The sequence below is a fragment of the Molossus molossus genome, unplaced genomic scaffold, assembly GCF_014108415.1.
Source record: "Molossus molossus isolate mMolMol1 unplaced genomic scaffold, mMolMol1.p scaffold_m16_p_16, whole genome shotgun sequence".
NCBI lineage: Eukaryota > Metazoa > Chordata > Mammalia > Chiroptera > Molossidae > Molossus > Molossus molossus.
In genome coordinates this window covers 30651299-30723387 of record NW_023425351.1, presented here as the reverse complement: position 1 = coordinate 30723387, position 72089 = coordinate 30651299, and the positions used below count along the sequence as shown (strand labels likewise).

The following is a 72089-nucleotide window of genomic DNA, read 5'->3' as shown; positions in this document are numbered from 1 at the left end:
TTTTTATTTTATGTTTTTATCACCATTTATCCCCTTCCTTCCTCCACTTCCACCAATACCCCCTCCCCCACAATCACCACACTGCTGCCCTTGTCCATGAGTTCTTTCTCTTTTCTTTTTAGTTTAATCCTTCTACCCTGCCCAAGCCCCACCCCACCCCAGAGGTGTTAACCTGCTCTCTATATCTATGAGAAAAAAATCATTTTAATGGTTCTAATTTTTTCAAATCAAAAAGTAATAATGGTTATGTGATACAAAAATCTAAAAAAATACAGGAGTCTAAAGAAGAAAACATATGCATTGCACTCATCAAGTTCAGGGAAAATAAATTTTCATGGAGACACATACATGACCATTACATTGGATACATAATAAGTCACAGCATATCTCTGACGGGCTGGTTTAGTCCTCATATTGTTTGGTCCTCAACAAACATCTATAAGAAGAAAAAGTTGATGGGCACATCCAGTGTGTTTGGCAAACAGCTCACGGAATAGGAAGACAGAAAATCTGGGCTTAGTCACTGTTCTGTTGCCCTAATTTACTGTGGGAACTGGGGAAGTTCTTTGCCCTCTCTGGATGTTACTCCCCTGGAACACAAGGGAACTGAATTTAACACCCTCTAAGCCCTGTGTGCATCGAAGAATTAAGATGCTGTGGATCTATAGCTTTCAAAATGTTAATGTTAAAATGCAAAAGAAACGTTTTAGCTGAGGTATAACAAAATGGATAGAAGATGCAAAATGGAATTATGAGACAGAGCAACTTATTAGAAACCAAGCGCGTGAGTAGCATGGTGAGTGGAGTTGCCATTTGTTGTCCTAACATGCAGGGTAAGATCTTTTTTCTTTTTAATAGCATGAGGCGTGTCAAGAAGAGTGAAAAATAATGCAAGAAAAATAAATTATGCCATAATATGAGAAAGCTTAATTGCTAGCATAAAAATGTGTTTATTCATTTGGATATACACTAAGTAGTCACTGATGTTTTGACAAGCATATGGGTGTAATTGGAGTACTTAAGCAAAATAAATCTAAATTTCTTTTTCACCTTTGCTCCTATTTCACCAATGCATTTTATTTCTGTGTTAGTGGTTGAACCTGGAGGTGTACAGGAATGATCTCTCTTTGTGGCTTTGTCACTTTGTAAGAAGTATTTGCGTGATACATGTGTGTGTGTGTGTGTGTGTGTGTGTGTGTGTGTGCCCTCTCTAAGAATCTTTATTACTAAAATTGCCAGAAGGGCTTGTGTTTATTTTAATGTCTTCACTACACAAATTCAAGATCAGTGTTACAATGAGGATCCAACATTATTCCCTGTTACCATTAAAATTTGCTTTGTTGAATCATTGTTATCTTATAAATTGCTCTCCTTATTTTTAAAATTCCAATCAGAATCAAATTCAGCTACTTTGGTAGTCATCAGACACACTATTTAACCACTTCATGTAGTGTTCCAAGAAACAGTTGATCATTAAAATGTATTTTCCTCATATTTTCTATTGCATGGCACAATTATAACAGCATAGTTTTTATGTTATTTTTGCCAGTTAACAAGGTGATTTCCTCTTTTCAGTCATATCTTTAATCCTTAGGTAATAATTTTCTCTTTGAATCCTAAACTGGAAAATATATACTTCTTTTTTGTTCCTTGCTTTGTTCTATTTCCAATGGATTTTTTTTTTCTTTTGGCCTACTTGTCTTTCAGCAGCCCCTCGTGAAGTCAATCATAGTTCCCAATGTTATATGCTGTTTCAGCATCAAGCATACTCCACCCTTGAGTTCATATTTCATGAATGACATGATTTGTGTGCATAAGGTTGTGGGATGGGAAGGTAAGGAGAAGAAGGAAAGACTATGTATATATTCATATAGGGAATTGGGCTTCCTTTGGGTTGAAACACCATATAAACACATTATTGTTAGTAAAATTGAAGACCTGGCTAAACTGGAAAACCAGAGGTAAGAAAGACGTTTTGTTTTTAAATATGGAAACAGAAGAAGCCATAACTGAAAATAAAGTGGGGTTCCTGGATAGTCAGTCTTCTGTGTTTTTGGTTGGTGAAAGTCAATGGAACCCTTTCATAGCAAGCAGAAGTTGGCTGCAGGGGCAGCTGACATTGGAAACAGAGCACAGAGCTCATGTTTTGTGCAGTTTATTGACTGCTTCCCAAACAGAAGAAATAAACAGAGGACTGGGTTTTTAATTTTAGGATCTATTTGCACCCTATTAAATTAGAGAACCCAAATGACGTCTGCCTTGGAGGAACTCCTGGCGGCCCCGGGCTTTCTTTCCTAGCTGGACAAAAGAGGATTCAGGTCTAAGTAGGCTCAGGCCACTCCCTTGGCCAGGAGTTACCAGGGGCTGGAACGAAACACAAAGGAATGCTGTTGCCATTGTGTCTGCGATAATGTCGCACCTTAGCTCTGCCAGCTACTTAGGAAGCATATGCAAAAAAATGAGTTACATATTGAAAGCCACTGGCCACCAAGTTTTCTCAAACTGTGGTTAGAATTAGGGGGTCTACAGCTTCCTCCTCAAAATGAGACCAAGTAAACTTTAAACTTTGTTTTTTTAAACTTATTGACACTTTTCATATGTATTTTCTTCTTATCTGGTTTAGATATTTTGTAAATATATTTATTGTGTGTATTTTATCATTATAATAGAAGCTCAAAGAAAATAAGGAATTTTGCTGTATTTATAGGGACCAGGATGCTGCCTATTGCATAGTAATTACCCAATAAACACTCTCACAACAGAGAAAAGGGATACAGACACACACTTGTGACAACTGCTATGTTGGACTTATTAGCAACAGATTTGTTCTGTGTTGTCTTCTACCTTCCACAAAATTAATTAACTATTAATACAAAGACATAATAAGGAATCTGTGAAGCAGCAAGAAAAAAATCAACTGTAGATTTTTTTCTTCTTAAAGCAGCTAATTTATAAGTGATTTCATGGAGTTCTACAGACAATGATTAATTTTATGCTAAGTGGCTTTCACCTCAAGGAATTTTAAAGATTGGTAACCTCCAGATCATTTGAACACTGCCTTTAATATCTGACTTACCTGTCTATAAACAAATCTAGTCAGAGGATGGGTAATGATGCCTGAATTTCTTAGTTAAATGTTTCTATTAACATAATATTGATGTTTTACTATTGTTTTCTTTTACTTAGGTGGCAAAATAAAAATTAAAAAATAGGTTTTGAGACTGTGTTTTATTGTAATCTCAGAAAGACTACAATTTGATGAAAAAAATGAAATTATTCTTCAAAATAATGATTCAAAAGACTTCCTCCTCTTCCAAATTAAAACCTTTGGAAGAAATTATACTTGTGGAAGTGTTTCTATGTTGTGGGGACAACTGATCATTTATATTTAAGTGACTTCGTCCAAGACAGAATTCAAAAATTCACAATGTAGTGTGTTGATACAAAGAATATTTCATATATGTGCTATTATATATGTATTAAACACATATATTTACCATATATACATGTATTATATACATAGTGATATATATATATAATCACTAAAAATATGAACAGACAAATTGAACTTAATTGAAATTAAAACCTTTTGTACACCAAAAAACATTATCAAGAATATGAAAAGTCAATCTACAGAATGGAAAAAAGTATTTTCATATGTATTCATATATCTGATAAGGACTTGGCATCTAGAATATATAAAGAACTCTTATAACTCAATGAGCACAAGGCATACAACTCAATTAAAATATGGACAAAGTACTTGAATAGCCATTTTTCCAAAAAGATACAGTAATGAATAATACACAGTTGAAAAGATGCTCAGCATCATCTGTCATTTGGAAAATGAAATAAAAACCACAAGAAGTACCACTTCACACCCACTAAGATGGCTATAATTAGAAAAACAAAAAATAGCTAGGATTGATGAGGACATGAGAAATTAAAACTTGTGTACATTGCTGGTGAGAATGTAAAATGGTGCAGCTGTGGTGGAAAACACCTTGACAATTTCTCTAAAAGTTAGAAACAAAATTATCATATGACCCATAAATTTCACTCCTAGGTACATACCTAAAAGAACTGAAAACAGGGAGTCAAGCAAATACACATACACATATGTTCATATCAGCACTATCAAAATAGCTAAAAGATATAAACAGCGCAACTGTCCCTCAATGGTGCAATGAATAAACAAATTGTGGTACCTACATACAATGAAAAATTATTGCCATAAAAACAAATAAAATGCTGATATATGTTATAACATGAATGAACCTTAAAAATCATGCTAAGTGAAAGAAGCCAGACAAAAAAGTCACATATTGTATGATTCCATTTATATAAACTATCCAGAGAGGTAAATTCATAGAGACAGCAAGAACACTGGTGGTTGCCAAGGGATAGGGGTAAGGAAAAATGGGAAGAAATAGTTTAATATGCATGAGGTTTTATTTTAGGGTGATGGAAATGTTTTGAAACTAGATAGAGGTGGTAGTTGCACAACACTGTGAATGTATTAAATGTTACTGAATTATTCATTATAAAATAATTAATTTTATGCTAAGTGACTTTCACCTCAATGAATTTTAAAAGTTGGTAACATCAGAAAGTTTTAATTTTAAAATATTAATTGAAAGGAGCAATTCTGCATTGTGGAGTACTTTTATAAAACATCTCTGTTTATAGTTTCTTCATCTACTTAGCAGTTTAGAGGCAAAAACAAAACATTTGCAATTTTTAAAATTTTATGTATACCCCTTATTAGTAGAAAAAAATACTAGGCAAAGACATCAATTTAAGTTTGGAGTCCAACTTACTATTGTTTAGAAAGACAATAATATCTTTGTGTCTCAGTGTCTTTATCCGAAGAACAGGAATAATATTACCTCTCTATGTACCTCACAAAGTTCATGTAAGGATTAAGCAAAACTAATTTGCATCAGAGCTTTTGGAAGACTGAAGTGCTATATAAATAAGAAGATATTGTATTCAGTAATCCAATTAAATAGCCATTAAACCCAAGATTTGGGATAACTTTAAGAAGCAAAACACTTTCAGAAAAATGCGGCAACTAGCCAAAATATAATTTAATTAGAAATAATTGATTGCCACTATATATCAGACAATATCAAGCACCTAAAATGTGAACAAAAACCAGAACACCCTGCCTTCAGGTAGCTTACCATATTGCTGAGTGATGTTTCGGAGAGTGTGTGCTTAGAGAGTGAGGGCATATGTGTGGACAGAGAGGAGAGGGTTGGTTATTTTAAATCCTAAGTGAACTGTTTCTCCTCTGTGTATCTATGAGAACTCGCCTAATTCATAGCAAATGAAATATATAGGTCTAGACTTCGACACACAGAGATTTGTTGAAGATGGGGGGGGGGGGAGGGAATTAGTCTAAACTTAAAAATCTTTAAGTCCACTCTGTTTAAGTAAATAAACTCATGAGAAGCCATTCTGAGTCAAGGATCACATGCAAATTGCTTTACACTCTAAGGTGGGAGGATCTGAGTCTCTTGGTAGATTAGAAAGCCTAGAAAAGGGATTAGATGGATAACAAGGTCTAAAAGTGTAAAGCAGCATGGCTGGTGTTGAAGCCCATGGGGAAAAGATACATACTGAGAAGTTCAAGTAATGTGACGTCTAAAGGTCTATCAATAACAGGAATTTACAATCAATTTTGAATCATTCTTGCTGCTTTGATTTAAAATCTTTCCATTTTCCAGACTGAAATAAAGTCAGCTATGCATATAATTTTTTTAGATTTTTAGGAAACTCAAGAAAAGCGATGTTTTCCCCACATCTGTATCGATATGGAGGAAAGTAAAGAAAACAGTCCCAGGAAGTGCGACATGAGTGAAATTGAGCATTCAATGAGACCTGAACTGGGATGCAACGTCACCATAAGAAATACGATGTTCCAGTACACTGCAGTCTAAGTGAAAACTCTGAAATACTGCCCCTAACCTTACAGGTACAGAAACAGAATATAGATCTGTGGGCTTGAGCCAAGTTTATTCTAGTATCATGTAGATTTAAATGGTGGGTTTTTTAATTATTCCAGTGGGAAAGACTTCCTAAAACCAACAAGGAGAAGTTCAGAGCATCATGCAAATTGTGGATGTCTGAAGGGACTTTGGTGTAGTTTGACCATAAATTCTGAAGCCAGAGTAGTAAATAAGAAGCCTAACTGGAAAGAACTCACTTTATGGAGATGGAAAAGCTTTACATGGATGGGGAGGAGCTTGGAACTTCCAATAGGCAATAGAGAGCCTTAGCGTTCTAAGCAGGAAAGTGCTGTGTCAGATTTATGACTTAATAAAACCACTGGCATTGTGGATAACATGTCTATGAGGGGCAAAGGTATATAGTTTAAAAAGATCCCTCATGAATCAGTGTTCTGATAGGATTAGCAGCCCTCTGGTTATCTAGTACCAGAGAAGTTTCATTCAAAATTTTCTTCAGAGGCCTAGCACCCCTGCCAGAGTCAAGTACTGAGGAACAAGAAGCTGTTGCCTAGAAAAATGGAAACTCAGATTTAAGTTTAAAAGACAAAACCACAGAAGGATGACTTTGGTGTTTTCTTTCAACTAATGAAAATATCAGAAATTGCTAATGCCCACTGTTTTCCAGGAAGAAAGGATTGCCTTGCATGAGGCTTCCCTGCCCGAGTTTTCTTCTCCCACACTGTTTAAAAGAGAGCCTTTGGGGCACCCTGTATGCTATAAATTCAAGATTTCAATATTATTTGTTTTAGTTTTATAAACTTTGTACAAAAAGTGGATTATACTTGTTAAAAAAAATGTTGTTTACAATTAAGAGAACCACAAAATCAAGATGCATGAAAATGTAGTTCAATGTATTCAAAAGATAGAAAGGAGTATCTTTAAATTATGATAAACTGGGGGGAAATCATGAACATCTAAGAACATTGCAAATAAAATTGAACATAGAATAACCTGAGATTAATTTTTTAAATTCCCTACAAAAAAAATGAAAGCTTTGAAATCATATTTTAAGAAATAAGACAAACAAGAAAAGGAAATGCCCAATGGTTGAAGATCAAAAAGAAGGCAGATCTCCCCGGCCGGTGTGGCTCACTCACTGAGCTTTAACCCATGCACCAAGAGGTTGCTGGTTAGATTCCCAGTTAGGGCACATGCCCAGCTTGTGGGCCTGATCCCCAGTGCAGGCATGCAGGAGGCAGCCAGCCGATGTTCTCTCTCATCGATGTTTCTATCTCTCTCTCCTTCTCCCTTACTCTCTCTCTAAAAATCAATAAAGAAAATATATTTTTTTAAAAAGAAGGTAGATCTGTTCAAACACTATTTTCTTTTAATTTCTCTATCAGGATAGCCAGAAAAAAAGTGATTAAGAAAAAATTGATTCTTCTAGATTATGAATACAGGATATCTTTCCATTTATTTGTATCTTCTTAACTTTTTTATCAATGTTTCATAGTTTTAAATGTACAGATCTTCACCTCCATCATTAAATTCATTCCAAAATATTTTTTGATGCTAGCATAATTTGCATTATTAATATTTAAATTTCTCTTTCAGGTTGTTCATTTTTAGTATATAGAAATGCGAGTAACTTCTGTGTATTGATTTTATATCCTGCAACTTTACTAAATTCATTTATTAGTTCTCAAGTTTTTTGGTAGAATCTTTATGATATTCTATACATACAAATCATGTTATTTGTAAACAGGGACAATTTCACTACTTCTTCCTTTATTGAAATGCCTTTTATTTATGTTTCTTGCCTAATTACTCTGGCCGGGAGTTCCAGTACTACATTGAATAGAAGTGGTGAGAGTGAGCATCCTTGTCTTGTTCTTGATCTTAGAGGAAAAGCTTTCTGCTTTTCATCATTGAGTATGATGTTAGCTGTGGGCTCCTCATAGGTGACTTTTATTATGTTGAGGTACATATCTTTTATATTGAGAATTTTTCAATATGTTGAGTTTGTTTTTGTTTTGTTTTTATCCCTAGAGAGTATTGACTTTTGTTAAATACTTCTCCTGCAGTTGACAAACTTAAGTGATCATATAATTTTCATCCTTCATTATAGCCAAAACAATCTTGAGTAAAAAGAACAAATCTAGAGGCATAATACTATCTAATTTTAAAATGTACTACAGAGCTAAAGTAATCAAAACAGCATGGTACTGGTATAAAAACAAACATATAGACCAACGGAAGTTATAGCCCAGAAAAAAATTCACATTTATAGTTAATTAATCTTCATCAGTGCTGCCAAGAACATACAATAAGGAAAGTACAATCACTTCAATAAATAGTACTGAGAAAACTAGATATCCAATATTCAAGAAAAATAAAACTGAATCCTTATTTCACACCATATGCAAAATCGACTTAAAATGAATTAAAGACTTAAATGTAAGACTTAAAACTATAAAACTACTAGAAGAAAACATAAGAAAAAAACTTTTGATATTGGTCTTGGCAATGATTTTTGGATATGACACCAAAAGCACAGGAAAAAAGTGAAATTGGATTACATTAAACTAAAAAGGTTCTGCACAGCAAAGGAAACAATCAACACAGTGAAAAGACAACCTACGGAATGGGAGAAAATATTTGCAAACCATAAATTTGATAAGGAGTTAGTATCCAAAACATATAAGGAACTCAAATAACTTAACAGCCAAAAAAATAAAATAAACGATTCAATTAAAAAATGGGCAAAACCTGTGATCTACACGATAAATGAAGAAACTCCTTGAAAATTACCTTAATGTGTGAAATGATCTTAAAGTCAACCTAGAGGATTTTGCTTCCCAAAATGAAAACACAGTTTACTAGTTCCAGTGCCAAAACCACAACCCTTAAATCCCAGAGCAAATTCCCCTTTTTATTTTGATCAATAACTTGGATGTTGAGATAACCATATTACTGTTCAACAGTATCTGGTGCCCTTCCTGGGGAACGATTATATTTCTTTGCATCCTTTAAATAAACTTGGCCAGTGGCTCTGGCTAATGATATGTGAGCAGAAGTAACATGAGCCACTTTGTAGTTAGAAGTGTTAAGAGCCAAAGTATTTCACTGCATTCTCTCTTTTCTCAAGCAGAGCCAGCAGGCATGTTCAGATAGTCCTCTGGCAGCATGGGTCCCAGAGTGAAGACCACAACCGTGTGGGAGAATGGATGCCTCTCTCCGTGTACTTAGATCTTTAATATGCCTCAGAAATATTTTGCGGAGATTTCACTGTGCATGTGATTAGTAAGTCTATCTTTTATAATAGCTTTGGTGTAGAGTCCTTAAGATATACATTTTTTTTTTTTGTATGTGCCCCTATCAGGAACTGAACCCGGGACTCTCTGGTCAGCTGGCTGACGCTCCAACCGTTGAGCCAAATAGGCCAGGGCTTAACATATTTTTTAACACAGAGGATCATGACTCCTCTGAATAAAAATGGTATTACTTCTTTTCCAAATATAATGACTTCTACATCTTCTTCTTGCCCTATTTTTATTCTAGGACAACATGCAGAAGAATGAAATTGGACCCCTATATCACACCATATGCAAAAATCAACTCAAAATGGCTTAAACACTTAAAGCTAAGACCTGAAACTGTAAAACTACTAGACAGACGAAAACATAGCTTCCTGACATTGGTCTGGGGAAAGAATCCTTGGATACAACCTCAAGAGCATTAAACAGTATAAAGTTGAATGGTAGTGGTGAGAGCAGATATCACTGCCTTGCTCCCAACCACAGGGGAAAAGAATGCATTTTTTTACCAAACATTATTTTGGATTTCTGATTTTTTCATACTATTAGATCAGTTTTTATTTCATGTATGTTGAAGCTCCATTATTAGATAAACATACATTTACAATTTCGATATTCTCTTCATGAATTGACCCCTTTATCAGTGTGAAGTGTCTCTTTCTAACTATATGAATACAGTTATTCTTTGTTCTAAAGTTTATTTTATCTGGCCCTGGCCAGTTTGGCTCAGTGGTTAAAGCGTCAGCCTGTGGTCCATAGAAACCCAAGTTTGGTTCCCGCTAGGGGCGCGTACCTCGGTTGCAGTTTGTCCCCGGTCCTGGTTGGTCGTGCAGGTGGCAGCCACTTGATGTGTCTCTTTCACGTCGATGTTTCTCTCTCTCTCTCTTCCTCTCTCTCCCTCCCACTCTATCTGAACAAAAAATGGAAAAATGTCCTCGGGTGAGGATTAAATAAATAAATAAAGTTTTCTTTATCTGATATTAATGTAGCCATCTGGCCATCTTTTGATTAGTGTTTACATGACATATTTCCCATCCATTTATCTTTAATATATTTGTGTGTATATATTTAAGGTGAGTTTCAGTAGATGGTTATAACTTGCTTTTATATCCAGCCTCACAATAAATAATATACAGCATTTCCGACTACTAGTTGCCCACATCTAGTTAGTTAGTGTTTTTATCTTTCCACACAAAATTAGTAAATATTAGAAAACGGGTTCACTGAACAGCTAGCTAACCATTCCCTGCCACACATAATAATATTTAGCCAGGCATATTGCCATTCAGGAAAAAAAATATCCCTTTTCCCAGCTTCCACAAGGCTAGGGATCATTCAGACTAGAAGAATGTGAATAACAGGACTGGAGATAATGTCTCTGTCATCATTTGAAAGACAGGTTGTTTATCCTCATCTTTGTTCTTTCCCCTTCAGATGGGTTAAAATGTGTTCACGGCAGGGAAATAGATTTAAGCATACAGATGAGGAATCAGCCCAGAAAAGAGCTAAACAAAAAGGATACAACAGATACCCTGGCCCTTGAATGAAGGAAGCAGAACTACTTCCCTAGAGGGCCACCCTCTACTAGTGAAAGTGGCATTGATATTGAGGCACTATATTTTTCTCAAAAACTATGAGGGTGTGGGAGCAGAAAGGAGGGAGTCAATGGAGGTTGGGGGGGGGAAGGAGAGACACATAATACTTTCAAAAATAAAGATAAATTAAACCTAAAAAAAATGCATAAGTTTCTCAGAAAAAAAAAAAAAAACTACTATATTATTTCTAGTTATAGTGACTATAAGTTAACATGAGACAAGAATCTAAAACCTTAACCTACTCTGCTACTTTTCAGAACAAAATAAAAACAGCCTCTACCACTGTAGCTCCTTAACCTCCAGGAATGGAAAATAGTTTCATACATGCTGAATCCAAAAAGAAACTAAAAATTTGTAGCCTCTCTTATTTTGGAAATAGTTTCCATATGATCTAAATTACCTTAAAAAATTATTTTTTCATTTGAAACCAAGCAACAAGGTCATGTCACCACTGCCCAGGTTTGTTCTGCACCAGATCAAACTTATAATATACTTCCAACAAATGTTTAACGTTAATTTTCCATTTGTGAACCCTGACAAAGAATTAGCACCAAGAAGGACTCCAGGTGGCTAACTGGGCTCAAACTTAAAAACAAAGCCCAGCAGTCATTTATAAACAGGGGCCTCTCATGCAAACTACGATTCAGGGAGAAGCCTGCACTGAACTGCCTGCTTCCCACACTGAACTACTTGCCTACACCGTGTTCCTGCACTCTGAGCCAGCCCTTATAAAGGAATTCCTGGAACTGTACTTCAACCAATAGGACTGAGAATTTCCCCCTCCATTAGAAGCTGCATAGCTATAGCCCCATCATCTTCACCAACCAATCAGAGCAGTTCAATTCTGACCAATCAGGACAGTTCTTTTTGGACCAATGAAAAGATTTGGAGCCCTCATTTGCATAAGAAAGCCCAATCAAGGACCAGGCAAAGACTTCTATGTTCCAGCTTACCTCTAGCTGGAGGATCTCATTTTCCCTTTCCACCAAAGACTGAAGACTGCCTTTCTCTGGCTAAAGCTGAAACGATGAAGATGTCTCCCTAGATCAGAGTAGAACAGAGAAGGCAGAGGGGAGCTGGGCAGAGTGGAGCAGACTGACATGGAACAGAGCAGCCAAGGCAGGAGGGAGCAGAGCTGTCTAGCCAGAGAGGAGCCTCACAAGTGAGCTGCCTCGCCTGGGACCTCCAAGCCCCCAGGGCCACCTCAAAGCCATGCTGTTTCACAGCCATCCAGGCTGCTTCACAGCTGAGCTGTGACACAGCTGTGCTGCATCACAATAGAGCTGTTTTCACCGAGTAGTTTCTGTCTTCACGGCACCCCAAATCTGGGATTCCTGTCGGCATTGAATTGCGCCAACGACCAGGGGTTGACATGTTCATGCGAAATAAATGGATGCAGAAGTTGCATGTCTCATTGTGGTTAGGCAGAATGGGAAGAAGGGGAAAAGAGAGAAAAAAGTAAAGAGAAAGTGAGTAAACACACAATGGTAAACATGCAATGTTCCTTAATTCATAATCTGTACCAAATTAAGACAACCAACACTCCAACTCTAAAGAGACAAGTAGAAATCTGTCTGGAAGAACAGACAGGTAGAGTACACACATGCAAATTTTGAGGACTGCCAGGCTGCTCCACAGAATGGCCGCAAGAGCCCATCTTTGCGCCAGCAGAGGGCCATATCCCCGCTCCTGCCCACACTCATCATTTCTGTTTTCTATTTTTTTCAATAAGTGTAAAGTGACATCTCATTATTCTTAGAATATGTATTTCTCACTTATGAGTTGGAGTGTGTCTTCATATGTTTGTTGGCCTATTGGATTTCTTCCTTTGTAAATTCTCTTGATCTTTTACCTGCTTTTCCATGGCAATTGTTATATTTTATATAATTTTTGTAGGGATTCTTGCAAATTCTAAATGTTAATTTCTTATGGATTCAATATATTAAAAATAATTTCTCTCATCCTGATTATTACTTTTTTCCTATGGTATTTCTTGTTAAACAGAAAAGTTTAATTTGAGTATAATTAAAATAATCAATTTGGTTTGTGATTTTTAAGTTTTAAGGAGTACTTTTCCTTCTTGGGTCACAAAGATATGCTCTCTCCTTTAGTTTCATATCTTCAGCATTTTACCATTCATATTTAGACCATTAGACATTAATCTACATTCATATGCAAATGTTGTTAGGTTGTAATGCATTTTTTTAAATTTTTGTATCATAAATCAGTTCTCCCAATACCCTCTAAATGATTCATTCTAAATGATTCTAATTGATTTGTTAGCTCTAATATTCCATTGTCTGGATGTATCACAGTTTACTTATCCATTCATTGACTAAAGGATATCTTGGTTGCTTCCAAGTTTGGGCAATTATAAATAAATCTATGAACATTCATGTGCAGATTTTTGTGTAGACCTAAGTTTGTACTTGGTTGCATTTTGTTCTTTAACAATACTTTTAAGTAAATACTTTTTTCAGTGTATAGTGTTTTAAAAGTCCAAAAAAGCAGTAGTTAGGTGGTTATGAATTATATATGAACCTTTCTCACTTTGATTCATCATTCCAAAAATTTTAATTTTTATAGAAAAGAATTCTCAAATCCTTTCCCCTTGTTTTTTTCTTGAATTTTTCCATTTCTCGTCTTTCACCCTAGCCCAAGTTTTCACATCTATATCTGTTTCTCCTTTCCAGGCAAGGGCTCCAACCAGCGGGCAAGGCTGCCAGTAAGCAAAGGTTTACTCAGTGTGTGAGAACGTGGAAGAATACTTGGCTGGTGCGTGCCCAGGCTAGCTTTCTCTGGCAGTGCTACACTGGAGGCTACTGTCAAACACAACATCATATTGACCAAACAGCTGGGGAAGAGCCATTAGAATCAGCAGAAATTATCTGTGGGTTGGTCTATTTTTTTTTTCACTGTAAAGGAACATTCCCTTTTTCCTTTCAGGATTGTTGTATTTCTTCAGTTGACGTAAGGAAAATGTTTAAATGGTTTAAACAAGGTGTGTTGTACAAAGAAAGAAAAACAATTCAGCATATGCAATAAAGTTTATATTTAGTAATGCTTTTTGGTAAAGAGCAAATAAAAGATTTACTATTCATAGCTGGATTTTCAGATGTTTGTAAAATACTCACATTTAGTGTAATAACATGCTGAATCTTATAATTTTAACATTTATGGTATTGTGAGGAAGTAGAATATGTGCAGATAAAAAGAAATAAGGCATATTATAAGACTTACATTATTTGTCTTGTGATCATACATAAATGGATCTTAATATGAATATACTGTGTGTGTGCATTCTTGTACATAAATAAAAATATGTGTGTATTTATGGACTTTATCCTATGAATAAAAATATTTTGAAATTATTGAAATATGGAACTAGTCAATAAAACATGATTTATAATGCAACAAGTCACATAAAGGCTGTAATACATTCAAAATACATCTTGCTTTGCCATGAAATAACATCCCCTTAGATAATTCTAGGTGGATCTACACCAGATCACATATCGTACTACTTTATATAAAGCAGAAGGTCCGGCAGTTCAACTGATTGTACTATTTCAACAAGAAAAAGAAGAGTGACAAACTCTCCTAGATCAATGTACACAAGATCTGTATTAACACCCTTAGCTTTGTGGTATCTATCTTATGCAAGCCTCCAGAGCTGCTGTCCTATACGTTCATTCTCCTTGACCACACAGACAGGTAAACCTAGCCAGACTCTTAATTTCTTCCTTATCCTCATTGTTTTCATTTTTCTATTATGTTTACCTTGGTTTATTAACTTTAGGTTTCCAGACTACAGCCTAATTTACTAACCAAAACTTATTCCCAATATTTTTGGGATCTTCCAGGTTTTGGATTCCCCCAATGACCTGAAACTATGAAAGCTCTCAACTCTTAGCTTGTTGTAAGCAAAACTAGATGACTCTGACACAATCCAACATGTCTACCCTACCTATGTGGCTTCGGAAACCCTGTGTTTCAATTTATCATCAACCAAATAAATGGATGATTATCCTCCAAGAATAGGTGGGTATTTAAAATAGTCTCTAATACAAAGCTCTCAGGAAAAAAAAAAAAATCTACCAAGTGTCCTCTGTCTTCGATCATTTATCAAAGTGTATAGGTAAAATACTTTTCTTTGTCTTTGTGATTATTGATGGCTTACTCTTCTGGTAAAAAAATTTCATAGGCCTCACATTGAGAAAAAAATGATATATTTGAACCCCCTATGATAATAAAATATTATGATATTAGTAAAAGGTAAAATAAAATTTATATGTCACTATTTTAATAATTTCACTATTTCAATGAAAGCAAGGAGAAGTCCAGAATACCCTCCCTAGGTTCTTAATAAATTTTTAAATGAACAAATTAATAATAATCATTTAAAGTAAAAGTATCTTATTTTATTTTCAAATCATTTCGAAGTACAGTGAATAGAAGGTGAATCTAAAATGACTTAACATCTCTGCATTTTGCTTTTCCCAGTTGTATATTGGAAAAACAAACATCTACTTCATGAAGTTTTTGTCAAAATGCAATTACATACTATATATGAAAAAAGCTTATAAATTGTAACACAGCAGAATAGAAAACTTTCATATATTAAAATATTTCAAAGAAATGTGTTAGTATTAAATGAGTTTTATAGTATTTCTTGATTTCATAAAATATACAATTTAAAATATTTGAGCGGCCAAGTTTTCGAATTTGTGTACATGCAACAATGTATGAAGAATTATTATTTACAACAATGCAATGAATATATGTAGCAGCTAAAATGAGTTAGGAAGTAAGTGAGAACATTAAGTTCATGGCACAGCTCAATGTTGAAACACATGTTGAAGGTTACTGAAATGAATAAATCTATTTATAAGTATCCTTTTAAATATGCCAGGAATATTTGTAAGCAATAGAATGAGAGTGAAGAACTAAGAACATTACACAAATCCATGTTGAAACACATACTTTGTTATTCTTCTTGGTGTTAACTACAACCTGTTGCCTGTCTACATCTCAAAGCAGAACTTCTTTGAGATATCTTTCACACATTTATGTCATCTAAGTCCTACTTAGATGGACTATGGTTAATTTTGTAAAAGAAAGCAGATAAAAGGATGTCCCCTCCTAGAGGGACTCTGCTGGGTGCCAAGCACATGTGCAGGAGGAGCAGGAACATGCCACCACACTATGGAATGCATATGACATATGACCTCATGTCATAGACTCTAGAGCAGCTATTCTCATCCTGTGGGTTGTGACCCGTTTGAGGGTCAAACGACCCTTTCACAGGGGTTGCCTAAGATCATCGGAAAACACATATTTCTGGTGGTCTTAGGAACTGAGACACCGCTCCTCTATCAGTCTCCAGGTGGGTCCGCCCACATGCAGATACGCCCACATACAATATGAGGAACTGAATTAAATGGTTGCGGCATTAGGAAGGTTGAGAACCACTGCTCTAGAAATACCATTGGTCCACTGTAATAAAATGTATAGAAATTATGGTAGCAGGAATTGTAATTATAACTAAAAGTAAAACTGGACTATTTAGCCGAACAAATAATGGCTTTTTACAGTTCTTACAAAAATTTAAACATGTGAAAGTAGCTGGGAGCTTTTTTAAAAACATGAGTAGTAAGCCACACCAATTATTGAAATATATTACAAAGCAAATTAATAGAACACTTTAGTACTAGCTGATAGGTAGCTAGATCAGTAGGTCAGAAGATAGAGCCAAAAATCATATCAAATACTTATAGAAATTTAGCTCAAGTACAGCAGTATTTTCAAATTTATGTAGAAAAATGAACTATTCAAAAAAAAAAAAAACAGTATTAGAAAAAATATAATGGCCTTTGAAAAAATATAGTTAGACTTCTCCTTCCTTAGTCTTTATACCAAAATAAACTTTTGATTGATCCAACATTTAAACATAATCAATGAAAACCTTAAAGGGCTTTAAGAAAATATTTTTAAAAAATTTTAAAATATGCTTTAAGTAAGAATGGCCCTTCTAAGCATGATGCCACAAAATTCAGAAATCAGTAAGGAACATACAAATACAAACTTAAAAAAAAAAAAAACTGGCAAAAGTGTTTTAAATAAGGAAGTGTTCATTTCTTAATCAGATAGAGTGGCGTAATGGTTAAGAGTTACGTGCATGTATGCATGAATTCTGTGATTATATCTGTGATTATAAATGCATATAAACCTTAGTTGAATTTATAAAGAATAACGGGGGTCAAGGTAACATACTTTTCATCATATGTCTTTTGAATTTCTGAATTTTTAAAATTGCTATCATAGCTTACGTTACCTTATATAAAATTCAATTTATAAAAATAAACATCTGTAGTCTTTTGGTTCCAGCCATAGTAAAATAGCTTGTTTTAAAGTAACCCTCCAGCACAAAACAACTTAAAAGCTGGAAAAATGTATAAAACACGAATTTAAACGTTTTGGAAAGCATCCACTATAGGCAGGGCTTGAAGGGCTAAAATCCTTGAGAGCAGTGAAGTTATGTAATGTGAGATTCACATTCTTTCTGGAAGGAAAGACTTCACTGAAGTCATTTTCTAAATATCAGACAAGGGAAATAGAGCATGAGCAGGAAGACTGAGCCCAGATTTCGGGGCTGCCATACTGAGTAAACACCGGGAAAGGAGGAAACCTCAGAGATGAATTTCAAAAATTAGTGCACAGTTCTCCCTTAAATCATCAGCTGACTTCTATCCTAAACTGCACTTGCAGGGAAGACTCAGAAACGTTTTAAAACTTAGTAGAAACAGCATGTGGGAGTTTAGAGTCCTAAGTCAGAGACAGCAGCAGCCACAAGGCGTTGAGAGAAAGGTTGAAGTTCAACCCTGCCAAGGTGGGGGTGGCTTTGTTAAGTACCCAAGGCTTTAATTTGAGATCCCAGAAGGGTTATACTCGAATAGTGAAGGTCACACCTTGGAAATAAAGAAAAACTAAGCTATGTAGCCCTAAGAAAGACTAAGAGCAAGCCTTAATAGGACCAGGTGACCCACCAGTGCTCTGGCTATTTTCCAAAAGAAAATTTAACCCACCTGGAGGAAGATGACATCATTTAGAATTTCTACAATTTTCACCCAATCTAAACATATGAGACATGCAAAAAGAAAAGAAAAAAAATCCAAAAAAAGAGAGAAATATACTGGTGATTTATACATTTTGCATACCCGTTAATTATCAGTCAGGCTGACATGAAATAAAAAGAAAATTTAAAGGAGGGACATCTGTAAAACTTCCGACAATAAAGATAAATTAAAAACAAAACAACAACAAACAAAAAAACAGCTAGAGAAAATCACACTTTGCTTTCAAAAGAGCAAAAGTAAAACTTACATCTTTATGGTCATCATTACTACGGAAGGCAGAAGACAAAGAAATATATTTAAAGGGATCAAAAAGAAAAGACAATTCACCTTGATATCCCTCTAGCAAAAATATCCTTCAAAAATGAAGGTGAAGTCAAGATCTACCAGATTAGCAAAAGTTGAGTAAATACACAATCAGTAGGCCTGCACTCCTGCATATGAGAAGACAGTTCCTCATATTAAATAAATATGACACTATATGGAAACAGAGCTTCAGAGATAAAGACAAACCTTGGACAACGTGAAAATTGACTACTTCAATGAACAATAATGTCTTGTAAGGCAGATCACACAGCGGAGTAAAATGATGACCCTGGAGCCCAAAGAGTGGGAATGGGGAAATGGAGTTGAACTGCTTGAAGGCGCCTGCACTGAGAAGCAACAAATGTGCTAATTGAAGGCGGGCAGTCATATATTAAAAATGCATAGTCCAGTTTCTGGAAATTACCACTGTAAGAAAACTAAAAGAATACAAAGTTAAAAATGGAGAAGGAAAAAAATGGAATAATAATTAAATATACGCAATTCATCCAAAGAAGACAAGAGAAGTGGAATAAAGAAACAACAACAAAAAGAAGCAGACAGACAAATGGAAAGATATATCGCAAGTGCTGGGGGTGCAAGGAATTTCAGTGCTGATCAAGGAAAAACATAGATGCACAAGATGGCCGGGGCACACACAGTTTCACTGGGCAATGCTTGACAGGTTTGCATGGGCAGAGGTCTCTCACAGTTGAGACTGATCAGAGGCCAAGGAGTGGGGAAGAAAGAGAAAAAATATAACTAAGATGCCAGGGTATCACGTAAGGGACTTACCTGTTCTAGGTGAGGTCTCTTAGCAGCCTGGTGGGGAGCTTGTCTGCCTGGTTATGGAAGTTCCTCTGAGTAGATGACTTCTTCTGAGCATTTGCTTTTGACAAAAATATCCACATACTTTGTACCAATTCTGAAAAGTATATTTGCATACAGGGATTAGATCCTCTAGATACCAAATGAAAAAGATGCTGGCTGTGGAAGGGAAAATAATAAAAGCAGAGACTCTGGAGTCATATTTTAAGAGTTCAGATCTTGGCTCCAATATTTATTCTCTGGGTGATTCTGAGGAAGGTACTGAACTCCTCTCACCATATATAAAATGAGCATGATAATAACAGTGCTCTCCTCACTGAATTATAATGTGGATTGTGTGACTTTATGTATGAACTTTTTAGCCCATGCCTGGTACAAAATAAGCACTATATAAAAATGGCTATTATCAGTACTATTTTAAAAAGCATTTGATAGGTCTCTGAATATTTCACACAGAAATACCAGTTGTCTGGTATCTTTTTAATGTCCTAGAGGGATATTGTAAAGTTGTTTTGTTTTGTTTTTTACTTAAAAAAAAAAGAAGTTCTGATGCAACAAACAACATGGTTCTAAATTAACACACTGAACTACCTACTTGGGTATATTTCTATTAGCATGGTGCTCATACATATAGAGTATTTGTAATATAATCACTAGCTTTTGATACTTTCTGAAGTTTTTGAGGATGTATTTAAAGTATTTAGGCAGGACTCTAACATTTGATTTGTGCTCTTATTCTGGCTTTATCTCGGGGAAACAGAAAATATTATTGGAAATCTGAAGAATTTACTTAAAATTAGTTATGGCTCTTTGTGTCTTTGGCCAAGTCAAGTGAGTATTCCATTTTTTTTCCATCTGCAAACTGACAGAATGAATGGTAGTTAGATGAACATTTATCTAACACACCATCAATCTGTGAAAAATGTAAATTTATACAGATACATAAACTCACACACAAAATAGGCAGAAGCTGTCCAACCATAGTTCTCAAAGGAGCCTAAGATTTTGTTTTGTTTTGTTGATTAAAACCATATCAAAGTTATGGGACACTATCCAACACATCTGTTTTAGATAATATTATCATAATTATTTCCTTCCATTGAACATCTCAGCAGTGCCAGAGCAATAAGCCAAGTAGGAGCAAATGTCTTATTATTAAGCAGTAACAACAGTCTCCAATTCGTTTCTTCCTCTTCTGTACGATAATTGAAGTCCATTAAAGACTTCTGGTGGAATTATTTACGTTAAATAAGGGTTATTTGGACTTAACAGCTATAAATGAACACTCAGTGCTCAGCCAAGTGCCAATACAGGGTTTGGCTCCTTTTTCTTACTGCAAGGTCCAGCGTGCCATCCAGCCGGGTGTGGTCAGTGGAGGGATAGATCGGGCCATGGGTTGGCACTTCAAGGGCACACACTGCGGTGCCAAGGTCCAGCCTGCCCCATTAGAGAGGTGTCTGTACCCCTAATGCCAGATATCCTTAGTCCTGCCATTCAGGCCAATGTCGCAAAGTCCGCTGATTAGAGAGACACCTGGAGCGCTGAACCCCACAGAGACCCTGGGTGTCTTTCCTGCACCCGGCCATAAAAGAAATTGCTCAAACAACCTCCCCCACTCCGCACCAGAAGTGCAGTGGGGGAACCCTTGGCCCAGGAGATGGCCCGCTGGGCTGAGTCGGCACCTATTCGCACAGGCTTCGAACTCCTGGAAGCTGGAGCCCAGGTGAGGCTGGAGCGAACTGCTGAACGGCGCGTGCGTGTCCTGCTGATGTGTATCCAGGATTCCTGGGACGGTCCCGGGGTCTGAGCCGCGCAGGTATAGGGCCACAGGCCCGGACATCTCCAGGATACCCTAGAACGCTGCACAGTCCTCCTGCTGCAGAAGAGAGATGCTGCTGCCCTTGAAGCCGATCTCGCGGGATCTGTGAGCCAGATCTCGTGAGAACTCCGAAGCCATTCCTGGGCTGACCAGAGCCACGTGGGAAGGGAGACAGTCGCGAATCAATTGCCAGACAGGCCCCTAGTTCCATTAGGTCCGCGGGAGCAGACGGTGTATGACAGTAATCACCTTTGACTCCGAACCGATGGGGAGTGGGGAACAAACGGCTGGCCCCAGGAAGATGTCCTGGAGGGAGAGGGCTTGATGCCTAGGGACAGGTGGGGGAGCTCCTGCTCTCCAGCTTCCAGGGAGACTCAGCATCCGGGTTCCCTGCAGTCTGTTGGGTCTGAGCCTTGTAGGGATAAATAGGGCATCAGGCAGGGACTTCTGTGGACACACCGTGATGCCAAGGTCCTGCCCTATACAAAACAGAGACGTCTGTTCCTCTGAAACTAGATCTCAGGGGATCTCTTTAGTCCTGTTATCCAGTGCCTTGTGGGAAGTGTGATTAGAGACTCCTAGGAGAACAGACACCCACAGAGGCCCTGGGTGTCTTCCCTGCACAGGCCATAAGGAGTCTGGCCCAAAGACCTTCCCCATTCCACACTCGGAGTGCTGTGGGGAACTACCGGCCCCAGGAAAATGGCCTGCAGGGCTCGCCCAGGTTCAGAAATTTTCATGGGATCACTTTTCAGTGTTTGCTTAACACCAGCCTATTCACATAAAGTAAACTTCCAAGACACTGAAAAAGCAGTCTGAGAATAAATCGAGCCATTTCCAGACCTCAGGAAATAATCAAGCTCTGATTAGCTGGAGTGCACATTCCTGTATCTCTGGGAACACATCATAGGGAATCCAGATAGACCTGACCTTAGCATGAGGTTAGATTCTCTCTACATAGCGATAAAAAGAAAATCTTAAAAGCTGCCACAGGAAGAACTATTATGTGGAGATGAATACAAATAAAAGGACTGTAAAGGTCTTTTCAGAAAATAACATAAATCAGAAGTCAATAAAATGACACCTTTAAAATGCAAACAGCAAACAAATGTCAACAAAGAATTCTATATCAATTAAAATACTCCTCAACAATGAAAGCAAAATTAAAAATGTTGAAGAACACCTGTAATAATAAATTTTGAGTGAACAAAATAAAAGTAATCAGATGACTGAAAATCTATAATTCAAGTACTATCATAATCCTGGAGTGGTAATATTAATAGCAAATAGAGTAGTCTCCTGAACAAAATTATTATCAGATATTTGTATATAGATGAAATGTTGAAATGATCATTTTGATACATTTGGTTAAATGTATTATTAAAATAAAATTTATTTTTCTTCTATTATTGTGGTTATTAGAAAACTTAAGATCATATAAGTATCTTATAAATTTATAAATTAAATAAATTGGACATTAAATTACATCATTTATATAATTTAATTATATAAATACAAATATAATCAATAATTATAGAAATTATTAACTAATTGTAGAAATTAATGTATTTAATAATTATAGTTTATATCTATCATAATTACAGAAATATATATATATTACTTATAAATTAAATTTCTATTGGACATTATTGGAATGAATAAAGTGTCCAGAAATAGATCTACATATATATGATCTATTAATTTGTAACAGAGGTATCATGGTAATTCAATGGGAGAGTTTTTTCCACAGTGGTGTTTGGAAAATTGGATATTCATATGGAAAAAAATTAACTTTTCCTCTCACCTCAAACTATGCACAAAAAATTAACTCAAATGGTCATAGACTTAATCTTGAAGTATACACACACACACACACACACACACACACACACGCAAGTATGTATAGGACAAAGGCCTAAATAAAAATATATTTTAAAAACTTTTACTATTATAGATCAATAAAAGGACAACCAGCCCAGGCAGTGTGGGTCAGTGGTTGAGCATTGACCCATGCACTAAGAGGTCGCCGGTTCGATTCCCTGTCAGGGCACATGCCCAGGTTGTGGGCCCAATCCCCAATGGGGGGCATGCAGGAGGCAGCCAGTAGATGTTCTCTCTCATCTATGTTTCTCTCTCTCTCTCCTTCTTTCTTCCTCTCTCTCTCTAAATATCAATAAAGACAAAAAATTATAAAAAAATAAAAAGACAACCAGTCTAATTTTAAAATGGGCAAAAGATTTGAATAGACACTTCACAGAGTAGATATACAAATGATATATGAAAAGATGCTCAACAGTATTAATCATCAGGTAAATACAAAGTAAAAGCACGAAATGGCACTTCACACATGTTGAATAGCTAAAATATCTATTGTGTCTTCCATTTATATACATCTCTTAAAATTCCTGCTTTTAGACCACATGACAACTTTAAAGAATGTCTTCTTTCTTACTTCCTGGAGTTCAATAGTTTAATTCTTAGGTGTTCTAATCTCTTCTAAGACCTGGTACTTTTCTTGTTCTGTTTCTTTTCTGTGCTAGCCTGTTCTTGTTTTATGGTTATCGTATCTCCTAAATTGCCCTTAAGGATATTAGTGATAATATTTTTAGAGATACTCTTCTTTTCTCTGAAATAACTACTTCTTCTGGTGTCAGCTGATGTGATACTTGCTTATCTATGCATAATGTCTGATGAACCTTTTGTCTGTTCATATATAAGTTTGAAGAATTGGTTTGATTAACAGGTACATATTTCTTATTGTCAACCTGTCTCCTGAATGGGAAAGGTCTGACGAAGTTCTGTGTGTGTGGTAACATGTTGATCATTGGAGTCATTTGAAGGCATGTGGGCAGGTTGAAGTTGGAGAGTAAAGAATGAAATTGGGGAAGCCAACTGAATAGAAGTAAGCTCATTTCAATCACTTTGCTTAGTGGCTCTACCACTAAGAGAGGTCCTCTTGTCCACTGCAGGCTTTCTTGTGTAGGCTCTGAGCTGAGGGTCTCTGTGCTCTGAATCAATTATCACTATGATTCCAACTGTCATCCATTTTCAGGATATTCATGCCTTTTTGAGTACATTATTTTTCTTCCTTTTTGTTATCCTTTTAATGAATTGGGGGAAGGGAAGTATTTAATCTATTGTCTTGTAAAAGTAGTCCACTAGTTACAAACTGATAGAACATAAACCTCTTTTTTTTTTTCTGGTGTTCCCTGAACTAATGTTCTTTATCTTATAGGCCACTTCTAAAGAAAACTAAAAGCCCTAGTTCCTCTTCTGCAGATCTTTCCACATCTAAAAAGTTTGGGGCATAGTTAAGGATTATAACGTTTTCTGCAGCAGTACGTTTCAACCTAGTGTGGGAGAAATTATTGAAGTTATTCAATTTTCATGGAAATGTCTAGCAAGAGTGATCTAGTAGCAAGAGCATGGCCTTTGGAATTAGACAAATGGAGACTTGAAGTGCATTTCTCAAACTCAAGACCCTAGACAATGTTGCTTGACCTTTTAGAATCTGCATGCTAATACGTAAGTTTGGAAAAATAACATTGTCTCACAGGTTTGTTGTGAGAATCGAATAATACATATGAAATGTAAAGCAGTGTTAACACATAGTTGGGTGCTTGGTACATGCCATCTCCACACCTCTTTCTCGTATCATCATCAGTAATCCATGCTTTAGACATGTTGATCACATAAGAATCAAACTCTTTAGATCCCAAGAATATTAAACACTATTTTATATTATTTTCATGGAATTTATTGTGGTGACACTGGTTAATAAATTAGATAGGTTTCAGGTGTACAACTGTCTAATGCATCATGTGTATATTGCATTGTGTTTCCACCCAAAATCAAGTCTCCTTCCATCACTGTCACTATTTACCCCCATTTTACCCTCTTCTACCTCTCCCTACCCTTTTTCCCTCTGGCAATACTGTTGTCTGTTCTTTTGTTTGTTTTTGCTTAATCCCTTCACCTTTTTCACCCAGCCCCCCAAACTCCTACCCCTCTGACAGTTGTCAGTCTGTTCTCTGTATCTATGAGTCTGTTTCTATATTGTTCGTTTATTTTGTTTATTTGATTACACATATAAGTGAAATCATATGGTAGTTGTCTTTCTCTGACTGGCATTTTTCACTTAGCATAATGTTGTCTATTTTCAAATGTACTAAAACTCTAAGATTGGTACTATTATAGGATGTATTTGATTATTTTGCTTTTCTGCTCAAACTGTAAAATACCTGAGTGTCTTTTGAACATATTAATGTGTCATGTCATAATTTGGACATCTCTTTGAGCTCCAGCCCTCCACAGTTACTCCTCCTCATCCTTAAGATCTAAGCTTTCATGTCAATTCCACAGGAAAGTCATCTTTCCTCTCCCCAACTAGGTCAAGCCCCACTTTAAAATATTCCCACCATACTATAAACATCTTCTTTGTACCTATGCAGATCCATAGTCTTCATGGTTTGTAATCATATTATTTCTGTGATTATTTAATATCTATCTTGTTTACATGATTTTAATTTTTTTCTGAGTGCATTTTTGCTTGTAAGCATATCTACAGTGAACAACCAGTCCATAAGCAAATTGTAGGAACTCAGTATTTTTAGAATGAATAAAAGCAGAAAGCTTCTGGAGGGGCTATTTGTTTATTTATTTGTGTTTTTCATTATATTGTTTCTAACCAAGTTATTCTCATACGGATCAAAACGATTTTTTGTTTGTTTTAGGGTAAGTTAAGAGTTCAATCAGGTTGGTATTTTACGTTTCTAATGTTATTTTTATTATTATTTCTAATCCTCACTCGAGGACATTTTTCCATTTTTTGTTCAAATAGAGTGGGAGGAAGTGAGGGAAGGAGAGAGAGAAAAAGAGAGAGAGAGAGAGAGAAACATCTACATGAAAGGGACACATCAAGGGGCTGCCACCCGCATGACCAACCAGAGCCGGGGAAAAACTGCAACCGAGATACATGCCCTTAGCGGGAACCGAACCCGGGGTCTCTCTGGACCGCAGGCTGATGCTCTAACCGCTGAGCCAAACCGGCCAGGGCTCTGATGTTATCTTTAATCATTCTAGCACTTCTAAATATTTATTCTTTACTCCCACTTCATTTTTTTTATACACGTTCCTTCTTAAAACTGAGCTTATCAAGCACGGCCGTCCATAGGCTCTCTGCTTTTCATCTTCATCAGCATAGTCATAAATGTCATTGACAATTATGTTTTTAATTAGAAAAATTTTAGCAATCATTGACATTTTTTCATAATTTAATGGTCTAGTGCAATGATGTTTATTTATTGTCATTGTTTTACACTCTGATTATGTTGTAGAACGTGACATAAGGATTGGGTGATAAGAGGAAACGAGTATCTAGTTGCTAAGCGTACTAACAGAGTTCTAAAGAGTTTCCCTGCTTTTTCAAAATCTCAGGCTAGTATAATTTAGCCTTTAATTCCAACAAATCAGTGAAAGAGGATCAGATTATGTGGTTAAACTATTTCTGCAGCTCCTGGATATTATGGTGCCAGGGTTGAAGTATCACCTCAGATAAGTACCTTAAATTAACTTAAACAACATAATTCTTTGTGCAATAAATTAGCTCAAATTCCAAATTTGAAGTTTGCTATTTTGCAAAGGATAGCTCTGTTACTTTGCTTAGCCCACTGTGCTCTTCAAAAACAGTTTACATTCCTTTTAAAAATATTAGAAATGCTATAAACATTCAAGATTTCAAAATATAATATTGAATAGAAAAGAACACATTATAATATACCAACTATCTAACAGATTAGGAAAGAAAAAATTTTGGAGAATACTGCTTTGCTTGAAATGCAGAGATTGCTTTTATTAGATACAAAACATTAAAGATATAATAAAAGTGTGGTCTGATAAACTTTGAAAACTAAATTAATGATGTTAATACTATTTTATATACATTGACCTCTGTTTTAAATACACGTTTAGAATATTTATCAATAAACTACTTTCATTAGCTGTAATAATGTATCTTTTGCTGTGATATAAATCCAATAATATTCACTTATGTCATCAAGATTAAAATTAGGAATTATTAAGTATTCATTTAGTAATATTGACCCACAATGCAGACAGAAAAAATCACTGTGTCTCTTGGGTAGAGAGATTGATAAAGAGTATTACTGCCCTGGCCAGTTTGGCTCAGTGGTTGGAGCGTTGGCCTGTGGACCAGAGTCCCGGGTTCAGTTCTCACTAGGGGCACCAAAACAAAGAATATTACTATTCTCATGGAGCTTATCCTTAAGTTTAAGGGACTAAATATAATACAAGGCAAAATTTTTAAAATTAATATGGTTAGCCCTGGCCAGTGTGGCTCAGTTGGTTGGAGCATCGTCCTGTACACCAAAAGGTTGTGGGTTCGATTCCTAGAAAGGGTACATATCTAAGTTGCAGGTTCTATCCCTGGTTGGGGCGTGTACAAGAGGCAACCAATCAATGTTTCTCTCTCACACTGATGTTTCTCTCTGTCCTTTCCTCTCTCTAAAGAATCAATAAATATATCCTCAGACAAGGATTAAAAACTTAATATGGTCAAATTAAAAGAGTAAAGAGTATTATTAAATTATTACCAGGATAATTGCAGGGATATTTCTGGAGAGTTTCACCTTTAGTTAAGTGCTGAAGACTAAGTAGTGTAGTGATAGAGGCTTAGTTTCCCCGAAGTAAATAACAGCAAAAAATGATTATAATAATATTTTAAAAAACTAACATAAGTTGTCCAGCCAATGTGGCTTAGTGGTTGAGCGTCAACCCATGCACCAAGAGGTCGCCGGTTCAATTCCCGATCAGGGCACATGCCCAGGCTGTGGGCCAAATCCCCAGTGGGGGACATGCAGGAGGCGGCCAATGGATGTTCTCAATATTTCTCTCTCTCTGCCTCTCACTTCCTTTCTCTTTAAAAATCAATAAAGGGGGAAAAAAAAAAACACTAAAATAAGTTGATCACATACTCTATTTGATGTTCTTGTAAGCACATTATACATAATACCTCAATTCTTAGAGCAATCCCTATGAGGTATTATCTGTCCCATTTTTCAGGTGAAGTCATTGAGTAGCTCACTCATGACTACATCTTGAGTAGGAGAGCATAGAAAAGCAACATGGAACAAGACTTCAGAGGTCTTGAACTGCGTTTATAAGATGGTTTGGTTTTCTTAAATAAAGGCCACTTATAGAAGAGAGTGATTCTAGTGAAAAAATTAAGTATACAATGAAAAGGAATGGAGAGGAACAAAAAGAGAAAGCTCCAGAGGAGACACTAAAATAACACGGGAAGCTGATGCCCATCTGAACTAGGGACAATACTAGAATCCTGACTGCAGATGGGGCTTTCCTACGGGGGGAGAAGTGAGGAATAGATGATGATTCTGACCAAAATTTAAATTTCAGTCACGCTATTTAAGAAAGTGTAATGCATCATTTGGAAAAAAATGTTCCCATGAAATTTGCTTTGAGTTTTGAAATGTCTAATGTATACGTGCTTAAGTTTTGGTTATTGATCTTCTGAACCATCTAATTCCTGGCCAGTACTTGATAACTGATGCCATTCATGTCTTCACAATTTGCTCTGGAGCAGCTGTGTGTACAAGCACCTCTTTCCTTTTCTGTCTTGTTTTATTCATCTCTCTTGCTTTCCCTGACCTCTGCATGTATTTTAGCTCTACTATCTACTCCTAAACACCTACTCATTTACTTTCTAAAAATATTTGCAGTATCTTTTGTCTTGTTGATTCTTTCATAATCACTGTATATCTTTTACATTATTTCCTTTGAGTTTAGAAATTCATTTCTCATTTTATTCAGAATTTCCCTTAATGTAATGCTTCTAAACTTATGATTGTCTCCCCTTTCACATACAAATACCTACAAAATTAGGTTGACATTGCAGAATTTTGGTATTAAGGATGTTATTTATATTAATGTCAATATCTCAAAATTAAAAGATAATTTTGGAGATTAAGAATGATTTCTAAATCAAAATAAGGATGCAAAGGAGACTGAAAATAATACTTTGAAACACTATTATTTTAATATGTTTACAGGGAAAGAGTAAATTCACCAGCAGAAAATAAAAGAAATTACCAAAATTAACATTTTACAGATTTTTAGTGTCAAAGCACAATACATTTTTCATAGAAACAAATATATCACCATTATAGGTACCATAATATGGCAACATTTATACACACAGCCATTTACCATTAAGAAAATCAGTGGCAATGGTGATGCAATACATTAGTTTATCTTCATTAAACATTTTGCTATTATACTTCCTGGCCTGCAGGAGTATTTGCCAGGATACAAAAGAAAATGTGACGTCAGTGTGAACAATACACAGAAAGCTCTGGCTGCCCATGCTCACCCCTTTGTTTACTGTGTGGCCATTAGGAATGTCTTCCTGCCACCACTCTGACCTCATTGCATTTACTACTAAAGCCATTCCCAGGGAATCAAATATTATAGCAGATTCATTTGGACATTAAGGATCATTTTATACAAAAGAAGAAGTACATATCCTCTATGCCTAAACACAAGAGAAAATCTATACAGGTAATAAGTGGAAAATAATTTGAGATTATTTGGAATAGGTAACAGCATAGCATCAAACTGGGGGAAATGTAATATGGTTCCTCTCATTTTTAGAGTTATTATTCTTGTCACTATTGTTTTTAAACGTACCGATGACTGTCTGAGGGCCATTCACATTCAATGTTTATATTCATTTTATTAGTGGCATGTACAAAGCACCATATAACATAACATATAAAATGTAGAACAATCATGACTATGTAATTAACTGTAGAAATAACTGCTAAGAAAATATAGCAATATTTAACACAGGATTTCTAAACCATTACATATTCAGTACTTTTTCCAAAGCTAATAATGTCCCATGTTTTATTTTACAGACTTTGTGTATCAAGATTTATACGCGTTTGGCACTTTTGGGGGGGCTGAAAATAGTTGTGGTCTTCTGTACAGTAATGTTACAGTTTTATACAAACTTCAGAAATATGGCATTTATGGAACAGCTTTTATGCTCCTCTTCCAAGTGTTCGTTTCACACAACAGCAAACACTCTGAATGCCTTTCCTCCAGGCGGATTCTGTAAACTGCAAAAACACAAACAGTATATTGATGTCATCTCCACATATAATCCCTCAAACAAATCATGCTTTCTTATGACGGTCAAGAAAGCAGCTCTGTGAAGCCAGATGGTCACCTCACTTGGGCTTCTGTAATTTATAGTTACTGGAAAGCTTGAGTGAGGATGACATAATTCTTCAAATCTTGGTCGTATGCTGAGTTGCAAGTTCACTAAAAAAACTTAAGGTGCATAGTGGTAATAATAGTATTTTATATAGAACTTCACTGATTCCAGGTCATGTTTTCATATATTACCACCTCTGGTTCCAACACAGCAGAGTTAACAGCTGCAAATCAGTTTCACTGGGGGAATACTGAGATACTGCCAGGCAGCACTGAGGTCCAGGTCCACTGCCTGACTCACACGGTTAAAAAACGAACTGCAAGTTCAAAGGACGGTGATATTTAAACAATACTCTGGAGTTCTAACATTATCATTTCCTAAGTCTGACAAAATTTAAATTTCATTGCTGTCATACTCATTAATGTTTTAACATCTATGGTTTCAAGAAAAATCTTAGGGAGAAAATTTAATGTTCAAATCTGAGAGGGCCTTAAGAATGCTTTCATTAAAATAAAAACACACAAATAGCACTCAATCTCATTTTGGAGGTATTTTAAAACAAGTTAAAAGTAATATAGAATCATACATTTTACTTTTTAAAAATTACTTATATTTTATTTTGCAATATCAATCAAGGTATGTTTTAAGTGCCTAAAATTTAAAACAGATTAATAATGCCATTAATCATTATTTATTCTAATCAAATTTACACTTCTGCAGTCTTTACATTTTTTGCATAAAGTTTTCTTTCCTTCATAATAAAAAAGACTTTGGAGACCAAAACAATAAATGCTAAGAGGGAGACAAAGTACAATTTCTTTTATATATTTATTCGTGGGTAAAAAAGGGGAGAATTTTAGAGTGAAAAAGGACATTACAAAGGACACACAGCAAACACATGTGCTGGGTTTTCCACACAAGCTGATGGCCACTCGAAAGTCCTGTACTTACAGGACACTGAATCTCCTAGAAGTGAATGTGTTTTCATTGTACACAGTGATACTACTGGGAAAATGCAGGTTTCTGAGCCTACAGATCTAGTGCTGAACCCAAGCTCTGACACTGACCATCACTTAACCTCTCTGCACCTCAGTTAACACAGCTATAAATTAGAGGTGATAGAATAAATTTCACAGTGCTGCTGGTGGAGCTGAGTTAATACACTTCAAGTGCCCAGCAAGCAGCATCTGGAAAATTCACAGTTGATTCTCAAAAATAATTATTCTCGCCCTGGCCGGTTTGGCTCAGCAGTTGGAGCATCGGCCTGCGGTCCAGAGAGACCCGGGTTCGGTTCCCGCTAAGGGCACGCACCTCGGTTGCAGTTTGTCCCTGGCCCTGGTTGGGTTGTGGTTGTGTGGGTGGCAACTACTTGATGTGTCCCTTTCACGTCGATGTTTCTCTCTCTCTCTCTCTCTCTCTCTCTCTCTCTCTCTCTCTCTCTCTCTCCCCTTCCCTCCCTCCCTCCCTCCCACTCTATCTGAACAAAAAATGTAAAAATGTCCTTGGGTGAGGATAAAAAAAATAAAATAAAAAAATAATTATTCTCAGTTTTCTTAGGCTATCACCTATCATCTTACTGTTTTAAAATATGTTCAAGAACTATCCAGGTGTCCTGGCCAGGTGGCTTGGCTGGAGCATCGCTCCATACACCAAAAGGTTGTGGGTTTGATTTCCGGTCAAGGCACATACCTAGATTGCGAGTTTGATCTCCGGTCAGGGCACATATGAAAGGCAACCGATCAATGTTTCTCCCTGGCATTGATGTTTCTCTCTCTCACTCTTTCAAAAAAATAAATAAATAACAAATCCCCAAATAAGGATTAAAAAAAAAAAAAAAAAAGAATTATGACAGGTAAATGAAACCACATCACTCAGGTTAGCTTATAAAACTGCATATCAGAATCTTATAACTCATGAATCTACTTCATATATCATATCTGCTTGAGGAGATCATAGGCCAGGTTGCAGAGAAGTCACCTTGATATAGTGTCATCTTGAAACACATGCTAACTACAAATCTGCCTTTTTGTGGAGATGGCATCCACATGGTTAGTGGATGGCAATCCTGATACCCTGCAGGGCACACCCTTTGGTGTCCTTTAAACAAACCTTACTCTAATATAAACCTCCTGTTAACAATTTGAAGACTTCACTAAGTATCTAAAAGTTAGGGTTTTTTCTGTATCTATACAAAATATATGGGACTTAATATTACTTCCTCAAATACCAGTGATTTAAAAAGTTACTATAGGTTCTTTTCTCTTGTCTTTTATTAATACTTCATAAAGTAAGCCATGTGAATGTTCTCAAACCACCAAAATATATGATACTAATGAACCAGATCCTATGAGGTGACCTGAAAGAGCTCATTTGTCATATTAGACACCTGACATCCAATCAAAAAGGAAATTTGGTTCTGGGGAAAATCAGACTTATCGTTTTTGTCAAATTGCCACATAACTGGATTAGAGAAATATTCAGTGCCTTGCTCACCTAGAAAGAACTATATACAAAATCTTAATCTAGAAAATCCAAAAGAGGATAAAAAACATTTCCTTATTATAAGATCAATTAACAAAAGAGTTAATTCTGACTTGTAATCCGATTTTCATTTTGATTTTTGTAAGCCAACAGGAGACAGGCACCTCTGGTACTACAGCCTCTCCCATCCCTGGAAAATCTACTATTGCAATCAGCACAGGGAACACCGCTCAGCCACGCAACTTCACACCCACGCAGAAGCGAGTTGGTTGTCAAGCAAGCATAAAAGGATAGACTGCATATACAATTTTAAATATACCTTTCTGAGAAGATTCCATTCTGAAAAGAAGCGGTGTAAGCCTTTCTTTCGTCCACAGGCATAATGTCAACATACCCACCGTGATTTCGAACCACCCCGGCGTGCACTGCTGCTCTGCAGATACTGGACAACTGAGGGGCAAAACAAGACCTGCTGTTAGGAACTCCCTGCTGAACGGGTCCAGCTCATGCTTCTGCTAGACTGAAGTCACTGACCTCTGGCTCTCTGTGGATACTCAGTGAGCAGCGATGGGACAGTGATGTTTTGTACAGAAAGGAATGTTTCAAAAACCAAAAAGGTAAAGCCACGTCTGAGCCAGTCTAAGGGAAGAGCTTAAGGCTGGGTGCCATGGTGAGATGCCCTTCCCATCGAATCTAGTGAACACATGCTGCTTTTTCTTTTGTTGAAGCAATCAAATGCAAATCAGCTCCTTTGATCTCTTCATGGGCCTATTCATCATCTTCAAGTACCAGCCTTTGCTAGTCCTTACTGGAGTCGCTCTGACCTTATGTTCCCAGGCTGGATTATTGGTACCTCATTTATCTTCAGTTTTGACTTATAAAAACTCAAACATAGCTCTGCATATCTCTACAGTCCCTTTTCCAAGATACACGTATATATTAAATGGGGAATGTTTCTCTATTAAGTAATATAATCTCCTCAGAGAAAATTTGCCCAAAAGAGTAACCCCCCAAAAAATTATGAAGAACAACCATGGCTTCCACCCAGATGTGTAATGTCTACTGCCACCCCGGGTTGAATGGTCTGTTGTGAGGGACTAGGAGGGTTCTATGATCACTGCATTGTGCCAGTTGTATAATCTGGACTGAATGGGGTTTCTGTGGAGCAGAAAATTACTGTTTCAGGTCCAATACTCAAATTTTTAATGACTGACTTCTAGAAGTCAACTCTTTCCTTCGGCACGTCAACAAGTTCTCTGCTGAAATCTGTCAAGAGAGCGGTGTACAGCCTGAGGAGGTCCCACAGAATGGCGCGCAGACTGGTTCTGACAAAGGGATCCACCTCCTTTCCCCCCGGGTCTTCTCCGATCCTACTGGTGTTTTCTCATCTCCATGCACATGTGCACCCCACGACCTGGCTTTATTACTGTGCTCTGAACTTTGTGGCTTCAGTCAGGATTTATTAGATCACAGAGCCTGAACGCCAAGCTGGTTAATCCTTTTCACGTTTTGCTCTATCGTAAAATGCCATATATCTAAAACCTCACATCCTTACTCTCAGGAGGCATTTTATTCACCAGTTAAGTCCCCTACTGAATTAATATTTGTATCCAATACAGTCCATAACAGATGGAATTAAAAATAACTCTATACACATTTCAGTATTTATCTTGCTCCATTAAAAAAGACATTATCATCATTTTTCCCAAGGCAATAAAAGTGCTTAGATATAGCATTCACTAAATCCAAGCTCTTAGTGTGTTTTGAAACTATTGTTTTGCCCATAACTATGAAGTCAGCAGGCATTCTGATTTGAATTCAAAGATCGGAAGAGATTTTCTGTTCATACCCACATTGCATAAGCATTAATAGATAATGGGGAAAAAAGACTTTATCTGTTATAACAATGGAACATTTTTAATGAATGCAGAAATCAACTCTGTCTGTCACAAATGGGAAATAAAAGTTAAAAGCAAAAAATGTATAAGTTGTAACTCCACAAATGAAAAGAGAGAGGAAGGTGGGGGAGGGGAAAGGGAGAACGAAGGAAGGAAGTTGGCAGATTGATTCTCATCTTTGCATATCTTGTCTTTAAAGAGGTAATATATTTGTAGTGATGGGAAGATTGGCAGGTAATGGTTGAATCTTTCTCTGCGCTTTCCAGTGATAGTAATCTTTATATTTCCAACATATTCTTAATAGGATCTACATAATACTACCTAATTATGTATCCATTTTACTGAAGTAGAAAGATAAAATGATCTCAGGATATAAGTTCTAACAAATCCTTCCTTCTAGCAAAGAGATGTCACATTGGTATAGAAGAGCATAGGATATTTTGCAAGATTTTCGCCAGACATAATTAAAATGAAAAGTTTTGGTACTTAAATGGACAATCTGTAAAGAATGGTTTCTTTAGAATTCTCTGATGAATATAGATATGCTCATCCATATCCACTTACTAATTTATTTTTTCAACAAATATTTATGTGCAAGGTATTTGCTTAGTTTCTGATGTTCCTCTGTGCTCCGAGTTCTGCTAGGTCAGGGAGCCGGGCTGTCTTGTTCGCAGCTCAGCACCCATCAGATTGTCGGTGAAAAGGTAATACATGAATTGTCCAGCTGCTATCTTCAAGGGACTTAATTAATAGAAAAGGTGGGGAAACAATAATAATACCTAACAGAATCAGCTAAGTGCTAACAGGAGAAAACAAGGTAATAGGATTGAGTGAAAGGTGACATTATCCTTGGATACGCTTCACAGAAAGAGTCGCCACAGTTTAGGATGTAAAGAATGACCATGATTTTGTCTGACAGAAAAGCAGAAAAAGGATGTTTTTAAACCGAAACAAGAAGACACAGACAAACATGAGGACTAGCAAGTTACAATACCCACAGGATGAGCAAGCTGCAGATAAGAACACTGCAAAGCTGGAGCCTGGGAGAGTGAGGTGTGGCGAATAATTTCAAAGGTAAAGCTGAACTGAAAGAAACACCTGGATCTAAATGAACTTACCAAGAGAAATAAGGTGGTAATGTATATATTTCAGACCTCTCTTCACAGTCCTATTTCCATAGTATCCGACTGAATATGTGCATCAAGAGTATTATTTCCTAAGCGCGATTCTGTAACTCTCTGGTTTAGAAACCTCTGATGGTTTCTAAATGGCTGCCACCCACAGTCCAGTCATCAGGGTGCATTCAGACTCTCCACTTGTTTCAAGAGCTGGATCTCTCTACACATCCCACTAATGGGCTGCGGCCATTTGAGCTTCAATTTTCACCAGCTCAGACCAACAAACCCATGTGCTGTGCTTGCTTGCAGCTCACGTGCTCCCCCTGCATGTCTCCGTGGATGCCACTCACCCACCTAGACTGTGTTCCTTAATCCGCTTGACCAACCCATGCTTGCAACCTGGCTCAAGAGGTACTCATCTGATCCAAGGCCATCCCCACTAACATTCCTTGTCTACTCTCAGGGATGTCATCCACCACAGCATCCCCCCTGGCTTCCTTTCATACCTATTCTAGGGTATCATCTGTTTGTGATTCTATGCTACTTTTTAAATGCCCCTTTGGCACTGAAAATATTGTTCCTACATTTGACAAATTCTTAATTATTCACTTTATACTTCAAATACTGAAGAACCAAAAGGAAGAGTAGAGAAAAGCAAAATGCATTTTCCTTCCAAGAATGCCTCCAGACTATTTCATTAAGTGCCTGATATAAGATATATGGGTAGCATATAAAGAAAAATGTAATCAAATTAAATTACTGTACACCCAGATTTAAATATTGATATTCATTTTTCAGTATTATTCATAGTTAACCCTTCCAAGAAATCCAATGTCAATGCAGAATCCATTTCCTTATTCTGTATAGTGGTCCCCCCTTATCGGAGGGAGCTACTGTTCCAAGAACCCCAATGAATGCCTGAAACAGCAGATAATACCGAACCCTATATATACTATGTATTTCCCATACATACTATGATAAAGCTTAATTTATAAATCAGGCACAGTAAGAGATTAACAAAAATAATAAAATAGAACAATTATAAAAATAAACTGTAAAACAAGTTATGCAATGTGGTTGTGGTCTCTTTCTCCTCCCCTTCTCCTCACCGCCCCCCTCAGAATATCTCACTGTCCTGTACTCATCTGTCACTTGAAGGATGCACTGTATGGCTTCTCTTGGGCATGTCTCAATCACCAGCATCCCTACTCTTGCACTTGGGGCCATTATGATGGAAAGTTCGGGTGAGTTGAATGCAAGCCCTGTGATACCCTGACAGCTGATATGATAACAGTCGGCGACTAAGGGACTAACGGGAGGGGAGCATTACGGTATGGAGATGCTGGACAAAGGGGTGCCTTTTTCTGATTTTCTGTCATTCACAACCCGGGTGGGACAGAGCAGGATATCATTCAATTTCATCATGCTACTCAGGACAGCATGCAATTTAAAACATATGAATTGTTTCTCTGTGAATTTCTTGTTTAATTTTTTCAGACCACAGTTGGCAGCAGGTAACTGAAACCAAGGAGCGTGAAACCATGAATAACATGGGGAAACTACTGCAGTGTAGGAGAGCACTCAGAATGAGGACAACGTAAGGAAAACACTGACACAGAGACTCTCATGTAGCCTTTAACGTCACTGTATTTTTAAAAACTCCTATAAAATAGTTAATAAATCAAGAAAATGTACATATACACATTTAAATGTGTGTGTATGTATGTACATGTATGGGACCTATGGAACTTACACACACACACACAGGCACATACTCATGAATACTGAGAGTCGCATAAATTAGGATACTTACATCAGAATAAACTCGAGTTCCAATTACACGAGCATAATGTGGGTTTGCCTGCAGACAGTTACGAGGGCAGTACACTCTGAAAATAAATATTGATTTATTAATAGTAAGTAGCTGTTTACGTCAGTCTTGCTTATTAGCAAGACTACGGCATGCATACACACAAGTAAACTCAGCATTCTAAACCCTATGCATTTTTTTTCCCTTCTGAAATAGGTAAAATGTAAAAGCCAGGCATTAGACATAATTGCTTCTGCTTACCCTAGCCACCTCCAGCCTTTAGAACAAATGTGTTTCTTTTCTTTAAAAAATAAAATAAAATAACCAGGAAGCTTTCTACTGTAGGGATTCAAAGCAGAAAGAAGCATCCGGAAGTAACTCAGTGTCTGGGTGTTTGGTACCCAACGTGTCTGCAGAATTTACTAAGCAGATAACTTGGAAAATTGGAATCACTGACTCATTCATCTCATAGTTTCTTTTCTCTGTGTTCACATCTTGGGTATCTCATCCAATTTCACGGTTTTAATGATCATCTGTAAAAACGGTTGATTTCCAAATTTACATCTAGAGTTGAGACCATAATAATTAAAGTATTTAATAATAAATGTGTATATCCTTCTGCTTGTGCCATATCTTCACTGAGATCTAATAAACTTCTCAAACTTAGCATGTTTAAACCCAAGTCCCTACTCTCCTCCACCAGTCCCTAAATATGTTCTTTCTGTAGGCTTCCGACAATACATGGCAACTCCGTTATTCCAGGTGCTGCGGCCAAAAACCTTTATTCTAAATCTCTCTCCTTATCTCACACCTTACATTCAACCCAACAGCAATTTCTAAAGACTGTAAATAAAGTGTATCCAAACCAGAGCATTCCTAAGCAGCTCACCACTCTAATGCTGGACTCTATCATCGGACGTCTGGCTTATTGCACAAGGCTCTCCCACGACCTCCCTGCTTCCGACTTTGCCCCATCCCGTTTACTTTTTCCACACACTTATACTGAAGGACAATCATGTCACCCCACTGCGCCAAATAAGCACTCCAGTGGCTTTCCGTCTCATTCAGAATTCTAAGATCCTTACGTGGCCAATAAACCCTGCATATTGTCCTCCCATTTCCGCTCTCACCTTGTATCCAATCTTCCACCTGTTCACCCTATTCCAGTCACACTGGTTTTGTGACCAATGGTTCTGCCTCAGGGCCTTTTCACTTCTCTTCCTCCACATAGAGTGTTCTTTCTCCAGACATCCTACAGCCTGCCTCACTGCTATCTGATTGGCTTAGAAGTGTTTAAAATGTTCCCAAAGCTCTTTATTTAAAAATAGGGTCCAATTATCAGTGTTCAGTCAATTACATGATATTAAAATTTCTACTCCCAGAGTTTAAGAAACTGTCAACTGGCACCTTTGAGTTCATTTTCTCTTCCTTCTCTCTCTCTCTCTCTCTTTCTCTCTCTCTCTCTCTCATACAAAACTGTAAAAAACATAATTCACTTAACATAGGAAATTAGTCTCAACAAAATGACTAAAACCATTCTTTGATGAAGATATCAAAGATTTTCCTAAAAATATTCTAAAAATGCCAGTGACAACTACCTTTACCAAATGAAGTGTTTAGGAAATAACTACATTTCTTAAATTTTTTATGTCTAAAATGTGAATAACACTGTACAATCTAGAGTGTACTTCCCAGAACATCTAAACCAGAACCATTTACATATAAATGAATTTGAGTTTTTATAACTTTGAACTAAAGGGTTGATTTTTGTAAGAGACACTGTTGGGGGTTTCTATAGGAGGAAGGGTGTCCCCATAGACTTCTAATTTTCTCCTTGCAGTTTAGAACTGTTGGGTATTCAGTGACTATGCTATGATGGTAAAACTACCTACTCTGCCTTTAGGATCATGCTGTGTGGGCTCTCCCTTGACCTCATTTAGTACCTGGTTTGTGGAAGGCCTAGGTCAGTAGCTTCAAACTGGGTTAGTTTTTACTTAGGTGATTTCAGGTCAAAGAGAGACTGGAGAAAGTTTTATTTTTAAAAAAAGTATATATATTTTTTATCATTGACAGTATTACAGGTCTCCCCCTCCCCCAACCCTTTCCCCCCTCCACCCATCCCCTACCCCTCCTAGGCTTTCACCACACTATTGTCTGTGTCCGTGAGCTATGCATATAAGTATATAAGTTCTTTGGTATATTTTTTCTCATCTTCCCCCCACTCACCCTGAGACATGTCAGTCTGTTCCATGCCTCCATGCCTCGGGACTTATTTTGTTGGTTAATTCATTTTGTTCATTAAATTCCACAAATAAATGAGATCAAATGGTACTTGTCTTTCTCTGACTGCTTTATTTTACTTAGCATAATAATCTCCAGGTTCATGCTGTCTTAAAGGGTAAGAAATCCTTCTTTTTCACAGCTGTATAGTAATCCACTGTGTACATGTATCAAGCTTTTTTTATCCACTCATCTACTGATGGGCACTTGGGCTATTTCCAGATCTCAGCTATTGTAAATAACACTGCTATAAACATAGGGCTGCATATATTCTTTCTGATTGGTGTTTTGGTTTTTAGGATATAGTCTCAGAAGTGGGATCATTGGGTCAAATGGCAGTTCCATTTTTAATTTTTTGAGGAAACTCCATACTGTTTACCACAGTAGGGAGGATGTGGTGAAAAGAGAACACTAGTTCATTGCTACGGAGATTGCAGACTGGTGTAGCCACTATGGACAACAATATGGAGTTTCCTCAAAAAATTAAAAATGGAGGACATTTTTGCTTCATTGTGTTCTAATCTCTGGTTTTAACACCTTGTTACTACTGAGAATGTAGATAGTGAGCTAGTAAACATTCCTTTACCTACAAGTTGCTTGTGAGCGTTGAATGAAAATGCTGACACATTTTAATGACACCTGTTTTTACACTGGGAGCATGCAACGGGTTTTAACATCTAATTGTTCTCAGATATATGTAAAATGGTATAAGATTGCCAATGATGCACACACACACATTTTCTGCAAGGTTATTGTACTAAATATTAGAGGCAGTATTTTGGGCTCATCTGCCAGGTACAGAACCTCTCAAGGACACAACGTCCAGAAATCTTGTTTTTTCCTGCTCATCTTAAGTTAATATCTAATTTATCTGCTCTTGACTTTTTCCCCCCAGAACAGATTCATGCCTCAACTTATTTAAGTGATACAAACTAAAACAAATATACTGTCAACATGGTTCCCTAAGAGTCATAAAATGTCATATAAATAATACCACTATGAAGTAATTGATGAAACTATTAAAATTTTCATATGAGGAAAGAAAGAAAACCTTTATTTCACTGGCCTATCAAAGCAAATGAGAGGGGGGAGCTTTCCAGACTAATTAAGGTCAAAATTATGCATAGCCCTGGTTGGTTTTGCTCAGTGGTTAGAGCGTTGGCCCAAGGACCAATGAATCGCAGGTTCGATTCCGGTCAAGGGCATACACCTCGGTTGCGATAAGTCCCCAGCCCTGGTCAGAGTTGTGCAGGAGGCAAACAGTCGATGCGTCCCTTTCATATTGATGTTTCTTTCTCCCTCTCTTTCTCTCTCTCTCCCTTCCTCCCACTCTATTTGAAGAAAAATAGAAAATATCCTTGAATGAGGATGAAAAAAAATTATGCATAAATCATTATTTCCACTTATTTGTTATATTAGTGATATAGTACAAGTTAATTTTTTTAAATTATATAATTTCCCTTTGGGGATGGGGGTAGATATCTCCCTTCCTGAAACGAGCAAAGAAATAAAAAAACGTATTTCTTAATATTTTATTTGAATGATCTTCCACTTTGGAACAATATTGCTATAAATTGTTCCATAGATATAAAATCAATGTTTATCGAGCATCTCCTACAGGGAGGCTTTATGCTGAAAATCTCCACTGATATTTACTATTCAGTCCTATAAACTGTGTCACATGGCTGAGAGAGGGCCTAGCATAATACTGGTGTGTAGTAGGCATTTAATCAACGTATCAATGAAAAGTTCTAAAATTCTTCCTTTTTCTCCCCCACCATATCACAATGTTAAAATTTCCTAGATTTACCTAGCGATCTTTTCCTTCTCTCTATAAAAATACAATCTATAAATATAGGCATTTAAGATATTTGAGAAACAATTCTACAAAATTTCCTAAGATTATAAAACACTGTGATTTTCATAGAATTTGTGAGCCTGGGAAGAGCATAATGAGTAAAGCTTTAGCAAGAGGTATTTTTATAACAAAAACATTTGATGTGTGTTTAGAGCAGCCCGAGCAGACGGAGACAGAACTCTCATAGCTCATGTGACCATACGGATCATATGCACAAGCCCAGCTGCCACAAAACAGCACAGGTGCTGGGCATTTGGAGGAAGAACTCTAGGAATGCCTGGGCTGCGTGGACGTTGTGATGGCTCATTGCTACCTGCTGCCTAGCAGCTTGAAATCACACACCTTTTGAGACCTAGACACCAGAATTTCAGGCTAAAGCAGTTACCACAGGATAAAAGTACCTTACATATTCACTGGTGAAAAAGAAGAACACTGAGAAAACATTACCTTGGGCAGTGTGAAGCCGGCTTGTGAAACGGACAGAGCTGTTCCACCGTGGTCTCACAGGTGACAGCCTGAACTGCAGAATCCAAACACAAACACAGAGCACGTGCTTTAAAACAATACCATGCAACACGGTAGTAAGAAAGGAAGGTGAAAAAAAATGCTAACCTGTTACTTTGGAGACTGTGAAGGAATTAGCAGACTGATATTTGCTGAAGGAGAAAACACAAAATGTCAATTTTTTTCTTGTAAGTATCATCGTCCACATAACATCTGGTATGTTTTAGGTCTATGAATACTTTACTTTTCTTAAACATTCTTATTTAATTATTTAAATATGTAGTAATAAAAGATCATCTATTTTATGTTAAATTTATATTACCTAAAAGGATGAACCGAATCAGTATCATTCTTAATATTAGAGAATGAACTCCTCATTACCAATTTCAAAAATGTATAGAAAATATCACAAAACAGTACACATTTAGCCGTGGCCAGTTTGGCTCAGCGGTTAGAGCACTGGCCCGAAGACCAGAGTCGTGGGTTCGATTCTCAGTCAAGGGCATGTACCTGGGTTGTAGGTTCAATCCCTGGCCCAGGGTGGGGTCATGCAAGAGGCAACCAGTAGATGTGTCTTTCTCACATTGATGTTTCTCTCTCTCACTCCCTCCCTTGCCCCCCCCTCCTCTATATGAAAATCAATGGGAAAATATCCTCAGGTCAGGATTAAAGAAAACAAAAGATAAAAAATACACTATATGTATATATTTGTTTCCTGTTATAATTAAAACTTTCAATATACTTATTCCGTCACCATAGAATCAAATTATTTAATCTTTCACAATAGTAAATACAAGGTAGTGTTGTAAAAATACTACATAATAAGTACCTTATAGGAGTGTGTTTTATTTAATCCCTCTAGTATTTAGTAAAATGTCTACAATAAGTGAATGCATTCTTCTTCATTATTAAAAAACAGGTATAAGAACAGATACACCATTATACATAAAAAATGTGATTGGTTTATCTATATCCCAATTTCAGAAAAGCATCTTTTATAAAAGGTAAGGCTTATTTGTGATGGTGTTTCAGTGACACACCCTTCACACTTCAAGAGAGTTTCCATGATAACCATAATCAAAAACTAAGTTAAGAGGAAAATAAATAAAGAAATAGGATAAATGTTTTTAAATCCAATATCCAGTGTTTGACTTACCAAAACTAATAACTAATATTATTATTTATTTAAAGAAGTTAATATTTTCAGAATGAGTCAGTTAATAAATGTCTCTATAGAGCTTTTGCTTGAGAGTAATGGCTAAGGGCTGACAGCCACACATCCGGCCTGTGATCAAAACTGTCTACAAAGGAGATCGTTACTCAAATTTGCAAGGGTTTTCAATAAATGCTTATCACTATGAATTCCAACTTTACTGTGGAGTTTCGTGCAACTGTATATTTACAAAAGAAAGAAACTATGTCACATTTCCTAAGAAAAGGCATTCCATATGAGGTTTAATAATGTTTATTTCTTTCACACAGAAGCAAGAGACACTACAAAAATATTTCCAAACCCCATTTTCTTACTTTTTATAGAATGTATATGAAAATGTAGTGTTTTAGAATAACATATTTAGTGTTCTTAAAAGAATAAATATTTTAAAAGGTAATCACTGCTTTTATGTTGGATTAAATTACATTTAAATGAACACAAGAAAGGTGACCTGTTACATACTTAGGGACTTTTCAAAATGCTCTTTTATCAACTCATCTCAGTTTATTAACAAATTTACTGTTGAAAACAAGCAAAAACAACCAACAAACAGAAAAAAAACACAACTATTCTCCCTAAACAGTGCAGGGAGAATATACAAATCAATAAGCCTTCTCTGCAGTATTTTCTGTCATAGATGAAAAGTTTATTGGCTCACATTAAAAATCACTGTAAATTTTTACATTGTTGATGAAACTCTAGAAAAATTTCTAGTTTCAGCATGCTCTTTGGAAGCAAAGGCGTTCAACTTTAACTTAGATACTTGTCTCCTTTTTGTCTATGGAAATGTTGTAGCCAAATTGAATCTTAAAAATAACCAACTTCTCTCTAAATAAATTTTTCTATGCTTTGCCCCAAAATAATTTATTAACTCATTGCTATGATTTAAAATCACCTGGTCCAAAATATCATTCAGGTACTTACCCAATTGTTTGAATGCCATTTCTATTAGATTTGATGAAATAATGCTTTCTTCCTTGTCTAGTGATATCTACCCAACCACCATCATTGTCTATTATACCATAATGAATTGCAGCTTTACAAATGCTGGATTGCTTGGTGAAAAGGAAAAAAGAAAAAGATACCAAAGTATTAGAGTTTTGCATAAAACACAACTAGTTACTATTTACATGACTTTAGATTAGACAAACATTTCTGAGCAAAATATCTATACTTAATAAATAAATGATTTTCATATTAAAATATCAAGTATTATGTGAAAGGACTCTACCCCCAAATAATTGTATTTATAATACTTACCATTTCATAATATACACTTCCGATAACTTTAGCTTTACTATCCACACAGCCAGCAGGGCATTCATATCTAAATGAAAGAAAATGGGACAAAATATAGTTTCTCTGAATGTCAATATAAAATGAAAATATTTCTGACATTTTGTCAGTCAATTTTGAGGCTAAGAATAAATATTACCTATTGCAAGTTGTTCCCTTGCACTGATCTCTTAATCTTACTTCACAAGAAACAATTTGGGCTGAAAGAAAAAAAAAAAAATTAACTTAGATAATGTAAAAGCTGCTATAATTCTTCACAGTCAATCTAATGCCAAGCCTTTACCATTCTAAAAACATGAAAGCTAATAAATACAGATGGGTAGATGGGTATGCTACCTATGTGAACCTTAAAATTCCTGTAAATAATGCAGAAGACTTACACATTTGCTGCATGCTTATGACTTCGTTGGTGTTACTATCATCTGCTCTTGTCCGCACGTGGCTGTCATGGACTTGTGACTGCTGGCGCTCAATCTCATTGGTTTCTTCTTCTCGGGGAGTATAGTACCGCTCTGATCCTTCTGTCAGAGAGAAAGGAGTTAAGAAATATGAATCCCTCGTAGATGTGCACAAATGTCAAATGACGATCAATCTTGACATGCCTGTTCAACATTTAAAACTAGAAAAATCAGCCCTGGCCGGTTTGGCTCAGCGGTTAGAGCATCAGCCTGCGGTCCACAGAAACCCGGGTTCAGTTCCCGCTAAGGGCATGTACCTTGGCTGCAGTTTGTCCCCGGCCCTGGTTGGGTCGTGTGGGTGGCGGCCACTCGATGTGTCCCTTTCACATCGATATTTCTCTCTCTTCCTCTCTCTCCTTCCCGCTCTATCTGAGTAAAAAATGGAAAAATGTCCTCGGGTGAGGATAAAAAAAAAAAAAAAACTAGAAAAATCAGTACTGTGTTTAGCACAGATTTTTACTGAAGGAGGTACTCTTATACACTACATTGGAGTAAATGAAACACACATCAGCCTTAGAGCCCTTGATTTACTGCTACTGTTTGGCTAATGTTAAATGGAATCATCTCTAAACTTTGAATTTTAACATGTTATCAGTGACACGTTTTTGTAAGACGTTATGAAGTCTACACAGTGATCCAATAAAGTCAGGGCTTAGTGAATTTAAATGTTTTCCCAAATGAAATCATATTCTGAATATTTTCAGGAGGATCATGTTTAAAATTCTCCTGTAAGAAAATTCAGCCAACAGAAGGATTTATATATACTTGTTACTTATTTCAGTATCAGTTTTCCTAAAAAGGTGGCTGTTGTTTTTCTTTTTCAGAAGCAAATTCAATATGCAGAAATTTAAACTTGACAGTGGAGCCCACCCAGTGTGACTCAGTTGAACATCAACCCATGCACCAAGAGGTCGTTGGTTCAATTCCTGGTCAGGGCACATGCCCAGGTCTGGGCCAAATCCCCATTGAGGGGCATGCGGGAGGTGGCCAATCAATGTTCTCTCTCATTGATGTTTCTATCTCTCTCTCCTTCTCCCTTCCTCTCTCTCTAAAATCAATAAAGGAAAAAAGAAATTTAACTTGACAATAAAGAATAATTTCAAACTTTGAATTTAATATGTTTTCCAGGTTGAATTAGATCAAGGACTTGACACAGGCACATTTGGGAGAACCGTGTCATGTCATGTGTGTGCAGGGGCTCAAGAACTCAGAAAAAGGAAATCAGAGTAAGTCACGTTTAAGTAAACTATATTGACCACTGGCGATGGGGTAAGTAGGTTGGAGGTTTGGGGGTAAAGAAGACAGAAAACAGACACACACACAATGAAAAATCCTTCCAGGAATTAAAAATGGCTCATATAACAGAGGGAAATGTATGGTCACTTCCGAAAGGAAGCTTATTATAATGAGCATTGAGTCATTAAGAGAGAAAGGGGGGCATATCTCCTTCTGAATGCTGAAAAGAGGATGCATTTATTCATAGATTTTCTAATACGCTTAGTCTACATTAATCTTCGCTTAGTCATTAACAAAAATAACAAGAGTAAAAAATGTTCACATGGATAGATGCCCACCAAAAGCATGATGACTTTCACAGAGCTCTGTCATGTACATTTATCTTCATGTGCTATAAAGAGGACACCATATTTGTATTTACCTTTAGGAAATCCAATGATTTGAGAGCATTGCTTTTACAATGGTTTTACAATACTATCACACTCTTTGTTATTTTGGCGTGAGAAATTGTATACCCTACAGTGAGAAGCAGAGAACTGGTATAATTCATTGAGTACAGTTCAAGTAAGAATCATGGGATTTTGTCAGAAGCCTTTAAAGTGCTAAAAATAAATTGGGTTAAATTGCTAAATCCTTCAAAAATGATTAGTTACAGAAATGACTCCAGTCAACAATATAACAACACGACTTCTAAGAATGTAAATATACTTGTCACTCTGGAATAAATTCCAAGCACAATTAGAAATCATCTAGAATAATCATGAAACTTTCCTCTCAATACATATTGATATAAAGGGCATTCATATGAAGTATATTTTTACATAATCAAAATGGCATCTTCAAAATATTTGAAATAGAGTTCTGGAAATTTTCTGGTAACCAAATGCACATTTCTTTTTCAAAACAGTAATTAATGCATATACTGGATTAAAATGTCACTCAAACTAAATATGCGACACAATAGCACATACCTTTGTAGCACAGGTTTTCTCTGCAGCCTCCTCCGAAGCTAGGTGGGCATGCAGAGCACGGCCTCCCGTGCTTGTAGGGGGCGTGGCCCCACCAGTTCCCCCTGAGAGAGAGAACCAGTCCTCTTTTAACAGGTAGTCTAATAGCATCATTTACAAGACACTGCAAAATATTACTGTATAAGAATCTTCTAAGTGATGATTTTGACGTGTAGATTTAAAGACATTTATATCTTTTATCACAGAATATTTTGGTGACTAGGGTTCAATATAAACTGCTGCCTCATTCTTTTGAAATATACTAAATAATATGTTATGCATAGTGATAAAAAAATTACAAAATCAAACTTTTGCAGAACACCAAACTCTGCTATGGACTATTCATCTATATTCCATTTGTTTTAATAAATACAAATTTTAGACTTAGCTTTGACCCTGTGTATGATTGTGTAATATTTTCAATGTAATCATTTAAATAGTCTTTACATAGGTAAAAATATATTTCTCGGTCAATCTACAGTTGTTCATCCCTAACAAATCAAAGTGATTGACTATTTTTGCAATGTAATAATGCACTGAGTAAAACCAAAGGCATAAATAGGATTCCTGACTTCACAAAGATCTTATTTTCAACTTTCTATTCCTTTTAAGCACTGGTTTCACACATCAGGCAACCATAATTATTGTCAAATTAAGTAAACTGAGAAAACAATTTACTTTACTCACTAATACCCCCTGAAAATGAGAAAAAAAGTCAGGAATATTAAGTTATTTTCATGCTGTTAAGAAACATTTATATATGAAAGTAGCGTTTGGTCTACGTACTTTGGGGAATAATTACACACCAAGTAGACGGCCTTGGGCCATATCTGCCCCCAGATGTTCATGTTATGGCACAAGTTAATGGCACAGCCTATCCTGCTGCTCGTTGCCCACACCACCTACAGCAGAAACAAGAGAGGCTCAGCAAAGGCAAGTAGAGATGAAGTCATACACAACGTATATGAGAGAAGATGTGCAAACCTGAACTTGAGAAGCAAACATTTATCATTCAAAATAAAATGAGGCAATGTCAAAAAGGATATTTTCCCTGAGACTTGGGGAAGTGCTTCATTCAATTAAAATAACAGATCTACAGCTCCATAACTCTATCTTGCCATCAGATGTAAGAGTCTTGAATTTACTAAATGATTCAGAAGTTACCTCCTTCCTCCCCAACCTTAATTCTGTGTTAATATTTCTCTGAAGAAACTTAACAGAGGAACATCATTTCTCATCTTACATAGAAAATACCAGAGCAAAATTTAGGTGTTCAATGTCTTACACAACACAGCATGTTCAGTGGGCCGCGGGTTACTAGGGAGTTCCATACTGATCTTAGTCTGGTCACATGCAAAGGCATATGAGACAGCATGTCTGCTTTATATTCCCTAATAATCGCCCACAGATCTTCTGGAAACTCCGAACTGAGGTGAGCTTATCCACTTGAATCTGCCTTCAGTTGTGTGATTTCAAAGCTAAAACATATCCACTACCAAACATTAAAAAAAAAGAAAGATGCATGCTTCACACATGTAAATGCCAAATATCATTCATAAAGAAAACACTATTTTTATTATTTGGAAAATTAAAAAAAAAAAAAAAATGACACCTGAATTTGAAGAGAGTAAATTTCTCCCCATTTGCATTTACGGAGGTCATATTGTAACTGTTTCATATGTAAAATAATGGCAATAATGTCTTTTTAAGTATATTTTTGGACAGTTTTTCCCAATCATTCCCTTTATTGTTTATAGAAATGTCTAAACTTATTCTCCATAAATCAGTAACTATAATTAAAAACCATAACAAAAGACATAAGACACGAGTTCAGTAGCCTAAGTTCTCCCAACTTAGAGAAATGAAGTATAATGTACCCAAAGCATACCTGTGTATAATGAGTACATACAGGACCAGAACATCTGAACGGGCAATACGGGTTGCACTCATGTTCATATGGGTAGCTGAAGTCTCTCACTTCATCATACCATGCCTGTACATGAAATGTTGGGGGCCTGTATCTATTTGAAATAAAATGAGCACAAAGAGCAAGTAAAGTTGGAGAAAATGTAAAACCAAATATAGCACATAGATTGATAAAGCAGGGTAGAGAGACTTTTGTGTAAGTTATTAGTCTTAAATACTTCTGCCCATTACATTACTACTAGATCAGTGATTTAAAACAAAAATAAGTCTCAAATACTGCTGATCATACTTATTTATTTTTTATTATTCATGTTGGTGTGATTACTTGCTTTTCTTGATGGTGCCAAGTCTTTGAAAATGTGCTACGTGAATTAATAAGCATTTCATTTCAAACATTTTTCAGAAACAAAGTCACATTTTCAGCTACCTTCCCCAATGTGCTCCCAAGTTCTGTCCGATCGAGGGAAGCAAGCTTGCAGGCCCGTGTTCCCACAAACAAGTTTCAGCCCAGGACTCTGCAGATCTTTCCAGCTCGACATCCCATGTCTGTAGTTCAAAACAAAAGCAAACAGATGCAAACATTTAATGTATATGTATAATTTGGACATTTCTTCTAAATATAGTGCTGCTTAGCTCTTATGCTTTCTCCCTTCTTACGTATTTGTAAAGTCAACACCTTAGTCTGGATGCGCACCATCTCTCACCAAGATGTTTGCACTAGCCTGCTACTTAAAATCCTTGCCTTATCTCTCACGCCTCCAATCTGATCTACTGAGTGTTTGCAATTATCCAAGTGAACACAAATACACTTACGTGATTCCTCTGTCTGAACACATGCAACAAGTCCCCACAACCGTGAAGTCTAAGACTCTCGGTCCCTCTGTTCCCCAACACAAACCCTGTTATTCCTTGCTCTCCTTGGCATTGTTTCCTCTACCTAAAATATCCTCTCAGTTATTCATCAGACAGACCCCTACTCTCCCTTCACAATCCAGTTTTATGTAATACATTCTTGACACCTTTCCAATTCTCTCAGATGCCAACTATTCCCTCCTTGGGGCTCCTGAAACTTTGTTATACACCTTTGTTCAGCAGCTATTACTCTGCAGTGTTAGTATTTGTCTATATGTTTATCTCTTTCTTGAGACTGTGAGTTGCTCAGGGAAGTTATTCAGGTCATGATGTTGTCTTGGGCCTATTTTCTGTATCATATGGACAATGTGGTTAAAATGTTTGTTGAATACATGAATAATTGAATCTGATTCCTATAAAATGTATATGCATTTTAAATACAACATTCAATGAGGGTGATTAATTCATTCTCTAAAAACAATTCATAAAGAAAGATTTAAAATTAAAAAATTATTACTGAAATGATCTTGCCTATCTTGGGTTTAATATTCGATGTGTTCATTTGAAAGGCACTCCATGTAGTGAGCGTGGTGGTAGAAACACAGAGCTAGGTAGAACTGCATCCAGCTCTGGCACGATCAATTACAGGACTCTGGGCACGTGAAGAGGAGAGAAAATACTCCTGGAACAAGAACATGGGGAAACGACCTAAGGGACAGCAAAGGGACCAAAAGAGCAGGCAGACTGCACTGATGATAGGAATGTAAATCCCTAGAACTAATGGATGACCGAACTTGGTGGTGGTGAGGGGGGGAAAGTGTCGACTGATGATGTTAGCAAATTGAGAGAAAGAAAATACAGAAAGAGGAACCCCTGTTGTAGTGGGAATGTTTGTGGACCGCTACACGCACTGTACATGTCAGATAGAGGGTGGAAATATATCGCTGGGTTCTGGGAGAAGAAATATTTTCAGAGCATATGAATTTTGAGGTTATTCATTCAGAGATGAATTTCTCCAGGAAGATGATATAAAGTGAGGAGAGGAATGAAAAGAAAATCCTGGAATATCAAAATTGAAGGAGAGAAAAAAACAATGAGTTAGTAAAATAAACTAGGAAAGATGGGATCCAAAAGGTTCAGAGAAAACTGTAAAAGGATTACATTTTAACAGCGAAGGGACAAGCGACTCCAGGAAGAGTGGGCATCAAGGTCAATGCCAGAGAGGAGTCCAGAAGGATGAGGTCTGCTAAGCGCTCATCCGTGATTAAGAGCAATTTCAGCTCAATGCTCGGCAGAGAAACAGGAAGTGACAGGAAAGAGAAAGTCAGGAAAGCAAGTGTGGCTTCTCTGTTAGTAATACTCCAGAGAAGAAGAAAACAGAGGGAGCAGAAACTTAAAAAGCTAAGACGCCAGGGTCTAGGGAGAATGTGTTTGCTGGTTTTCATTTTTGAAGGATGGCAGAAATCTAATCATGACTGTAGGTTGAAAGGAAAAGACTCTAAGGAGAGAAGGAAAGAAGAATGTATGGGGAGAAGTTTGTTTATTCATTCATATAAATTTGCATAAATGAACATGCCTCCTCATTCCATTGTGAATCTGAAATACATATGTTCATGTTTTCAAAGCCCAAAAGTAAAATTTATACCAAATTAGAATAAGTATATTCTTATTATAGTAGATATTTATTATCTAACAAAAATGTATCTCTACATTAACTAAAAATTTGAGAGCAGCAAAAGTACTTGATTTTCATGAAAGCTTTAATTTTACTTTGAATCAATGTCAAATATTCAGGATGAGAGATTTTGTGATACTTACATCAGAAATGTATGCTATAAGTATTTATCAGGCAAGCCCTTTATTTGCCAATCATGGGCATACTATTTCTTAAATTCATTACTTAAATTAGGCCTAATTAAATTCTGCAAGTAATTATACAAAGATATAATTCAAGTTGCTGTCGTTATTAACCAAACAAATTAGGTAAGAAAAAAAAATTGGTTACACAGTCCCAGAAAATGGGCACGATGCTGATTTCCTTTTGTACGCAGTAGGTTACATGGTGAGAGAGTACAGTCATCCCTCAAAAGCAAGCAGGTTTCCAGGTAGAGCTCCCTGGAAAGTCATTTGTCTTAAAGAGACAAACACATTCTTGTCTTCGATCTTCGAAACCAGGTTCTTGCCAAGCACTTGGTCATAGGTACAGTAAAACTACACTTACCCATAGGTTTCTAACCCAGCAACCTCACATTCAAAGAGCAGCCAAGAACCAGAAGAAAAGCAAACAGTTTTTAGATGGCTTAAAAAAAAACAAAAAACAATGCTTGAAACCACTGTCATGATTTTACAGTATGAAAGGTGGAGTTAAATCCCATCCCCTTCCTTTCAGTTTGAGCTGGAAAGTGACTCCTTTCTAATGAACAGAATGACATTGTGAGACTTCTCAGGCTGGGTTAGGAAATATAGCCTCTACCTGGATATTCTTCTTTTAAGGCACACCTGAGCCCAAAATGAGGAGCCCAGCAGCCCTGCAGAAGTAGCTGGAGAGATCACATGGAGAGATAACACAGAGACAGAGATGCAGGAGAAGTTTCTAGTTTGAGTTTTCCCAGCCCAGGCACGAGATCGGTCAGTGTGCAAGTTCAGGTCACTGCAAACATGCGAGAGACCCAGCGAGAACCACCCAGCTGAGCCCTTCGGAGACCTGAAGACCTTTATTCAAGGTCATTTTACTCTTTCCTGCACATGATGCCACAAACTTAGACATCTGTTTTTCCTATGAAGTTGAAGATGGGTCCTTTTTAGAGAGGATATATATAAAACCAATCCCAAATTCACAAAACATGTTATAATTTGTTTAAATATCTGCTGTATAGACAGTGAAATAAAATCTAAAACATATTTAAATCCTTTAGCCTAAGTTTTCTTACTTGTAAAATGTGTCAGTTGAAATAGAAGGTAACTTATGCACCTTCAAGGACTAAAATTCAATTAAGTATACACTGTGGATAAGCTGTTTTTATGGTGTGACAAGTTTTCTATCTAATCCATTGAAAATGAGGAAAATATATCAAATGAACTATAATAAAGCTAAACTAGGGACATACAATACTTTAATATAAGAACTGAGGCACAGGAGCCTGCAACTAAAACTTAATATCAACATTTAATAGATAATAATTAGTGACAATTTTAATTTTTTTATTTTTAATCCTCACCTAAGGATATTTTTTCCATTTATTTTATTATTTTTTTTAGATAGAGTGGGAGGGAGGGAGGGAAAGAGAGAAATCGAAACAGCAAGGTGAGAGAGACACATCGATTAGTTGCCTCCTGCATGACCCTATCTGGGGCCAGAACCAAACCTGCAACCAAGGTACATGCCCTGGACCGGGAATCAAACCCATGACTCTTTTGGTTCATGGGCAGACCCTCTAACTCCTAAGCCAAACAGGCCAAGGCAATTAGTGACCTTTTTAAAGTAATTATTTATTTAAAATCTAATCAAGCATAGGTGTTTAGGTCAAGTTCAATAATATAAATCAAGAAGATTCTTTTTAAAAAAAAAAACTACTAAAAATATAGTTGCCCTAAAAGAAATATTACCACAACAGCATGGAATGTATATTTTTATGCTACAACATTATATTTCAGGGTTTAAGACCACCAGTAATTCATACCAATCCCATTTAAATGTAGGTTAGTCTCTATACATTTCCACTTAAGTTCAGGTTTGTAAATTAAATCAAGATGGCCTGAAGGGCTTTTTTTCCCTCTCTGAACTATTCACCCAGCACTAATTTAAAGCCAAACCGCACTTAAAATTACTATTTCTTTATAAGATGGGTACTTGAGGTGTGTACAAATGAAAAACACTCTATTTTCCACCTACATCCTAAGCTGTTTCTTCTCAGAGCACAACAAAGTGTTCAGTGAAGTTTATTACTAAAAGAAACAGAAAGCAATTGACACTCTTTGTCTCTAACGATATGTTTAAGCCAGTTCAACACCGAGGCTCTATCAATGTGTGTGTGTGTGTGTGTGTGTGTGTGTGTGTGTGTAAAATCTCAAATATTATCAAAAGACTCTCAAAAGTAAACCTAGAACTATATAGTAATTTTAGTATTAAAATGTTATACTTGTGGAAATTGGAAATTATATGGCTATCTACACATGTACAGACAATTCCATTGACTGCTATACTTTGGAAAGTATGAATGAACATATAGTTCTGATTCCTACCAGAATAACTGCTATACTGCTTTAATAACAGACATCAATGAAGGTCAGAAATCACTCAACAATGTAGTTTAAAATAAAGTTAATATTGCCAGTTTACCAGTACTTTAGGCAAAACCAGTACTGTACACTATGCAAAAACAGTCATTAGTCATAGTAATTTTTCTTTCTCTTTGACATGGAAATAGTGTTCTCTCTTAAAAATAATTAAGTGATTTCCAAAATGATATAATTTTCTATTTAATATGGACTTTAAACTGTGCACTGCTCTCTGGCAAAGTAATAACATGAAACCATAGTGGTATTGAAAAGGCAGTTTTGGTAGAAGTCAGATCTAGGCTGGAAGCTGTGGTCTTACCACCCTACTATTGAAAACTGTAAGGAACAGAATAACATTATTTTAAAAAACTAGGAATTTGAAAAATGAAGTCCACAAGAATGTATATTTGAAATGTGTATTCATCTGCACACTTAACTCAGAATGCCCCCTCACATCTTTTTAAAAAAAAATATTTTTCCTTTATTGATCCTAGAGAGAGGGGGAGAGGGAGTTAGAAACACCAAAGAGAGAGAACATCGATTGGCCGCATCCTGCATGCCCCATACTGGGGATCGGGCCCACATTGTGGGCATGTTTCCTGACCGGGAATCAAACCGGCAACCTCTTGGTGCATGGGTCGACACTCAACCACTGAACCACACAGGCTGGGCACCCCCTCATATATTGAGCTGTTGGAAGTAATAATTCCAGCTTTCAATGGTATTGCGAATCCCCTTCCTTAGGGCTATGTCTCCTGGACATTAGCATGTAAGGCCAATAGAGATACATTTTCCTCTCCTTTCTTACATAAACAGAGATAAAAGTACACTTGTACTTGGTTCAAATTATGAGTAATTAAACCATATAATAGACCCTGGAAGTTTTCTTTGCTAGTGAAATTGTATCTTTTCAAATTTATCTGTTTGATTCTATCAAATTTGATTTCTTTCCTTATCTGTAACATTAAGTAGCTGGAATAAGTCTCTTCAATTTCGTTTAGCTTTGAAACTCTATTTTTTTGTACTTATAGTGTCTTATCGAATGCCCCGTAGAACTTGCAAAACAATACAAACTGGAAAATAAAATTTGTATTGATAATTGAAGGCATTTCTTGACTAAGAAGCAAAAGCTGTTTGGTGGTTTTCAGGATTGTAAAACCAAGAACATCTCAGATCTTCCAATTATGTCTAGAGCAGAGCTCAGTTGTTCCTAAGATCATCCAAAACTGATCAACACAACAGAAACTTAATTGATTGAATAAGACAAGAAAAATATTCTCAGTAAAAAGTTAACACCAGGCCCTGGCCAGTTTCTACTCAACGGTAGAGCGTTGGCCTACGGACCAATGAGTCACAAGTTCAATTCTAGCCAAGGGCACGTACCTCGGTTGCAGTCGTCCCCAGCCCTGGTCAGGGTCATGCAGGAAGCAACCAATCGACATGTCCCTCTCACATCAATGTTAGTCTCTCTCTCTCTCTTTTACACTCTATCTGAAGAATAGAAAGATATCCTCGAGTGAGGATTAAAAAAAAAAAGGTTAACAACAGGCCTCTCCAGTTTAGTCCTAAAACCCAATGGTATAATCATTGAAATAAAGCAGTTTACTCCATGTAATTTTCCTCTACAGCTAAAAGAAAGAGCAGGATTTTTCAGCCAGCTCATGAATAGAAGTAGTTGAAGAAAATTAGACATATTGAGTTATCTCTTTCTAATTACCACCTTTAAAGGATAGTTCTTGCTAGGCCAACTGTTCGGTGAAAAACAGGTTTGCAAATTAACCATCCCATGGCAAAATGAAATCCCTCCCAAGTCACTGTTATGTTTTCTTATTTAAATCAGAAAGTGCAATTCAAGAATCAAAGGAAATCAGTGTCAATGAGATCCTCTCAACAGCAGTAAGCTCACCTCCAAGAACGAATTTGTTCTTCTAGAGAAGCAAAACACTTGCCAGTTCACGAGATTTAAGATTCAAATTCCAAATACAACGCCTCATTATGAAATCTTCAAAGCCACCTTTTTTTGCTCCCTGTTGGTGGTATTATTAGAACTGTACAGAAACTGACATCAGTGAAATAAATAATTCTATCCCTGCTGAAGGAGTGTGTGGTGTTTTGTGACCAAGTCATCTGGCATAAAAAGTCCTATGGAAACCAGTAATACATTCCTGACAACTCGGAAATGACCTCAGGTGTTTAACTACTGCTTCACCTGTTTTGAAAAGACTTTGTAGTTCCAAGGAAAATGCGCAAGACTCAGATTTCAAAGGAAACACCTGTGTTACTCGGCAGCCAGGCCTTGCCGGGTCCTGAGCCGCATTACCTGGGGCAATGTACTTATTGGGGTCTCCGGAAAGTTAGAGACAGGAGGCAGCTGGGGCGGTATTTTCGTTAAACCCCACGTCAAAACAAGGCCTGAAAACCTTAAAAATGTAGCAGTCAACAAATTGAGGACGTTGCCTCTTTATTTTATTAAAATTAAAATAATTCTTGACATGGAAATGTAATATGTGGACAAACTCACAAGATTTTGGTTAAACCCAGTATGTCAATGTTGTACAGAGAGACTGAATGTGTGATGCAGGGTGGACCGTCCTGGTGGGGCAGCAGAGCCATTGGACAGACCCTTGCATTTCTATGGACTGTCTGCCAACCCATCCCATCTCACCTCCCGGCCAAGGCCCAGGCTGGCCCTAAATTACCGAACGCATTTGTGTCCCTCCCCTCTTCAACATGGGCTGCCCCACAGCTGCCTCTGGACTGTGAAAGAACTTACCAGACACCAGGAGACCTTTTTAAAATGCCAACTCTGGCACTGGCCCCTGTGGCTCAGTGGTTACAGCATTGGAAAGATAAACTCTCATAATAAATCACTCTATAGTATCTACTTCTGCATTAGCTTATATTTTACATTTAATTGCAGAATAAAAATAACTTGGGTGTTGAAAGGAAGATAAAGTATTAATTGTTGCTATTGGTTATACTTAGGGATGCTTTTCCAATTTTCAAAAAGAAATAGAGATGGGTTGGCAAATGAAAAACTTCTTGGACAAATTAGTACAAGAAAAAGTTTATGGACACACAGACACTGAACCCAACAATTTCACACCAGAACAGCAATTTAAACCAAAGGCTAGCATTTAAAACAAACATTCAAATGTATATGTTTACATACTTTTAGTAAAACTGCTACAGTAAGTGGCTCATTGTTCCTAGATTGAGAAATCGGTGTTGAGTTTTCACTAGTAATTCCTGCCTCAATGATGATACACTGTTATTCTTCCAAACAGTCATTGGAAGCTGTGGAAGCCATATGGTTTCCTGTTTCCCCCGGCTGCTGGAAGCTCAAAGCTGGTTAAATACCCATAGCATTCTCAATTAGACTTTTAGGCATCCATAGGAATGTGCCTCTTAGCTTTGTTTACTTCAACAGTTAAACAATGACGAAGGTGATAGTTTAAAAATACAGTAGTCCCTCGTTTATCACAGTTAATCCTTTCCAGACTCTAGTGGTTGCACCTGGCATTGAAGGATTCCTGGGGTGCTCGAATACATAGGCCTACAGTCTATACGAACAGTAATTTTCATTTTAATTGTAATACAGGGGTGTATAATTGACTCAGACAACCAATCATTTTCACTGTCTCGATCAACTTTTTAATGAATATATTTGAAAAAACTGTGATAGAGTGAAGCCGCGAAAGTTAAAACGTGAAGTGATGAGGGACGACTATATATGGTTGACTGTATATGGTTTGTGCCCTGGCCAGCTTGGCTTAGCGGTTAGAGAGTCGGCCCGTAGACCAGGGAGTCCTGGGTTCGGTTCCCGCTAAGGGCACGTACCTCGGTTGCAGTTTGTCCCCAGCCCCGTTGGAGTCATGGGGCTAGTGACCAGTCGATGTGTCTCTTTCACATTGATGTTTCTCTCTCTCTTCCCCCCTCTCTATCTGAAGATAAATGCAAAACAAACGCCCTTGGGTGAACATTTAAAAATACATATATATATATGGTTTGCAAAAGTCCTTATTTGAAAATCTGAGAAAGAATACCATGTGAGGTATTCATTTAGTCCCAAAAGGCTCCACTCTACAAAACGAGTTAATTCCGGCTCTCTCAGCCCCAGATTCCCATTGGATTTGACCAATGGGATTTGGACAGGAAGTCAGAGGGCAGAAGGTGAATTTAAGTATGTATTACCCCTTTTCGATCCCACTTATCACCTCTAAGTACAGATGTTCTTCAATTTAGTATGGGATTACTTATGTCCCAATAAACCTGTTGTATGTTTAACGAATCATTGTGGAAAATGCATTTAGTACAAACCTACAGAACATCACAGCTGAGCCTAGCCTACTGTAAGTGGAATATGGTCATTACTGAACAGGAATTGGACCATTATCCTGTTCTGCTTCTCATGCTAAAGTTCTCATCTTCTGTTGCTTATGGAGGGAGTGAGAGTAGACTGGTTTTTGGGGAGGAACAGCGGGCATCCTTATTCTGGGAAGTGAGGAGGCAGAGGTGGGTTCCAACTCCTCTAACCCCTTGAAACTGGGTTGGCAAAAGGAGTATCCAGTAACCAGGTGATTTCCGGAATCTCTCTAGCTCCTCTGGAAGTCACTACCAGTTGAAAGATCCAGAATCTCCCCCATTGATATTTCAACCAGAATGGACACTCCCACCAGTTTTCAAAAAGCTGCAGCCAGGGTTTGGGTGGATTTAGACTTGCGCCAGAGGTGAGAACTCCCAGGCGAGTGGCTGCCTGGCTGACAAAGGCAATGTCATCAGTCCTGCAACAAGGCCTCCCTGAACTTTCTGAGGCTGATGTGTGATTGCAAAGGGGTTTTAGTGTGTATTCACACCCTTGCCACTTATCACCACCTTTACAGCTACAACCCCGCTCCTAGTCACCATCAGCTCTTGGACTTATCCCTATCCCAATAGCCTGTCACACTGCTCACACCTTTGCCCCACCTCCTACCACATAGAGTCTGTTCTCAACAAAGCCAGAGTAATTCTGAATAAGATCATGCTGTTCGTCTGTTCACAAAGCTTAAAGGTCTTTTCATCACTCAGACTGAAGGTGAGCCTTTACAGCGATCCACGTCTGTCTTCCTCACTCAGATCCCCAACCTTGTTTCCTGCATCACTTCAAACCCCCACTCCTCAGCCACACAGGGCCCCTTGCTGAGTGTGGAGAGTCAAGGTTTCTCATGCCCACTGGGGCAAGGAAGGGTGTTTTGTTGTGTGCTACTAGGCTCTAGATGGTGCCTGGCATATGGTAAACTCCTAATACCTGGAAGGAATAAGCAACAGTAGAAATGTCAACATTTTGTGGCATTTCTCTGGCTCTGGGTGTTCACTCTTCTGTTAAAACTACTACTTTGTTCCTGCTAAGACCCTAGATTTGCTGCTTACATTTAAGGGAGAACCTTTAATCTCCCAGAACTCCAGGGTAATCACTAAATTCAACAGAACTGGACTGTAATGTCACGTTCTTCCTATAGGTATTGCGACCTCCAGTACAATGTCCACAAAGAAAAATACATTAACAGGAACGTGTTAGTCTTAAAAAAACACACACACAAAGAAAACCTATCTATTCAAATAAAGGTTTCTAAATTTTTAATTCTGTAAACCAAGATACTTAACACATAACTTTATGATAGCTATGTAATATTACTAAAATTACTTTAGGAAAATTAGATAAGCCATTTCAAACAGAGAATTTTAAAAAGGCTTAATAACTTCAAATAATGATAATAGTCTTTAAGCCCAGAAAGATATTTCAAGCACCTTTCAATTAATGTAAATTATATATCTATAATATATATACACATTTTTTAAATGTTTGAATTTTTGAAAATTACCAGGCTAGTGTCATGTGCAAAGAGAAAACTATTATTTTAAAAATTGAGTTGCGCCCTGGCCAGTTTGGCTCAGCGGTTAGAGCGTCGGCCTGCGGTCCGGAGAGACCCAGGTTCGGTTCCCGCTAAGGGCACATACTTCGGTTGCAGTTTGTCCCCGGCCCTGGTTGGTCGTGCGGGTGGCAGCCACTCGATGTGTCCCTTCACGTCGATGTTTCTCTCTCTCTCTCCTTTCCTCTCTCTCCCTCCCACTCTATCTGTACAAAAAAAAATGGAAAAATTACCTCGGGTGAGGATAAAAAAAAAAAAAAAATGAGTTGCAATAAAACCTTAATTGCAGTGAATTCCTGTCACTTTTAGCAAGCTAAGAAATGTGTAAACCCTGAGCTTTAAGTAAATGAGTCGTGAGGCCATCATTTCATTATCTTCATTTATTCTGCATTTAGGTCATTAGTAGCAAATAATGTCAAAAGACAAGGAGTCACGAGAGTAAACAGACAAACTCACATGCTAAGAACAATTTTTCAGGATTGGGTTCAGGCTACAGTCAGAAATAGGGCAATATCCAACTAGCATCACTCTGATCAGCAAACCGGGTTGTCCCACACCCAGTTTCTGGAATTATCTGCTGTGCTGAAGCTCAGAAGCAGCAGCTTGATTTCCAATGTTAAGCATGGCCTTAGAGAGAATGTAGGTGACCAACTGGAACCAAGCCATCGGCATGCACCACGGACCACAAGGACCGCTGGTTGTTTGGCTCAGAGCCTCAGCCGCCTGGCAAAAGTTGGGGTACCGAGCTGTATCGTGTTCAACATTTGGAAATGTATGTGCCAAGGCTCCCCACAGCCACACCCACACGTGGGTAGGAAGCCACGTGCCCTCCCGCACAGTCAACAACATTCTCCTCAAGACATGGAAAAAGCTATAGCGGTGGAAAATGGCTCCTATAATTGTCCCATGTGCCCTTTTTAGGCAGTGTCCTGGTTGCTAAGGCACATTCTAGACTTTTTTGTACCACAGTGAACTATTTTGGATTTTAGTTAAAAATTGAGTTATCTATGTTAAAAATCTGTAGCAAGAGGAAAACACTCATTAATTCATTTTATTATTTAAATTCCAGAATATTTGAATATTTTTACTAGAATCTCAGTGGCTCTATATTACTAGACAATTTATAGTACGCCATGACAATTTCACCAAGTGGGACATACTCCTGAATTATTTGAAGCACTTATTCAACTTCGTCTCTTGTGTTTCCACATCCCATGTCAGTGTCTCCGGTGTTGGTGGCACCCGACCTGCCACAACTTTCACTATTTCCATCGCTCTTTCTTACCTACCCCCGTTTTTATCTCATACATAATCTCCCCCAGCCCTGGCCAGTTTGGCTCAGCGGTTAGAGCGTCGGCCTGCGGTCCGGAGAGACCCGGGTTCGGTTCCCGCTAAGGGCACGTACTTCGGTTGCAGTTTGTCCCCGGCCCTGGTTGGTCGTGCGGGTGGCAGCCACTCGATGTGTCCCTTCACGTCGATGTTTCTCTCTCTCTCTCCCTTCCTCTCTCTCCCTCCCACTCTATCTGTACAAAAAATGGAAAAATATCCTCGGGTGAGGATAAAAAAAAAAAAGTGATAATCTCCCCCATTGTTCCATCCACCCCTTCATTCAACACTTATTTATTGAGCATCTGATAATATTTAATCAACACATATTTACTGAGTACTTCTACGCATCAGGAGCTTACCTTTCTAGGAATTCAAAATTCTTGGAAAGGAAAACAGACATGGAAATATTTAATTACAACAACACTCGAATACCGGACAGGCTTGAATAAAATCCTTTCGGAGTCCAGAGGGAGTGGGGCAGGGGGAGGGGCGCAATCAAGAAGTTTTACAGAAGATCCTTGTACTTGGGCTTGAGGGAGAGTTGGGAAGGAGACAGGACGCACGGCGTCTGGGCCCAGGGGAACCCGAGCAGAGCAGGAGAAAGCAGGAGAAAGTCCTGCCATCTAAGAACGGTGAGTAGTTCAGTGTGAACACAGATTCAAATACACACAAGGCAGTCGCGGGTGAGGGGCCTACTGGACTGGCCCTGCTTCATTTTCTGAGCCCATCAGCATGGGCTTTACCTGTGTTTGCAGGGACCTAACACACGTTGTGTTCAGCTGAGCAACCACCCCAGATTTGTTTGAGGGAAAACAGAGATTGAATAAGAGTGAGGAAGGGGGACTAAAGTAGAAATAAAATAGGAATAGACTGGTATAGTCTGCTGGCTGGGAGCCGTGGTACGGACTTCGGGGTGAGCAAAGGTTAGGACGAAATAGAAGAGATGGAGTCAAAAGACATTTCCAAGACAGAATCTACAGAACTGGCAAGTCATCGTGCATCCAGGCATGTGCCTGTGTGTTGTGTGGCGGTGGGTGGAGAGAAGGCAGGGGCTGAGCCTGTGCCCGATTTCCTGGTGTTGCAGTTGCTGCTGTTTGCTTAGAGAGGACTGAGCAGGTGCCTGTGAGACAGAATCCAGGAAGGGAAGTTGCTGGATAGGCAGCGGTGGTTTGCTTTCTTTTTAGACATTTTAAGCTTGAAGTAACTGATGGGTAATATGACACAGACATGACCCAGGCGGTAGGAAATATAAAAACTAATCTGACAGAGGACGGCTGGATGGAGATCTAGACTACGGAGCCATCAATAAATGGATGGTGTATAGTCAACGGAGTAGATAATGCCCCGAAGGAAGGGAGAAGGCCAAGAGAGAAGACCTGGGGACAGTTTGAAGAGCTGAGCAGCAAACAAGAACATGTGACCAATAACCAGAAAAATAAAAGGACCGAGTGACGGAGTCTTCAAACCCATGGAAAGGGAAGGTGTGAAGAAATGTGTTATCTCACTACAGCCTGTGGGGTTTATATCCTTGCACCAATTTGACCAGTGAGAAAGCAAAGCCCAGATGGTGGCTGCCTGTCGGATTCACATACCAGTAAGCAGCACAGACAAAGGGGATCCTGCTGCTATCTCCCTCTGTCCAAAGGCAGTGTCTGTTCCTCTAAAATCCATGGCCTCTGCCGCCACAACTTCACTTGATGACCTGGAGGCTCCAGTTTCTCCTTTTACCCTAAGTTCACTGTGGGTAATCGCTGTCCTTAGGGTCACTGATCTCCGTAATCAATACTCATTCTCCCGCTCCTGATTCTGCCACAGGTCTGTGCTTTCCATCTCTGCCTCCAGCACTCAGCAACCAGCCTGCTACCCCACCTCTGCCCGTGGCTCTCCTCCACCCGAGATATGCCTCCACTGTTTGCCCGGTTTGTGGTCCTGAGCACCTTCCAGAACAACGTGTGTATGTGCCTCTCATCTCCCCCACTGATTAACTCTCGCCATTGGGACTGTTCCATTAGTCCGTGCTTCCTGGCATTATTCATACACAGACACAGAATTTGGTTCTCTTTGCTTACTTGAAAAGTTTCGAATGTGTCTATTCTTTCTTCTCAATCAGCCTGTAAGCTCTTCAAAGGAAGAGGTGGTTTTCCGGAGTCCATTTTTTAACCCCATTAATTAAATGAGTGTAAGAGCAGGCGGGGATGTGATGTCAGTAAGTGTGAATGAGGCTTGGCTGCCACAGGGTCAAGGACAAGGAACAGACTAACACAAAAACTAAATGTAAGTAAGGCAACTGACTTTTCAAACTTTTAATGTCATTGGACCCATAGATTACAGTGGTCAAAAGTGGTGGCATTTACCATAGAGAACTGCAGATTTTACAGGAAACAGGTCTTGAGCCAGTGTTTAGATTTTTCTCAGAATAAAGTCACTTTAAATAACTATTTGAATAAATTACATTTTCACAAGGTTCATAAACATCTGTACTTATAGTCTTTGTAATACATACACCAACAGTATTTAGAATAAAACAGTACTGTTCTTTTAACTTCCCCTTAAATCTATATCCCAGGAAACGTGGTCCAGTATTCCAGCTGGGCACCGGACCCCCTGCAGCCCAGCTCGTGGCCGAGGCCCAGTGCCCTGGCTGCTTTCTGGATCTACATTTCAAGGACAGAATAAACCAGTGAAACATACCAAATCCTCAGATAAACGGCCCAGACCAGACATCATACAATAGACAGTTATTTTCTTTGGAAGTCAGACAAAAGAACGAAGCACAGAACTGTTCTTTCATTATTTCCCTATTACTTGAAACACACATAAATATTCTCAGATTTTTTGTGTGGGTCTGAACTCCCAAGTTCTTCCTTATTTTAAATTAAGAAGCAACTGCACACTTCTCCACGTGGAGTAAGCATACAGTGGCTGACTTGGAAAGACCCCAAAATGGGCTCTTTCTGTTTGAAAGCTCACAGATGAAGAAGTCATGGAATTTGTTTACTTTGGACACTTTCAAATACATGAAAAGCAGAACTGTGAAACCTGACTGATGTCATTTCCTGCACAGAATTCTGAAAAGAGCTAACAATTTCCTCAGATATTCTATTATTTACACAGTAAGTGGAGACATAAAATTAATTATGTCTCATTATTATTTCATGAGACCTTGCAATATGTCTGATAATGAGCTAAACTTTACACACGTTATCTCATTCAGTGCTCACAACAACCCTCAGAGGTGAGTACACGTGCTAGATAGACATGAGGAGACTGAAAGCGAGAGAAATTAGTAAGTTGTCCACAGCCTCAGAGCTAAAGGGTATCGGTGCCAACATTTAAATGCAGACAGCCTGATGGCCAGGCCCCAATTCCACATCTCCGCTGAGTTATATTGAGTGCTACCTACTTTCTTTCGGGTGAAATATTTTCCCAGTGAAAGTTAAAATACTATAATGCCATATTTTGTAATGGGTAATGGGAACTTTAAACTCCCATGTTCAATGAAAGTTACCTAAAGAGAGAATACCTATCAAAACTAATGTAAATGCAGAAAAAAAGAAAAAACGAGAATGCACGGAAATTAACTGTGCCCTGCAATGTATCTAAGGAGAAATGGTATTCCCAATAGTCATCACGTAAGTTCAATATCACTAATGATTACGTATTATCAGTTGTTGATGGTGCATTTTTTTTTTTTTGAAATCCTCGCCCAAGGACATTTTTGCATTTATCTTCAGATAGAGCGGGAGGGAGAGAGGGAGGAAGAGAGAGAGAGAAACATTGATATGAAAGAGACACATCCACTGGCTGCCACCCACACGACCCCAACAGCAGCTGGGGACAAACTGCAACCAAGGTACATGCCCTTAGCAGGAACCAAACCCGGGCCTCTCTGGTCTGCAGGCCGACGTTCTAACCGCTGAGCCAAACTGGCCAGGACTGATGGTACATTCTTAATCCAGGCAAGTAATATAATACATTTTTGAAATTTTAAAAAAATACTTAGGGTAGGAAGTAGTATATTAGTGAGTTACATGCAAGCAGTGTTAAAAATGATTTGTTTCCCACACTTGCTCCTTTACTGTAAGCACACATATGTGATTATTAAGGATAGGCCACATATTTTTATCTAACCTTTTGCCCAGGCTGACTTGCACACCTCCAAGTTCACGAGTAAAATCCAGAGAAGGAAAAGTCATCGCCAAGCACTCAACATAAAGCAATCACAGAAAGGTGCCCTTTACAACATGTCATTTACATATCTGTAGGAAACATATTTGAAACACACACACACACACACACACACCCCATAATCAGCAAGCCAGAAAGCTTCTTCAGATCACTGGTCCCTGATTTTTCAGATCCACCATTCATAAGAAGGTTCTATTAGTTAAGAATTAGAAACTAATTGTTCTACTAAGTCACTTAAAAGCAAATACACCAGCTGTTCATATTTTCATAATCAGAATGTTCCCAGATACAGTGGAATTTACAGCACTTAGCAGGAGTATTCACATCTAAAGGTATTTAATTAATTCTGTTCTGAAATTCAAAAAGCCCTTAGAGTGAAATAAATACTAATTAAAGTATATGCATAAAAAGATACTCTCCAAGAAAAAAAACAAACAAAACATGTTTATGTCATATTGGACGAATGGTAAAAGATTAAATAACAGCACCAGGGAATTTAACCAGGCAGGCTAAAAGCATCAAAAAACATTTCTTTGTACATACCATTAGAAAAATTTCCTTACCATATACTCCATATTAGATGCTGTTGGGTACACCTGACTTCGTAATTTATTATGAAGATCCAAGATACTCTGCATGTCATCGTCTGTGATGGCCCTTTTCCCTCTTTGCTTGGCCGTCCACCACTCACCATCCTCATCCATGTACTTTTCCAAAAGTTTTTCCAATAAAGTGGCATTAGGAACGACCATGGCTGGAATTGCTTTAGCCATGAATAGCAGCACTGTGGTCACTCGGAGCCACTCCCGCGTGGTACACTTCATAATGAATGATCTCAGGATTTCCCTGGGAAAACCTCCAAGACAGGCTCTTCCACTCCTTTTGGCTATAAGGACACGCAGTGTGATTAGCGTGAATATCTAGGCAGCTATTAATTTTCTAGTAATAAAAGTAAAACAACAGTTACAAATGGAGTGTACTAGTTTGATGTGTCTCTATAAAATGCCAGCGAATGGACATGCACTTTTGAAACAACTAATCCCACCCAATTTTTCCTTAACACATTGAAATGTATTGTTTCCACAAAACAGACAACACGTTTTCCAAGATAATATGCATGAGGATAAAAAGAAATGGCAAAGTTGCCCAAAAGAATCAAAGCTTTAAAATAATTTCTGAATTACAAGGCTTTAAATGACTATAATTACATACAGCCTGCAAAGGGCATTACCTACCTAGAATGTTTTATATCAATGTAGAGGTCCATGTTTCTCAGTGATCTAAGGCATTTTTTTTTTTTATCCCAGTGTCCTATCTACAGTTCACAGACACTCGGGATGTCCGAGACATTCTGAAATTGAGGTGACTATTTTAAAGTACACAATGTCACTTATATATATCCATGGGTGCAAACAGAGGGCCCAGGCAATAAAGGCGTATGAATGGTTCCGGTCACTGGAGAAAGTCTCCTCTTGCCCAGATGCAAGCCCAGAACTCAATCATTATTTCCTGGGAAATGTGCCTAACCGGTGGCCCGCACCCCATAGAACCGACAATTCACCAACTATTCACACGCAGTTTCAGAGCTTTCTCGGCCACTCGCCCCAAGCGCACCCTGCTCCTTTAACCCGAATGAAAAGCGCGCGCCCGAAAGAGGGAGTGAAACTCACAGAGGCTCTTACAAGAACCAGCTCCCCGCAGCCACCCACCCTCGGGTCTGACCCTGTTCTGCAAGCTCGTTTTATTGAAAAGTTGGGGTTAGGAAGATGAAGGTAACTAGGCAAAGGAGGATGCGTGACGACTGGGCGAGGAGTTTCAGAAATGTCCTTACCTCTCCAGTGTGAAGTTCCCTACGAGAGCGGAGTCCAACGCGCCAGCCGCCCCCCCGACCCCGCTCCACACGCCACCGCACTCAGTGAGTCCACTTCGGGACGGACCGGGCACCGCGCGTCCAGGGCGACCCGGGCGCCGACTGCAGCGGGACGCGAGCCTGGGCCTCCGCGTTCCCGCAGGACCTGCACCAAGGAGCAGGCAGACCTCTCCAAAGTTAGCGCCTGAAGTCGGAGCGCACAGGGACCCGCCTGGTCAGCTGGCCGGGGTGCGCGCCCCAGCGTCTCCGAGCGCTCTCTGCAGGAGCTGGGGGCGGGGACAGCAGCGAGCCGGGCGGCGAAGGCAGGCGGCGACCTGGGACTCCAGCTCCGAGTGGCTGCGGTGCGCGGAGCCGGGCGCCTAGAGCTTCCGCCGCTCGCTCCAGCCCCGGGCATTTATTGCGGTTCCTGCGCGCGCACGTGACGCGAGCGCCCTCCTCGCCCACCCCCACCTCTCCCGGCCCTGGACCGGCGCCCGCCGCGCAAGCAGGGAGCAGCCCAGCGAACCAGGACGCTCGGCCTGTGTGGGGACCCTGTGGAAAGTGTGTGCAAGGAGAGCCCCAACTCCTCCTCCCTCCGAGGTTCCCACCTCCCCGTCCTTTCCAAATGTGATGCAAACATGGTTTTAACAAACCCTTTCAGAAAAGGAGCTACTCCGGAGAGCTTGAAGGGAGAGGAGAGGTATTAGCACCTTCGCGCTTGGAGATGCCGAAGAGGAACTGGGGGGCGGGCGGGGGAAAGGAGGGGAGAAGGGCTTTTCCTTTTATTTACCCCAAGGGGTCGCTTGTTTCCAAGAGCCATTGTCTAGAATTCAGAAGTTGCTGTTTTTGGCCCCTTTAAACCTTGATGGTGACCAGATGGGGAAGGGGTTTCATGGAGTGATGGGTGATGCGTGACTCAGGATTGCCTGACAGTTGAGAGCCCACTTCATCCATAAAATATATGGCATTGGCTTAACAAGGTGACCAAGGCACTTTTCTCCCCTGATGATGTAAACATTTATGGAGTTGATATAAAGTGTACCCTCAATTGATTTATCAGAGCTATGTCGACAAGAATTCAAAACCCAAACCTGGAGTTAATGGTGAAATGAGCGTGTGAGTTTCCTTGTTGTTCATGCTATAATCTGGAGTAGGAAAATTACTAATTTTAAATTCACAAAGTCTCACCCTACTGAGTGTGGTATGGCTTCTACAGGAACATTTTTTTTTAATTAAGAAAGTATTAATTAATTTGCCTTTGCTTCCGTCCTGTAGTGAGCCATGATCTGAATTTTCTTTATCTCTAAATGCTCAAGTCGTAGCTTATGATCAAATAAAGTAAAACATTCTGATAGTAACTCCCAAATCATCGCAAGCTGCTTCCTGTCTCCACCATCCAACTACGCTTCATCAAACCTAAAAATTCAGATCAAATAAAGAAAAGGACATCACCTATCAGAAAGTCACAGGGGTGAAAGGTTTTGGTGACATACAACTTTCATAGAAGGTGTAATTTTGCAATTTCATTGCAGCTTAAGCACAGGAATACTATTGCAGTTGTAGTTTACAAATATTTGTTTATAACCCTCATGCACAGGGTTCAGAAAACTGACTTTACCTCCTGAAAAGTGACGGAAGACCCCCAAGTTCATGCTCAAAGAACTATCATTTATCACAGCAGATAAAGAGCATGCTTCTATACTGCAGTTTTGATTAGGTATTATTAAGTATACTGAGCATCAAAAAGCATTAAAAGTAATAACATTACTTTAAGAATTTTCAAAGAGAATTTGGTTTGGAAGAAGGCAATTAAGGCGATAAAGAAATGAAATGCATTGACTCTTGAATGTTTCCATTATAAACTTTGTGTATATTGTATATACTTTATACATCAGACACCTATAGGCTTACATTAAAGAAAATAAGTTTTGGTTTTAAAGTTTTAATTCCAAACCTTTCCCCAGGCAAGAAAAATAAAAGTTTATATTCCTTGTCTCAGTGTTTCTGTTGGCTTCCAATATGGTACTGCAGGTCATACTTTTCTGTAAAAAAAAAAAAAAAAGGATTTAAAAATTTACTATATTAAACATTAACATACCTGAATTAATATATATTTTGGAAATGTCATTTTAAAGAATAATCAAACACAATATTCTCAAATACTCAAAGATGCTACTGTTCACATTTTTACTTGTTGAGAAATATGTATGTAGACAGAAGAAAACATCTCCACACAGAATTCATGTAAAAGTGGCACTTTGGTTTGTGGCTAAGGCTGTTACTTGTAAGGCCATGGTTGTTTTTAGCATTAGTACTTTCTTGTGGCAGACACTGGTTGGTTGCCTAACCCAAACCAGCCTTCCACCCCTTTCTTCCAAACCCAGAGCTCCCAAATTGCTGGGGGTGTTCCTCCTTGCACGGGCTGTCAAACTGGCATCCTTAGAAGGTAAAGGTTGGTCAGTTAAAGCAAGTCATCACAATCCATCCCCTCTACAGGAAGAAATGAACTTGAGGGTGAGGAGGAGGGTTGGCAAGTGTTTTCTTTTGTGATAAAAAGAGGTGCAAACGAGAAAATGTCCCTTCGGGTGCTGATGTGTACATTTGAGAAATTTAAAGATGCATATTTTATGGGGCAAGAAAAGGACACCCTTGAGGACAGAGACCCATCATGCTGGCCGAGCAGAAAGACAGGTGGTGCCGGAATCTTCCTGCCAGTCCTTGAACACCTCCCTTTTTTCTGGTTGTCAGAGACAGTAAATATAGGGTTTAAGCCACAATGACTTGGATATTTAGTTACCTGCAGCTCAAAGATTTCTAACTGATCTATTTCTACAAAGAAGATACATTCCTCTGGCAATGTCACATTTTCTCCATGGTGCTGCTGCTAGTATTTCCTGCTCACGTGCATATTTAGGACTTATCTTGAAATAGATTCACAGGTGTGTTTTCCATCTGTATACTTGCAAAAGCGGGTTTATGTTCATCTTCTGGCATTTCATTCATTGTGTCGTCGCATGACCCCAGACCTCACTCTCAAGCCCAGGTGCTAGCAGTTCTGTGACCACTCTGTTACTGACTACACCCTCCACTGGGGAATGTAAAAATGGAATTTGTGTTGTTTTGGGAGGCAGAATCAGTGTAGTGAAATGTTTTAAAGCATGAGATTTTATTTATTTATTTATTTATTTATTTATTTATTTATTTTATCCTCACCCGAGGACATTTTTTCATTTTTTGTTCAGGTAGAGTGGGAGGGAGAGAGAGGAACAGAGAGAGAGAGAGAAACATCGATGTGAAAGGAACACATCGAGTGGCTGCCACCCGCACAACTGACCAGGGCCGGGGAAAAACTGCAACCGAAGTACGTGCCCCTGGCAGGAACCGAACCCGGTCTCTCAGGACCGCAGGCCGACGCTCTAACCGCTGAGCCAAACCGGCCAGGGCTAAAGCATGAGGTTTTAAACTAAGATGTCCAAATTAGTTTCATGACATGTCACGGGTCGTGGGACCACGATTATACTATTTGGTCCCTATGAGCCCGGGACCCTTCCTCTTTAAAGGGACGTAATAATAGTTGCCATCTCACTTTGCCATTTTGTGAGTTAATACATAAAAGCACTTAAAACAGGTAGAGGGTACTTGATAAGAGTTAAATATCATTATAAGGAATGAAGTGGAGGCTTCATAATGCTATTTTATACATTTAATGGGCTTTAATCAAAGTACCGTTCAGTTTAAAAGTTTAACTGTTGAGTAGAAGTAATTGGCTATACCCATGACAAAAAACTATCTGTGATATCTCTGGCAATACACAGTGGAATTTCCTCTCACAGGTGATACAGTGTTCAATTCTTCTTACCACTGGACTGTTTCTATTTTTATCCAAAGACCTGAACATACAGCTAACCCCTGAGTGATGCAGGGTTAGGAGCGCCCACCCCCACCTAGTCAAAAATCCCAGTGTAACTTTTGACTCCCTCAAAACGTAACTGCAGTCTGCCCTTTGCATCCGCGGATTCAACCAGCCGCGGTTGGAAAACAATATTTTTGGTCCGCGAGTGGAAAACTGTGGCTGGGAATGTGTGGTTGGAAACACGAAAATACCGTTTTCAATCTACAGTTGGGAATATACACCTGGGAAGCAGCTGTGGTTGGGAATTCACAGGTGGGGGTCTGCGGTCACTAATGCAAAAATACTGTTTTCAATTTGCACTTGGTTGAATCCCCGGATGTAAAAGCCCTGGCGAGGAAGGGCCGGCTGTATTTATTGAAAAAAGTCTGCGTGTAAGTGAACCAGAGCAGTCCAAACCCGTGTTCAAGCGTCAACTCTGGATGTGTGTATTTATATGTACACGTATATATGAAGCTACGCAGTCTTTTTCATGGGTGTGCAG

At 38.0% G+C, this 72089-nt stretch overlaps 1 protein-coding gene across 2 annotated transcripts; it reads right to left on the bottom strand.

The window, feature by feature from the left end:
* Nucleotides 1-28995: 28995 nt before the first annotated feature.
* On the bottom strand, nt 28996-67705 carry CRISPLD1 (cysteine rich secretory protein LCCL domain containing 1). 2 transcript variants are annotated; one of them, XM_036264080.1, is made up of 15 exons: nt 67678-67705; nt 66410-66732; nt 49715-49833; nt 49250-49382; nt 48148-48263; nt 47326-47426; nt 45041-45181; nt 44800-44860; nt 44625-44691; nt 44289-44419; nt 42260-42303; nt 42095-42167; nt 37513-37588; nt 33003-33133; nt 28996-30104 (listed from the first exon to the last, which is right to left on the bottom strand). In XM_036264080.1, exons 2-15 carry the CDS (start codon nt 66668-66670, stop codon nt 30053-30055), a joined length of 1506 nt encoding a protein of 501 aa, XP_036119973.1. In that variant the 5' UTR covers nt 66671-66732; nt 67678-67705; the 3' UTR covers nt 28996-30052. The 2 variants fall into 2 exon arrangements, with proteins under 2 accessions (XP_036119973.1, XP_036119974.1); XM_036264081.1 differs by lacking the exons at nt 48148-48263; nt 66410-66732; nt 67678-67705 and having other exon boundaries at nt 29349-30104.
* Between the last annotated feature and the right edge of the window lie 4384 nt (nt 67706-72089).

Excerpts from the sequence above, each read along its gene's own strand:
- CRISPLD1 (XM_036264080.1), bottom strand. The coding sequence starts at position 66,670 with ATGAAGTGTACCACGCGGGAGTGGCTCCGAGTGACCACAGTGCTGCTA. Across the intron at positions 48,264-49,249 it reads TATGTACTCATTATACACAG|GTGGTGTGGGCAACGAGCAG; the intron begins GTATGCTTTGGG and ends TTTCTGCTGTAG. Across the intron at positions 42,304-44,288 it reads AATGGCATTCAAACAATTGG|CAAATATCAGTCTGCTAATT; the intron begins GTAAGTACCTGA and ends TTTCTCCTTCAG.